This window comes from Canis lupus, chromosome 21 (assembly GCF_003254725.2).
Source record: "Canis lupus dingo isolate Sandy chromosome 21, ASM325472v2, whole genome shotgun sequence".
NCBI lineage: Eukaryota > Metazoa > Chordata > Mammalia > Carnivora > Canidae > Canis > Canis lupus.
In genome coordinates this window covers 47,084,739-47,156,827 of record NC_064263.1, presented here as the reverse complement: position 1 = coordinate 47,156,827, position 72,089 = coordinate 47,084,739, and the positions used below count along the sequence as shown (strand labels likewise).

The 72,089-nt window shown below is 36.5% G+C and overlaps 1 protein-coding gene and 1 long non-coding RNA gene across 2 annotated transcripts; both read right to left on the bottom strand.

The window, feature by feature from the left end:
* Positions 1-29,312: 29,312 nt before the first annotated feature.
* On the bottom strand, positions 29,313-30,444 carry LOC112667976 (28S ribosomal protein S33, mitochondrial-like). Its single transcript, XM_035704175.2, has one exon. The coding sequence runs from the start codon at positions 30,427-30,429 to the stop codon at positions 30,109-30,111; it is 321 nt and encodes a 106-aa protein (XP_035560068.2). The 5' UTR covers positions 30,430-30,444; the 3' UTR covers positions 29,313-30,108.
* A 16,729-nt stretch (positions 30,445-47,173) lies between these two features.
* LOC112667975 (uncharacterized) lies at positions 47,174-68,308 on the bottom strand. Its single transcript, XR_003141360.3, has 4 exons — positions 68,123-68,308; positions 65,153-65,295; positions 56,038-56,136; positions 47,174-47,517 (listed from the first exon to the last, which is right to left on the bottom strand). It is a non-coding gene; the product is annotated as an uncharacterized LOC112667975 (long non-coding RNA).
* Between the last annotated feature and the right edge of the window lie 3,781 nt (positions 68,309-72,089).

The following is a 72,089-nucleotide window of genomic DNA, read 5'->3' as shown; positions in this document are numbered from 1 at the left end:
AGTGGCCTGTGTTGGTGGATGGAATTGAAGTTAGTGGAGGAGGGTCTAGCAAGTGGGGCTGGAGTGCTCCACCCCTCCACGCTGAGAAGATCGGCATTTCCTTCTCTGAAGAGTAGTCTCCCACATAAGATTTCCTAGGAAGAAAGAAAACAAAAAAACATATTTTAAACTCCTGAGATATCACCTGTCCTTTTATGGAAGAAAAAAATAAAAATCAGAAAGATTTAGAATTCATTTAAAGCCCACAACTTAGTAGGACTCAGAGCCGATTCTCAATTCACATATTTTCACATTTTCTCTCCCTCTTTCCCTCGGTGTTATTTCTTGTTATGGAAATAAAGCTGAAGAAAACAATTAGAAAAGAATGGAGCACTGAGTGTTATACTATATACAAATCGAACTCCAAGAAAAAAAAAAAAACATACAAAAATAAAATAAAATAAAATAAAATAAAATAAAAAAGTAAAATAAAATAAAATAAAAGTAAAATAAAATAAAGTAAATAAATAAAATAAAATAAAATAAAATAAAATAAAATAAAATAAAATGCTGTGTATTACAAGAAATAAAAAGAAAGAAAAAGATTGTGGAGCATGTATCCTTATCAGAGGCCATCGCTGAATGTCATCCAAAACTCAGATGGTTTCATCCAAAGCTCAGATAGTCTCATCCAGTGTGTTGTCTGAGAGTTCTAATGGTTTGCAGGGATTCTTGGTTTTGAAGTATTTTCAGGCTATGTCTGAAATGATGAAGATAAATTAGCAGTGCCTGCCATTGTCTTAAGAAGGAGAGCACGCAGCCCCTGGATCCCTGACCAGGGTGGAGACCAAGCATCAGAAATGTTATGGCTTAAAACAACACCCATGTGTTTCCTGGCACTTCTGTAGGGCAGGGGTCCGGGTGCAGTGTGGCGCAGCGAAGGTCCTTGTTGTAAGAGGGTCTCGCAAGGAGTAATCAAGGCATCAGCAGGCCCGCGTTCCTTTGAGGTCGTTGGTAGGACTCAGGTCCATGCAGAGGCCCCTGCCTGCTTTCGGGCTGTCCTCTCAGACACTCACTGGGCTCCTTGGCCACCTGCACCCCTTATCAAGCCGCCACCTCATTTTCAAGACAGCAAAGGTGCACTGGGTCCTCTGCATACATTCAATCTCTGCTCATTCTTCCTCCTTTCTTCCACCTCCAGCATGAGAAAAATCTCTGTTCTGAAGGACCTATGGAGATTATATTGGAACCATCCTGATAATCCAGAATAATCTCTTTTTAAGATCAGTAATCTCAATTACATGTTCAAAGTCCCCTTTGCCACGCAAGGAATGCCTACTTTCAGCTTCCAGGGATTAGGTCAGAGGCAACTTCACCACACCGGCTCCTTTATTAAAAGCAGGTGGTTGTTTGGACAGCAGAGCACCTATTTTCCAATCATGTTTATTTACTAGAAGTTTCTATATATCAGCCAGCAGGAAACATACATTTTTAACCCATAAATCCCCAAAGGAGAGTATTTCAAATCATACATTTTAAGAGTTGTTACATAGGATAATATATCGAAATCTATCTTAGGCACGAGGGATGATGCCCTGATGCATCATCCTCAAAAAACATTAGCCTGGAAGCAAAAGTATATTTATAACATCCAAAGATCCTTATGTACATCATACCGATGGAATCAGTTCCTGTACTGAGTCTAATAATTTGAAGAAATGAAGGTGATAAATACAGTTAACAGTAGTTGTTTCAGGTATCAGTTTCTGAACGTCCGGATTCTTCTATATCCCACGTTTAGGTGCAACAATTTGTTGTCCAGTGTCTTGCAAAGGGCGTTCTTCCAAGGTCTGGGGATCCAAGCAAATGGCCAGATGTCCCCTGTTGGAGGATGGAGCTGGTGTTAACGGAGGGCAGTGCAAAGCATAAAGAATCCATTTGACATGCGTAGTAGAGAGAGAGAGAGAGAGAGAGAGCTCTTTTGTTAAGTAGAAAGTAACGAGGATTCTAGATATCTGAACTGCAGTAGGAATCCCTGCCCTTCCTCCCTCTCTCAATGGGACAAGGCAGTTGTTAGGCTGTAGTAATCGTGATAGAGTATGCACAGTGCAGAGATAATCCTCCCCAATTCGGCACTGACCAGACTACACTGAGAATATTGGGTTCAGTTCTAGAAATCACACGCTGATGGCAATAACTATGGTGGGTTTTAGCGGAGAGCATCATGTTAAGAGAGTTTAAATATGACATTTGAGGAATGATTAAAGTAGCTGGAGAGGGCCAAGGAGGAGACAAAGTTTTGTTCGCCATTCTCTAAAACACTTCCCTGAAAGAAGAAGAGGGACTGAGCGTTTTGAGTCACTTTAAAGGAAGATTTCTGACTAATTAGGTAGAAGTAATAGAGAAACAGATCTTTGCTGTAATTCATGTAAAAAATACTTTTACTACCTTGGAAACCGTTCAACACCGTACAAGCTACCCCGGGGAGTGACTTCCTAGGAACTGGAGATGTTCCAGTAGGTCTGGATAATCTTTGGAGGTCACATTATGGAGCAGCAGTGCTTCTCCAACTTGAATGCACATGATTCTGCACTTCTAAGCACCTAATCTTGATTCAGGTGGCTGCGGATCCTCACACCCCACTTAGAGTAGCAGCGCCATGGAAGGGACACATGCACAGCATCGCAGAATGAACTGGGTCTCACGTTCTTTTCATCCCTGATACTTTATTAAATCCTGTTGGCATATGAGGAATACCATTGTTTTGTTGGTTAGGGAACTTCTACCCTCTTTTTCATTTGTGAAAAAAAAAAAAAAAAACAAAACAGGTAAACAAGGGAGCATCCATCAGAGAGGGTGAGATTACTTTGCCTAACGAGGAAGATATTTGGGACTTAAAACACATTTCTCCACATTCTCCACATTATTTATATCTCTTATGTTGAAGTTTTTGACAGCAAACATTGATCAGAAACAATCTTGTTTCCTTTAGTGTTGTCATTTCATTTTGTGTAACTGCTTCCTGGCCTTGTGGAGTATATGTGAAGTCAAACTCTGTTGGGGTGTTTATATTTGGATCATGCTTATGCCACCTGAAGACCAAATGAATATTGGCAAATTATATGTGGCAGGCACGAAACAGAAATATTATTCAACTTTCCAAGCCTTTTGTTGTTATGTTATTCCTTCTGTGGTCTACTTGTGAAGAGTGGGCCATTAAATCCACAATCATTGGCTATAAAGCAGAAGCACGGGGACTAAAAGATATAAATCTTCTGGACAGAAATGTCTAAGCACTCTATCTTTGCTAACACATGGATTATAAATCATATATAATCTGACCATAATTAAATCTTGTCTCTAAGATGCAATGCAGTTTCTACATTATGAAAGTTCCCTTCAAAAAAGGTAGTGATGGTTTTACCACTGTATGATTGATTCCAGTCACTTCTTTTGGTGTTTTGTGGGAAATATCAAAGGAGGATAAAGGTAGGACTTTCATATAATTTTTAAAACCTGTCACAAAACAGAAAAAATAGCTACTTACTTTTTTATGCTCTAATTTTGAAATCTTCTAGCTTCAAATTAAAGTAAAAAATTTTATCATTAGTATAGCTCAATTTTCATCTCCTACTGCCAATATCCAGGCTAACATCCACTCAAATTCAAAGAAAGAATTGGCACTCATTGGTTCAAAAAAGCAGAAAGGAAAACATTAAGCATACTAAGAAATATTCTAATTGTTGGCCTTTGTTTCCAAAATCGAAAGGAGGACATAATTTAATGGGTTTGTTCCAGATTATATAGAAAACCATGATAAATTGGTGTAGGGAGGTAGGCTTCAAGCTTTGTGCTCTGATTAATGAAACCCATTCTCTTATTTTAGGATGATGAAAGGGACAGTGAGTTGAGGGAAATTTAGGTTGACAGATGTGACTTACCATATTGGGAGAAAATGAAACCATATTTCCTTTGCATTTAGATGTCAATCATTTAAAAATCAATCCCTATAAATAGTTTCTTGTTATCCCATCTATCTTCATGTCTGCTTTAAGAGAAAACTGTCACAAAACCAATTTAGAAGAATAATCTTGGTATAGGTCTATGTCTCGGAAGCCCAAAATGGACTATCAAGAATGAATTTTGTAGCTGAAGGAATTTAAGTTTTGAACAGTTGGGAAAATAAAATCCCCAACTTGGTTTCAAGATGGATGGGGAGATCTAATTGATTTGGGATCATTAAGACATACATAAAACTATCTTACCACTACATATATATGTGTATATATAAGTAAATATATATATATTTTTATATCATATATATATATATATATATTAGGTTGTCTTTACTATGCAATGCTTATGTGATGGCATTGTGTTTGGGGATGGAGTGTGAAAGTAAGGGAAAGTTATTTAGGAAGATGAATTCCAGGAGAATATGGGAACAGCCTATAGAGATGGGAGGAAGCTAGAACCAGATATTCATAGTGAAGTGCATGAAAGAAAGAAAGAAAAGAAGAAAGAAAAAAGATATGAAATTAGGACTTTTCTATAGAAATTGTTCATGGTTAACAGGACCTGCATTTTGATCCATTTGTCATATCTTTTGAAATAAAAAGCATATTTATTCATCAGTTTTGTTTTAAAGGGGGTTCTATATCCTTTTAAAAATGTTATATCAAAGACAGAAAAATATTCACCATTAACATGTAATAAGTTTGTTTTGCCCAGAATAGCATCATTATACCTCTGCTGTCTCCTACTGTTATATATACATGTAACATGGATGTATATGAACACACACATATTTGTGTTTCTGTATTTTATTTCATTTTTATGTTTTTCTGTTGCTATATTAATATTTCAATATTTTAATTACTTTAAGTTTATTAAAATAGCATTTAGCTTAAGATCATATCTATCAATCTATCAGGTCTATCCATCCGTCATCTATCTACACACACTGTAAATTTTGTGGTTATTTCTGAAATACAGATGTGGACTGTTCTTTAATACTTTAAGATCTTTAATACTTTGAGATTTTTAACAGCAGTCTTTAAAACTAATGGCCATTCACAAAGTAAGATTAAAGCCACTAACTTTGTTAATTAGAATACATATGTAAAAGCTGAAGTGTAGCATTCAGTAAATAGCAATCACCTTTCTTCAAAGTCCTTTTCATTAAAATACCTGTATAAATGGAACTTACAGTAAGGAGTCTCAGCATGAACTCATACAGAAATCTTGACATGAACTCATATTTTTATTACATTCAAAGAAGTACTTTGTGTTTCTTATTTGAATGTCTTGTTCAATAGAATTCCCATTGCTAGGATGTCCATCTTATTATAAAACAAGTGTCAAAATATATATCCCCACTTATTAGCATATTCAACTTGCATAAAAGACACTTCTCTGTGTAGATTTCTTAACTCCAATCCCTGGATAGCCCCCTACAGCTACTATTAGTATAAAGCCTAAATTATAATAGATAAAAGAAACTCTCAATGAAAAGTATTACATGTACAATGAAATACCATTTTGCAAAATGAATTTTTAAGAGGGAATTGAATTAACTCCTGATAATCATTTTATTGTCATTTAATTGTTGTATTAAATGACTCCTCAGTTTGAAGAAAATTATGATGAACTATAGCCATTAGTTAAACAATTAGAATCAAAATTAAAGTATCACAAAATAAACAGTGAACTAATTTGTTCACAGATGGACTCCACTGTATAATGTGTATGTCTCTGTGTGTGATATAAAGATGTCCATTTATCAAGAAAGTATAATCCATGTGTGTATTACATTGGGGAAGAAGACCTTCTGCTCTAAGTCCTTCTAGCTAGACTTAGAATCAAATTGACAGGAGAAAATCAAATTTAATAGGTACACAAATGGGGGATCCACACAGAAACTGAGATGCCAAAGACAATGAAGCCACTTGAAGTTTACAGGAGCTAAGGAGGGGAGAGGGGCCTGGGGACACAAAAGGGAGAAAGCTCATTAGCAAGAAGATGAAAGGAGATGTTTGGAAAATAAGGTACCTCTATTACTCAGATGTTTCTTAGGTAAAGGGGAGTCTCTGTTAATAACTCTCTTCCTGGGACTGGCTTTCTTTTTCAAAGTAAATTTAGACAGTTATGAGCTTTCCCTGCATCTGTCGAGTTTTTAATACTTGAAATAACTTGAAATAACTTTCTGCCAAAGTGGCACAATTAGGGATGTCTCATCCTGCACCCCTTCAATTACATACACAATTAATTACTCACATATGTAGAAAAACACCAGTTTCCCAACTACGTCTGTCATCTAAAATATAAATTACATCCAGAAAGTAGTAAAATTGTCTTCTTGATAAAATCAGGACAGATGTTAGAGTTCAAAGACAATGGCCAAGAAAGAATTCTTGAGATTTCTTTGGTGCAAAAGGTGATTTTATTAAAGCACGGGGAGATAAAGAAAATTCCCAAAGAAATTTTTGTACATTAATGTAGACTTACAGGATCCTGGGGGTTGGGCCTTTTGCACTTAGCCAACTATTAACATGGAGGCAGCTGAGTCCCTAGAGGAAGTTCACTCTGCCTATTTCATGGAGTTGTCAGTGGGTTGTAGGGAGTAAGGAAATTTAATATTTTTTCTTCAGCCTTTGTTTCCCACATCATTCTGACCAATCAATAGATGTCATGAAAGCCATGCACTAAAAATCATGCCCTTGGAACAATTGAAGAATCCCCCTAACCTGTTACTGAAAACCCATTTACTCCATTTTAGGAATAATTTTAACTCTTACAGCTATTTAGTTTTTCAGCCTACAGGAGATTTGAGTAGACATGATTATATTTTTTCACAGGATGAAATAAAAACTGACTGAGAGATGAGACAGAAAAATTCCTAGAGAGAGAGAGAGAGAGAGAGAGAGAGAGAGAATCAAAAGAAGGGAAAAAGAGAAAGAAATGAAACAGAGTGATATATACAACACAAAACATTTCATGGCTGTTTAGGCCAGTTGTCAAAGGTGGGGGTTTGTTTGTCTTTTTGTTTTTTTTTTTTGTTTTTTTTTTTTTTTTTGTAATTAAGTGTTCCCACCTGTCCAATAAGATCCTCCTACAAGTGACCTGTCAAACCTAAAACCTTCTTATCCATTCTAGTAGTGAAATGGAAGCTGAAGTCAGATAAATTTGCCTCTTTGTTTTGAGCTGTTTATCCCAGGCTTTGCCACTTGTTAAAAGCCAGAAGGATCTTTGAGAACAAGCAGATGTTCAATTCTTCTACCAAAAATTAATTGCACTTGTGTAAATTTATCCAGCTCTCCCTTTTGCCCCTCAGGTAAATGATGACCTGAAAGATTTTATAAACCCACAGATCCTACCACTATATATATGTTACAGCACAGACAAATGCAAAAAAGACAGTTCTGTGGTTAAGATGAACAGAATGTTAACAGGAGTATTCGGAGTATACGTACTCGTTTTATCTGAAAAATTCATCTCCAAGAAATGTGAAATATATGTGTTTGTTCTGCATTTGTTCAAAGCTTATGTCTTATCCTCTGCCTCTAAAGTAGACATTCACCCATAATCTCTATACACATTTTGAATTGCATTCATAGAGGAAAATATTTCAACTCTTGCCTTTATTCAGGGACTGTGTCTGTGTTTGTTTTAAGCCAGGTGCTATTCTCAAAAGATGACCCAATTTATTCTTTCTCATATAAAAGGAAACTGTTGCCAAAGAATTTATATCAAAAAAGAGATTAGGAAGGAAAAATTGAAGGTTAATTGTATTTCTGAGTCAAGGACAATATGGCAGCCCTTTGTGATTCTTCTCTCACCAGAAATCCTCCCTTACTAAGAACTGCTTAGATGTTATGTTATCCATGTGGGATATAGCAAAGAACAGGAATGAGAAAATGTGATTTCATAGGGCTGTCAGGTGAGGTGAAGGGAAGTAGAGAAATTAAATGGATCCTCACATAAGCGATCAGCTAGTTCATTATAAATATGGGAATGCTCTACAGAAATACAGGGTAGCCTTGAGATAATGGAGATGACTAATCTGTCTGGGGTCGGGGAATCTTTTCAAGCAAGCAAAATTTAAGACAAGATAAGAGATCAGGCTAGCTGGAGAAGAGTGTCCTAGGAAGAGTAAATAGATTACATTAAAGTCCTGAAATAGGACAGTTGAGAAAGTTATCAACATCTACGTAGAGATTCCGTCTTTGCCTGAGTGACAGCAGTGAAAAGGGTAAGATATGGACAGAGTCCAACATATTGAACTTCATAGCCGTGAAAATAGGATTTTCTCTTTGCTGTTCTCTGCTATTTCCCCAAGCAAAACATAGGCGCTAGCTATGCTCAGTTGCAGGTTAGGAAAATTCTACACGTGGCTGCCATCGGTAGCTCTACAGTCTGTTCCTATAAAAATATAGTAATGTTATAAATGTTGTAACATTTATACATATAGATGTTAGTGTTTGTTAGGTAATACTATAATTTATAATTGTCTTATTTCCTATGTATTTATATGTTTGAAATTTTCAGGAGGCATATGGCACGACACTATAATTGCCTATCTTCTTGTCTGTATCTCCCACTAGCCAGGGTGACCACAAAATATTATCCAACATGCAGTCCTCTGACCTACCACAGATTCTGCTTTCCCATTTCAAGATAGTAGCCAGGGATGGTTTTCTCTTTACTTTCCTTGGAGGAATAAAGATGGATCCTTTGTGGGTCCTGAGGGTTAAATAGATCACTCATGTTTGTCTTCTTGGAAAGAGATTTACCATTACTGATAAGTCAATATTATTAATCATTTCTATTAAAAGTCACATTTGCCAATTTATTGCCAATATAACATGCATATATATATTTATATATATTTTTTTTCTTGAAAGCATTGTATATAAGGATGGATAAGGTCATTGGCTAATGCAGTATTTAATAAGATTAAACTTACCGTTTAAGATAAGGAAGGTAAATTCTTATTTAGGATGAATTACTTGGCTTCCAATGTGTGCACTTAGACTTAAAAAAAAGTGATACATATTAATGCAGAAATATCAAATTAGAAAATTACTTCTGGTCTAATGGAGACCTGGACATACATTTTATGAGCAAAAAGTCTTATGGTAAGCATCAGAAATAAAATCCTGACTATATATGTATGTATATCTAGATGACACACACACAAATGAGTGACAAGGGCAAGCTACTAGCCACTAGTGATATATTTATGTTCTCTTAATAATTAAGTCTCAGAGTTACAGGGGTTCTATATAACATCTTTTCTGTTAGGCGAGGAATCCAAGGCCCAGAAGAATTAGGTGATTTTGTCAGGCAGCCATCAGCAACATTGAACCTAACTATCACAAAAAATAAAACACCCCTAGTTAATAGAAGTGCTTTTCTGCCATTTTCAATGTGCTTTGTACCATATAGATATCTTAGTCACTTACTTTTTTAAGGCAAATTGGAAAGATTTTAAGACTTTTATCTTTCTATAAGAGTAAAGACTTAGGGCTTCTGGGTGGCTCAGTCAGTTAAGCGTTTGCCTTCAGCCCAAGTCATGATCCAGGGTCCTGGGACAGAGTCCTGCATTGGGCACCCTGCTCAGCGGGGGATGCAGAGGGTTGTCTGCTTCTCCCTCTGCCCCTCTGTCCCTCTCCCCTACTCATGCATGTGCTCTCTCTTTCTTCTCTCTTTCTCTCTCTCTCTTTTTCTCAAATAAATGAATAAATCTTTCTAAAAAGTTGCAGTTAAATTGTCAGCTCTCATCTTTTTCATAGAACTCAGGAAACGATTTTTGAGAATTACTTTGATCCATTAAGAAAGATGAATTAAGAAAGTTCCAGGTCTGCTTTCTTACCCAAATGCATCAAATTTTGTATTAACTTATGAAACAATGATACACTTTGTTTATTTAGTTTTGAAAAATTTTTTGTATAAGACAGTAATTTATTTTTTGTATAAGACAATGTACCAATTTATGGGTTATAATAGTATTCAATTGAGACAGGATCCTTTCTTGGACATACAGGCAAGGAGTTGATCAAAGAAAGGCACAAGGATATTGCCCAAATTTCTGCTCCACAAGATCCTGAGGTGGAATATATATATTTTTTAAAATTTGGATATAGTGGTCGCACAATGTTGTATTACTTTCATATGTACAAGTTAGTGATTTGACAAGTTTATACACTACGATACGTTCCACACAAGCATAGCTACCATTTGTCTCATTACATTGCTATTACATTATCACTGACTGTGTTCCTTATGCTGTGTCTTTTATTCTTGTGAGTCATTCATTACATAACTGGAAGCCTGGATAACCCACTCCCTTCTATATTGCCCATCCTCCCTACTCCCCTCTCGCAACCACCAGTTTGTTCTCTGTATTTATATGTCTGTTTCTGTTATTTATTTATTTATTTATTTATTTATTTATTTATTTTAGATTCTACTTAATGGAATTATGGTATTTGTCTTTTTTAGTCTTATTTCAGTTAACATAATACTTTCTAGGTCCCTCCATGTTGTCTCAAATGATGCAATCTTATCCTTTTTTATGGCTGGTAATACTCTGTTGTGTCTGTCCATCTGTCTGCTTACTGATAGATGATAGATAGATAGATAGATAAATAGATAGATGATAGATAGATAGATAGATAGATAGATAGATAGATAGATAGATCACATTTTCCTTATCCACTCATCAACACCCAGGTTGCTTCCATATATTGGCTATTGTAAGTAATGCTGCAATAAACATAGCAGTCCATATATCTGGACATTTTGTTACTCAAAGATATATGATGCAGTGGAAGAGAGAGGAGATTGAGTGAATATCTCTGAGTGATATTTACAGAACAGTAATTGGATCTCTTATACAGTCTGAAGAGACCATGTTGGATGCATCACTCAGGTGTACAAGAAGGCATATTCTGAGGAATATGGTTGATTGACAACCTTTACTTTTGACACCTACCCTCAGGATACTGCCAGCCAAATATTGAGTGTGGTGGAGATACAAGATCCAGGCCACTTCTACCAAAATAAGATTCTATAAAGAGCCAATTTTTGTTCAGGGACTTCCACAGATCTTGCCAAAACTTTCTCAGAGTCGTCTCACAGTATGATGCTCTTCCCATTCTCTTCTTCCATCCTTCTCTTCTTTCAATAATGCCTGCTCACATTGTGTTTTGAAGATATCCCTTGCCTTCATCTGATTCTTGAACAGACATCCCTAGCTATACTGTATAAGAAGAGCTCATTAAAAACTTTTCACTTACTGAAACCCATGTGAATGTGATATTAGAAAAAAAAATCTTGAATTTTAAGCATTGAGGAGTAAATTTTGGAGGAGCACTGGGATATTATTCTTGCATTGCTAATGATGACTGAAGTCTGTTCAAAATTACTGATTGTGAAAAAAATCAGGAGGGGAAACATTCAATGCATAAGGAAGTCAATGGATTCCATGAGATTTCCTAGTCTATTGGATATGGACTTAGGGGAAAAGTCAGAGATGGTTTCTGGATTGAGAATCATAGCTTCCATCTGATAATATATGGGATTTGAAAAGGAAAAAAGGGAAACCATATATGTATCTCTGTGTGTGTATTGTGTATGCATTTTAACTAACATTGATTTCACTCGTTATTAGAGGCCCTTTAAGTGCATGAATTGACATAGTTTGTATGTGCAGCACTAGTCCCCAAATGAAATTAAGTCTATTGTTAAAAGTAAAGCACTAAGGTGGAGAAGGTCAAAACAACAAAACAGCTTGGGGATAATGGAAACAGATGAAAGTATTTATAAGCCGACTTCTTCACCATAAATTAATCTAGATAGTCATAAAGGGCAATTATCTGTCATAAAAAAGGAATTGGAAATTAGCACCGAGGACACTGTAAACGTCTACACTTATTTTACAAACTCAAAAGAAATTTCATATTTAGAAATTGCATCAATTGCAGCAACTTATTCTATAAATTGAAAAAAAAAAACAAAAAGACCCCACACACTACTGATGTAGATCTCATTTCCTGCCATGAAATGAACTGTTTTACATGTCAGTCATACTTTGGAAAAATTAAATTTATTTCAATTTTACTGAACTGCTTAGACTCTGGTATTATCCCTGCAACTATTCATTCTTAAAATAGCCTATGAAGAGCTCTCTGGAGGGCAATTAGAGAAGAGTAAGATAGACACACATTCTGGGAAAATTAATTCATGTAATTAGCTTCCAGACAGAATAATATAGGCATGTTTCTGTCCTGACAGCCTTTGCTCATACACATGTACAATGAACATAGCTTTAAACAAAATATATACATAATTTATTTTCATGTTTCAGTTTTATATTACAAATTTCATTTTAAAATTTAATGAATTCATATCATTTCACCTGGCTTCTGTATCATAACCTATTTGCTGTTACAATTATCCCTCAGCAGTTATCCCTGCTGTTACAATTATCCACCTATGTTATCTCCCCTTCTTCTGTCTAAATATGCACTGAGCCCTATTGCTTCCTTTTTATTCATGGACTCTTTCCCAACAACTATCCTCTTCTTTTCATGAACCAGTAATTTCTTTTTTTTTCCCCCTTAAAAGTCATTTTCTGTGTCATTTGGGTCACCAGAATGTAGGCATTGAGACAAAGTTAGGACTGTAAAAGGGATTTGGTGAGCGATTCCCATGAAGGATAGAAGTCCGAGAAAGTCAGATTGAACAAAACAAGTCTTTGGGGGATTGGCGATCTGTGAAAGGACAGGGAAGAGGGATCAGAAATGGGCAGGGGCGAGCCCTCATCATGATGTCCATCTGACAATGTCTTAGTCACTTCAACGTGGAGCCGTTCAACAGAGCAAAGATTGTCAGAAAAATCGTGCATAGGACAGAATTCAGTCAGATTCAGGGCTGCCTGGCGTGACCCTGGCACTGGCTGGAACACGGAGGTGAAGTCTTAGTGCATTTCCAGCTGGAGACAGCCAACCAATATACTCTTGTGACAGCACAGATTTTTTTTTTTTTTTTCTTGAAAGGCTATAAAAATAGTAGATGACCTTGAATATCATAGAACACCCTTTGTGCCACATGAATCAACTTGTTTATAAACATTCAGGGATCCTCTCCTACAAACTTGTTTGCGTCTTTTTTCCTGAAGAGATACTTAGAAATTAGTGGGCTGAATTACAGCCCCCTCATTGCAGGTGATTTCTGGAACACAATTCATACTCATTATTCTCATTGTTTTCCTCTGCTGTTCTCAATGGATTGCCTGATATTGTGACCCAAATCTTTCTAGAAGGGTCTGAGACCCTGTTAACCGTAGTTTACACAGGCCACGTTGTTATACCTCCCACTCATAGTCCCATTTGGATAAGGGATTACTAAGAGGTCCCCAAGTGAATGACCTGTGTTCTACATACAATCTTCTCTGACCCAGTAACGTGATAGCAGCCTAACTGTTCTTGCTCATCCGGGTCAATTACCTAGGCAAAGTAGGCGGCTCCTCTTTTTTTCATGCTGGTTCAGTGATCAAAGGAATCTAAATTGCTCAGGCAGTAACTGTAGATTTCTAGTTTAAGGAATCTTTGCTGTGTTTCCTGACAAAAGTATCTTCCCTTTGGGATCAGAACTTCTAATCCTGGCCACAGAGTTGTAGGGACAAAAGTACTTCATTCAGTGACTCATTGGAGGTCATGGTAAATGGAGCTACTCTTGTATCCCTTTCTGGGGGATACAAGACTCTTGTGTTCTTCCTATTATGGACATAGTGCCGTAGAGAGATTTCATATTCAGTGTGTATATCACATCCTGTTGTAAGTTTTGTAGTATTTTATATCTGGAAAGAAATGAACCTGCTGTATATTAATATCAACACTTGTCATTTTAAATGAAAAAAAATCCTCGTTCTCAATCTCTTATTTAATAAATGAATTATCTTTTTTTATTATTTTTTGGTTCATTCATTTTGATTCATGAAATAACTATCAACTGAGCTATGTTCTAGGTGTCTGTATGGAGCAAAAGGTATGGTCCTTATCTCCATGGAGTTTACTATAGATGTAAGCCCTTACTTTCTCTGAGATTTATAAATGTTTACATTCAAATCAAATAAAGATTGCTTCAATCTTTTCAGTAACTGGTTCATCTCCTAGTCTAATGTGTCTCAAATGTTGTTTCACTAGAAACTTGTGGCAAAATAAGATACATTAAATATTACAGGAAAGTGTACCCTAAACAAGTATGTTAAACAAAATCAGATATGTTTATTTTAATTTGTATTTTCCAGTTCTTTAATATGTTACCATGTATTAGAAATCTCTTAGAATTATAGTAGTGTTTCCAAAACATTTCTCTATGGAGGGTTTATTTTTTAAAGCAATAATTAGCAGTGGTATTCAATAACATTCCAATTTTTAAAGTTCTTTTCTAGAGTCTCTACCTTTTATTTTTTATCTTTTATTTTTCTGTTATTTTTTAAGATTTTATTTATTTATTCATGAGAGACAGAGAGAGAGAGAGAGAGAGAGAGAGGCAGAGACAGAGGCAGAGGGAGAAGCAGGCTCCATGAGGGGAGCTGACATGGGACTCGATCCCGGGACTCCAGGATCATGCCCTGGACCAAAGGTGGTGCTAAACCGCTGAGCCATCCAGGCTGCCCTATATATCATCTTCCTGTCTATAATCTATCCATGTAGAATCTAGCATCTATTTATTTATTTATTATTTATCTTTATATATTTATTTTCTAATCTACCTAAATCTTCCTTTCACCTATAACATGGTTCTAAAATGACTTTCCTCAATTCATCCAGTTATACCAATATATTCATCAAATATCTTTATTTCTATTTATTAATTTTACATATAAATTTGCATACTGTGTATATTTCTATTCTGATCCATATACTTTTCTCTTTGGGTACTTTTCTCTTTTTGTACCATTTGCAAATACTTTTGTTGTTTCTCCTTTATATTTAACTGAAAATTATACTGTGGCTAGTCTTCCATTGTAAACCGTTTTATTTTTGCATGTTTTCATAACTGACTTCTTGTCACTATAGTTCCTATTTGATGTTATAATTTTTTAAAAATTTTATTTATTTTGAGAGAGAGAGAGAGAGCAAGAGAGCACACACATTAGCAGGGGGAGGAGCAGAGGCAGAGTGAGAAAGAGAATCTCAAGCAGACTCCATGCTAAGTGTGGAGCCCAAGGTGGGACTCACTCCCCCAACCATGAGATCATGACCTGAGCCAAGATCAAGAGTCAGATGCTCAACTGACTGAGCCACCTAGGTGCCCCTTGATGTTGTAATTTTTTTGTTAGTCAATTTAAAATATCTTATTAAGGAGACACCTGGGTGGCACAGTTAAGCATGGGGCTCTTGGTTTCAGCTCAGGTGGTGACCTAAGGGTTGTGTGATGGAGCCCACTGTCAGGCTCCAAGCTCAGCAGGGAGGGAGTCTGTTTGAAGGTCTCTCTCTTCCTTCTGCCCCTCATGCTGTGCTCTCTCCCTTTCTCTCTAAAATAGTAAAGAAATATTTTTTAAAAAATCTTGGTTTGATTATATTTATATTGGTTGAAATTTATTAAGAAACCTGAAGAAATTTATAAACATGAGTAATTAGCCATCTCCTCCAGAAACATAAATGTTTTTCCCTTCTTTAAACCCTTAAAATACTTGTATTTTAATTTATGTTACCAGTGACCAATGTACTATTTGATAACGTTTATTTGAGATTTCTCTATAAATATACATAGGGGAGATGATTTTACAAGTTTTAAAAAGTTATCTTTATTAGATTTGGGGACAGTCTTTTTTATGATGTATTTATTTATTTTAGAGAGAGAGAGAGCATGAGCAGGAGTGGCAGAGGGAGTGGGAGAGAAAAATCTCAAGAGGATTCCATGCTGAGTATGGTCCTCAACTCAGGGCTTAATCCCATGACCCTGAGCTCATGACCTGGGCTAAACCAAGTCATAGCCTTAACCGACCACACCACCCAGGTGCCCCAGATTTGGGGACCACCTTAATCATTTCAGTTTAAAGTGTCTCTTTATAAAAAAGAAATTATTTTCATTTTAACTCAATAACATTGACATATTTTATGTTAGATGACAAAATTGCATATGTATGTAAGAGATAAAGGTTATTTGGCAACAAGATTATGTTTAAGATTGATGGGTACATGGGCAGCCGTGGTGACTAGTGGTTTAGTGTCGCCTTCAGCCCAGGGCGTGATCCTGGAAACCCGGGACTGAGTCCCACGTCGGGTTCCTGCATGGAGCCTGCTTCTCCCTCTGCCTGTCTCTGCCTCTCTCTCTGTGTGTGTCTCATGAATGAATAAATAAATAAAATCCTAAAAAAAAAAAGATTGATGGATACAAATACAAAATATTTATGTATTTGACTTAAATATACCAAAAATGATGTACATACTTTTTATCTAGCCAATATTTTTGAAATGTCTTTCAGACATTTTAAAGATATAAAAAATATTTTTTATTAAATTAAAGGAACTCTTTTTCTCCATTATGTTATGTATTATTTAGATTAAGCATAAGCCAAATTTTTTTTGAGGGGAAGGGAGGGCTTTAGGTGAATTTTAAGTACTATATAAACACATTTCCAAGCAAAGAATGAATGATTTTTTTTTTTATATATATTAGGTGTTTAAAAATCTGTACCACAGACAACTTAGGATAATGAAAAGATAAATGCCTTGGATGTTAATGATGTTAATGTTAATGTCCAGGTTTTGTTAGTAGAACCACTTTGTGATTTGACACCAATTATTTAATCTTCCTATATATAAAACTAAAGCTTCTATGATTCACATCAATTACTGGATATTCTTCATTATTTGGGAAATTTACTCCATTTTCAGTTAATTTGGCTCTGAGGAGATAAGAGCTCAACTTTTTGATGGTGGAGATAATCCAGATCTAGCCAATAGGAATTATATCTCCATTGCCACAGTAATTCATTCACTAGTTAATGTGATCCAAACTAGGCCAAACCAGATCGATTCTGGAGATTTTGCTAGAATTATTGAGTGAGAAATATACTTTTACTGAGGTTACAAAGTTAAAGGGAAGTAAGCTTCAACACTAGCGCACATCTTTGTTGCAACTCTGGGCCACTATGTCTGAGAATCAAGTCAATAAAGGAAAGCCTTGCAGAGAAAAATGAATTAAAAAATGAAAACAAAAATAATCTTTTGACACCTTTGGGACTTAAAACTGAGCAGTGCCTGCAGGTGATTATCTCCTTGGAACTCTTTATGACATACACCGATACCTTTTCCCATTCTGCATAAGCTCATTTGTGAGAAGCATTTGCTATATGTACCAGCAAGGCAGCGTTCTAATGTATAAAATATAATCTTGGATTAGATAAAATTTATAATTTAGTATTCTAATGATGGTTCTAGATTCTGAAGCCATTAACAGAGGAAAAAAAGATTTAAAATTTTTATAAGGAATGACACTCTAGCTACAAATTTTACCTTTCTTTGAAAGTTAGTACTTTAAACAAAAAAAAAAAAAAAGATTTTATTTATTTATTCATGAGAGACACACAAAGAGAGAAGCAGAGACACAGGCAGAGGGAGAAGCAGGCTCCATGCAGGGAGCCCAATGTGGGACTCGATCACGGACCCTGGGTCAAAGGCAGACGCTCAACCAGTGAGCCACCCAGGCGTCCTGAAAGTTAGTACCTCTTTAGACAATTAAGTTTTGAATGTTTGCTTAATAGAATAATTGTTCTTATTCGATGATTACATCTCAAGTCTTGATTCAGAGTTGTCCTAGTAACAAATTACTGCTGTAACAAATTACCTACACTAAGTGGCTTAACAATCTTTTTCACAGTTCTGGAGGCTGGGAAGTCCAGGTTCAAAGGACTATCAGAGCCAGTGTTTGTTGACAGCTGCTTCCTGACTTGTAAATTGCTGCTTTCTCCCTGTTTTCTTACCTGAGAGAGAGAAAGAGAGAAAGAGAGAGCAAGCATACTCTCCTTTGTCTTCTTATAAGGCACTAATCCTTCATTGAGGGCTCCACCCTCGTGGCCTAGTTACTTCCCAATGGCTCCACCTCCTAATACCAGTACAGTGGTGGTTAGGATTTCAACATAGGAATTTGGAAGAGCCCTGAGTATTGAGTTGATAACAAGAATACAAGATAAATATTATTTAACTAAAAAGAAAAAAAAATACTTTTTATGGATCTCATTGCTGACATAGTCCAATTATCTATCATATCTTACCCAGATTATTGTTATAGTCTCCTGTTTTTATTTTTCAACTTCTATGTTCCCAGATAGTTTTTTTCTCAACACAGTATATGAATTTAGCTGCTTTAGAATATAAATCTTGTCACTCCACTCAAAAAACAAAATTTAAAAGCCCTAGTATGTCTTCTATAGCTCTCTACAATCTCATCCTCCCAGATTGTGGTTTAATATACTACCATTGTCCCTCTACCCACCCTGCCACCATGGACTCCTTGCTCTTCCTCAAATATACTACATATACTCCTCTCCTAGGTGCCTGTGCCATTCTTCCTGGGAATATACCCATGGCTTCCTTACCATCTCTTTTAATGTACCGCACAAATGTCACTTTCTCAGTGAGGATTTCTCTGACTACTGGATTTAAAATTGCAAAATCCCCTAGAATTCCTATCCTATATCTCTGCTTCATTTTTTCCTATATCATTTAGCTCCAATTAATATTTATTATTTATTTTTTATTTATTTATTTAATTTTACTAGTTGCTTCATCTCCAACCCCTGTCAGAATGCCAACTCTTTGTGGCCATGGTGGCTAGATTTGTAAACTATCAATTTTGTTCATAAATAATCACTCAGTACTCATAACACTGACTTACAAATAGAGTTGGGTTAATGAATATATTGGTTAATCAATGACATTAAATTTCACAAAGTTGGTAAATAAATATTTGTTGGTCGATACATAAATGAATAAATGGATGAATAAATATAAAATGATTATATTGATCAGAATTCTCCAGAAAAGTGGAATCAGTAAGTTATATGGAAATATATAAAAAGAGATTGGTTATAAGGGATTGCTTCATGTGATTATGGAGGAAGAGAAGTCTCCTGGTTTGCCATCTGCAAGCTGGTGTGCAGTTCCAGTCCAAATCTGTCAGCCTAAGAAGGGGCGGGAGGGCAATGAGGTAAGTCCTGCTCTGAATCCAAAGGCCAGAGAAGAAGGAGTACCGATGTTCAAAGACAGGAAAAGATGAATGTCTCAGCACAAGCAAAGATTAAATCCACTCTTCTTCCTCTTTTTTTTTTTTTTTTTTTTTTTTTGTAATTCCTATTAAGATCCTGGGTAGATTGGAGGATGCCTACCCACATTGGTGAGGACAATCTTCTTTGCTCTCAGTCTACCTATCTAAATGCTAATCCTCTACAGAAACGCCCTCAGAGACCTACCCAGAAATAACATTTTCACAGATATACGGACATCTCAATCAGTTTGACACATAAAAATAACCATCACATGGATAAATGAATTTCTGGATACTCTGGCCATATTAAGCAGAGAGCAGTGTATTATACTCATAGAATTTGCAATTTAATGGCAAATTGACAATGCCATCTTATATCTCTTCTCACATTTTTTTCCAAAACATCTATCTTTCATTCATAAAACACCCTTATGAGATGATCTTCCAGTTATCAATTTATTCTTCAATTTAAATTTAATCTCCTTTGCCCTGCTTTAGGATACCACAGCTAGAACCTATAAACCTTTCTCGTTTGCCAGGTGGCACAGTATTATACTTTTTTGTTAGAGGGTACGGGATGACCACTGAAGGAGCAAAGTGTTTTTAACTGGTCCAGGTGTGCTCCTCTTCTGGCTTCTGCGTGATGCAGCAGCCACCGGTGTGGAACATCTAGGGTGGCCCCTTCCCATGGCTTTCCATGACAACGGCCACTTCTTAGTGAGTTCATCTGGCATCACAACGAGTGTTTTCCCATTTGCCAGCCCCCTCCTGTGCCAGATTCATAAACTTCACTGTTTAGTGGGCATAGCCTATCCGACAAAATCTTAAAATGGTGTGCTGAGGATGATCATCTATTAGGTGTGTCTCTTTCTTGGACACTGTGCCTCAGCCATTGAGATAGTGACTGTTCCCACAGTCTTTGCAGGTTTTTTTTTTTTTTTTAATCTCTTAAGAATTAATGACCTGTTTCTACTTAGTACTTTATGATATTATTTTTTCCATTAAAATCATAGGATAGTTTTGTGCCCTGACTCTAATCTGACTGACAAAAAAATCAGCATCACATGTCCTGTTTTAGCAGTGAGGAGCAGCTTAACTTTATGTGAGCCTTAGGTATCTGCACAATAAAATGGAATTACTTGTTTCTCCTCTGTCAACTTCACTTTGGACATTAAATTATGTTACATATGTGATAAGGTTCTACATACGCAGGGATACACCTTTCAATGTACCATCACTAAAATTATGGCCATATTTCAAATCACTAATAATGGCTTATTCTTGAAGAAATCACAGAATCCCAAAGCCCATTTTCTGAATGTTCTCTGGATAATAAATGTGCCATATTTTAAAACCACCAGTCCAAAGAGAAAAATCCTTGCAAGAAAGGCCCTTTCCCCTACCAGAGAGGACACTTGCATTTAGGCTACCCTTCATTTCACTTTCTCTACAACTGCCATTTAGTCATCTTTCCTTCACTGAAATAGAATATAGACCCCCCATTCTCCCATGGTTTGCAGGAAGCATCTCAGCCTTTTTATATTTTAGTCTACTCTATAATCTATAGCTTTCATCATCAGTAATACATAGCTAACGCTTAAAATTCACATTAGAGTATTGCTCAATATAATACGTACACTAACTAAAGCTAATTAACTGAAATATATAGACTAAAATAATTTCTAAAAATGTTCTACAATTAATAATTAAAGCATGTGATGTGTTCTAATTATAATAAAAATCCATTCACAGCCCTTGATTCTAGAGAATCTCTCTGTACAGCTTACTGGTCACTCAATATCTAAATATTAAGAGGACTTCCCTCCAAACCTGAGTTATCTCAAGAGATAAAATACTCTTTGAAAAAGTGAACTAGTTGTTTATAGGGATGCAGAGTCCTCTTGGACACATTTCAGATCACTGATTAAAATGGTCTCAAGTGGGCAATTACAATTCTATGCTAGGACAAATATATTCTTTAAGACAGTTTCTTCTACTTTAAAATGAGTAGCTGCGGGGAACAAATGAGATAATCTGGGCAAAATTTTAAAAAGAAATATATAATATAACACTATATAAATACATATAGTAAATTAATTATATTATATATTATTTATATGTTATAAATACATATATTTAAACTATTTTACATATTTAAAATAATTTATTAAAATATAATATCTATAAGCATATTTGTATAAAATAAAATATTTCTATATAATATACAATTATAAATACAATTGCATTTGAAGGAGGAGGCTCTTTGGGTACACAGAAAACCTTAGGAAGTCATTTAGCCTCTCTAATCCGCTTTTTCATTGTATATAAATAGTGACAACAAATAAGATTCTCTTAGGATTATTATAAAGGCTTAGCTGGTGAGACATGGAAAGCATTCAGTACAAATTGTCCAACATTATTATTTTTATTACAATTATACTGACAGAGTGTCCTTTTTTACTCCACAGCACCGCACATAGAAAAATCATGGAATATTCTGGGTGACCGAATACACTTCATTCTGCTGATTGTCTGGACAGAGCAGTAACTTTTCGATAAAATCAAAGATCCAGTGACAAACCAGCCAGTTGGTTGGAACATGTCTTCCAGCTGCAAGGTTCCCATCAGCCACTTAGGACAATCTTGGTCCCTGGGCACCCACCGTCCTTGGGGAAGTGAAAGTACCTCCCAAGAGTTTTCTTGCATTTATCATCTGTGACTTGGTAATTTATCCACATTTCCTCCCAGGGTGATTCCGCAGGTGAGATAATGTAAGAGCTTGAAAGAGCTTGACTGCTGAGAGCCAAGAAAATAAAAGAAGAAATACAGCTCACCTGAGTCCCTCTGCTGGAATGTGCTCTGTTCAGAGGAATAGCTTCAGACGGTTCCAGGTAGTGGGGAGGTGACTCTGACATCAGGTGACTCTTCACCCGCCTGTGGGTGCTTGCTAGCATTAGTTCATCGAGTGTGCCTTTCTCCCAGACAATATTAATCTCAACAACTTTCACTTAAAACCGAATGAAATGAGTTCACATTGATACCATTTTCTTGATTGCCATTTTCAGAATAATTGGCTGTATAAAAGTTATTCCCCCCAAAAGTAGCTTTAACTCTTAAGAAATCATTTTAAACACAGTTTTAAATCATTACCTTCCTCTTTATGGGATCATATCTGAATTGCCATTTATAGTGTTAGTATTTTTTATGGCACATTCCTCAACTATTAACTTCTCTTCTCAGGCAATTTCAGGCTTCTTTGTGTGGAATGATAGTGTTTAAAGACCCTGGGTCTGACATGATACTGAAATTCATTTGCCTTAACTTCTCTTCGAAATTTCCACTTTGAAAGTAGAATTAAGATATCTTTAAATAAAATTTCCTCTAAGTTACTAAGTCCTATTATGTGCAGAATTTGGAGGAACAACAATCAGTACTTTGGCAGATAGAAAACTTCATTCTGTACTAAAAGGAACATGAAACTTAAAATAGAATGTTCTTTTTCTTTTTAATTTTTACTTATTTATGTATGATAGTCACAGAGAGAGAGAGAGAGAGAGAGAGACAGAGAGGCAGAGACACAGGCAGAGGGAGAAGCAGGCTCCATGCATCAGGATCCCTGATGTGGGATTTGATCCCGGGTCTCCAGGATCACGCCCTGGGCCAAAGGCAGGCACTAAACCATTGTGCCACCCAGGGATCCCTAAAATAGAATGTTCTATATTCAGGTCACCATTCAGCCATTTGTGTTAAGGCCCATGAGAATTTATTTACTGTCTTGCATTTCAGTTTTATTTATAAACAAAGATATATTAGTATTATATATACTCCGCAGGAAAAATATGATTAATGCATCACAATTGTAATCAAATGATTAAAAATTGTTCCTGGCACACAAGTGTTAAATAATATACAATTTTCCTTGCAGCTTCGGGTTACAATTTATGTACATAATACCACTCAATCATCTGGCATGTATTAATGACATGTTGCTGTCTACTCTAGATTGAGCATTTTAATTTATAAAATGATGCTCAATAAATCATTAATATTATCAGCTCAGTTAATTCCTCACATACTATCAGCAGACTAAGATACAATTTCAAGTTTCAGTTGCGAATAGTTATAAAAGATGGAATTCCATTTTCTTTCATAAGAAAAGCTAGAGAGGAAATACCTAGCAGAGTATGTATAGATGTTTTACATGGAATTCCTGGGAATAATATAAAGTTAAGGCAAAGAAACCCTAAGAGTTGAATAGAATCTTCATCTAATATGAGATGGAATGGAAATCATTTTAGTCCCTTCATCTGACTGAACCAACAAACGTTGAAGGGGCTGCTGTACTGCCTGGGACAATTGATTCTGATCACCAAAGAGAAATGGGGTTGCCACTCTACAGTGGTGGCAATGACAACTATGTCTGGAATATATAGGATTCACTAGTCATGTTATAGTACATTTATTCCCAAATAATATTTGTCAGTGAGAACTGTAGAAAAAAAAATAATTTACTAATAAGGAAATACATGATTGAAATGATTCAATAAGGAAGATATTTCTGTGAGAAATAATAAAGTCAACCTGCTGAGTTGTTAGAAGAGGTAAGAATAAAATGAAATGAGTGATGGAAAAAAATCTATACTGTTGTAATTCAGCTTAATGCCTGCTAGAGAAGCAAAATCACAGCAGCAATGTTTTTGTTGTCATTTATTGTAATTCTTTTCTCTTAAATTTTATAGAGAGTATCATCCATGGTACGTCACTTTACAATTTAAATTCCTGCTGAAAATATGAATGAATTGACAACATCCTGCCATAACTGGGATAGTCCAATAAAACCATGTTTATTGGCAGTGGTGGTGATGGGGTAGGGGGGTGGAATGTGAATTTCTTCTTCAAGTAGAGGATGTGAATGGATGCTGAATGGCAGGACTGATTGGATGTTCTAACAATTCTGTTTATTTTGCATATTTATTTATCACTCTCTTTAACTTGCTCTCACACTATAACCTATGCCATTTGGGTTCTATCACCCTGTGGAGTGCAGACAGCCAATGGAAGGGACTTGTAGGATATCAGAAAATAAAGGAGGAGAAAAGTTGATTAATGATTCCCATGCCTTGTCCTTGTCATTCCTTTGTTGCTTTACTATGGATCCAATGGTGACTGTGTCCCAACAGGCCAGCTTCTGGTGAGTGGCTTACTTTCCATTATTTCTCTGCTGGCTGCAGTAGTTTTATTCATGCCTCTTTAATTTTAGGTCTAGATGTGGCAATGGTGTCTTCATGATTGCTCCTGTCCTCTTCACACTGAATATGCAAACTGTGAGTACCTAACTTTAACTTTTACCTTTGCTTATACCTCTGGAAGCAATCCTTCCATTAAACCCTCTTCAGAGGAAACCTTTGATATTCTCTGTGTGGTCTGCTGGGTACTTGACTACTACACAAATCAGTGAGGTTCTCCTCAACATATGTTGTCTCCCTACTAATATTTTCTCCTATAGCCTCTGCCTATTTCTATCTACACTTAATTTTTCTTCAAAAGGTACTTTTAGCTTGTGCTATTGGTAATATTTCCAAAAGAAACTTTATTTTTTTTATTTTTTAAAGATTTTTTATTTATGTATTCATGAGAGAGAGAGAGAGAGAGGCAGAGGCATAGGCAGAGAGAGAAGCAGGCCCTATGCAGGGAGCCCGATGTGGGACTCGACCTCAGGACTCCAGGATCATGCCCTGAGCCAAAGGCAGATGCTTAACCATTGAGCCACCCAGGTGTCCCCATAAAACAATTTGTAGTTAAATAACAAACCCAGCTAAGAAAAAATTTACTGAAAATGGTTAAATATTTACTCTCAAAAAAATGAAAATGAATCCAGAATTGATGTCACCATGAACAAAAGGGTATAGACATTAGAGTTACTTCAGCCTCATGGACCCTTTCCTTTCTCAGAAAAATTTTCCTTCTTAAATATCTTTCTTTGTACATGTTTGCTGAACATGATTATTGAGCTGCTATAATCTCCCTACCATATCAATGTAATGAAATGATGACTAAAGTTGGAAGAGATGTCAGTGATCACTTAGTCCATTTCTTTATTTGGTTGATTTAGAAACCCAGGCCAAGAGTGAAGAAAGTTGGCCAAGACCTACAGTTTCTGACCAGCCAAGCCTGGTGTGGGTCTTTGACTTCTGGTCTTGAGGGCATCCATTGGCAATAAGACATCGGTTCTCATTTATAAATTGTTCCTATAACAAATGTGCTTTGCAAATTTAAATATACAATTAGCATATAACATGTTTTGATAAGTGGCAATATTTATGGAGTGATTAATGGGAATAGAGGTAGAAATAGGGATATCTATGAAAATATAGAGCTACAGATATGAAGGCATAGAATATATTCTAGAATAAAGTGGTTTGCTAGGAAGAGAGGAAAAGGTTCATTAACGTGCAAGTGTTCTGAAAAGGATTAAGCCCTGATCATTTATGACAATATTTTCTCCTAGGGCAGAGAAACAACCAGTCGCCCTGGCTCTGACAAGTCCAATATGCTTTGTCATTCTTAAAGTGTTCCAGTTGGTTTCACTAAGAAGGCATAAAACAACTGTGAATGGCCTGAAGGGACTACAGCTCATTCATTACCTCTCTTTCCAGTGATGAATATCACACATTGAGTCTCAGAGCCCTTCCACCGATCCTGCTAGGCTATACTTGGGAAGTGTTTTTCAGAGAATAGGAGCTTTGAGCAAACTGCCCTCATAGTTTCCTTGTTAGTTGATGGGACGGTAGGCAGCCTGCGGGATGAGCTCAGAAATAAAACACAGAAAAGAAAAGCAGAGGGAAGTGACAAGGCAAGGTTTGGGATTTATTACAGATTGATTTTGATGACCAAGATGCTAAAAACACAATGTAAAATGTGAGACAACTTTATATTTAAACCTTGCCCTGAAAAAAAATAAATAAAATAAATAAAAAAATAAAAATAAAAATAAAAATAAAAATAAAAATAAAAATAAAACTTGCCCTGTTGAGGAGTAAAAAGGTAAAACCCTGGGATTTTGGCCATCAATTTAGGAACCATTAAACACAAAGAGCAAAATTAGTACTAAAAGACATGTTCCTTTGTGAACTGCATCTAACTCCTTGCTTTACAGTCAAATCTGTTAAGTTGTGTGGAGCCTAACACAGGAACAGGACACGGGGGGATTGATCAAATGTTGTGAAGGAATGATTACATAAGTGGAAGGCTGGTGTCACACATACCACTCTGTGACAACGAAAAACTACCAATCATAGAAGGATCTCTTGGCAAAGACCCAGAAGATTCTTCAGGATTTTGGAAGTGACTCAGCATCATTATTCTATAGTGCATGGTTTGGATTAAGAATCCCCACTTCCTTCTGACCTTTTCAATCATATAATAAATAGTAGCCCCGTTTTGTTCCAATTGCTTATTTTCCTGAATGAATGAAGTGGGATAACTGACATAGAAGAGGTCATTCAGAATTGTCGAAAAGTGAGATGGTTTCACTTTCTGATGTGATGCATCCTTTCCTTGCCTCTGCGGGAGGTTACCTGGGACCATTGACGGGCAAAACATTACTGAAGGCAGGCATGTAGAAATTTAAGTGTATTAAAGTTAGAGAAAACAATATTTTCAAAAATCTGTGAAGTCTAGAATCTGTTTACACTCTAGATACAGTAGGTTTACTTGTTTGTGTGTTTTGTTCAATTGCAGTCTGTTCAATTAAGGTCTTCACACCGTCTAACTCATTTGCAAACTTACCGAAGAGAGAAAGGCTCTAGGAATAACTAATCAAATAAATATGTATTTCAAAGAAAATGTGATATGACGGAAATAAGCAAATATGATATAAAGTTTAAGCTACCATTAGTTTTTTCGTAATACTACATAATAATGTATTTTCTTTCACTTTAAATGTATAGCATTTCCGATGTATCCATCAGTCTTAAGTATTACTTTACAATCACCTAACTACCCTTGAAGTATGTTGAATGGTTATACAATGGGCTTTTATTGTGCAGTAACCTTTATTAAATGTCAAGTTTTTGGTCTGATGCTTGCAAAATTGCTCCCTGCTAGAGGACCATGACTAACACTAGTAATCAATAATCCAAGAGAGAAATGCAAAACAAAACAAATGGCAAAACAAATAAAACCCACAGATAAATACAGTATAATTCAGGGTGGGAAGTAAAGTAAGCTTTAATTATACCTATATAGTATTACTACATTATTACTATATTACTAATTATTATATATGTTACTATATTACTTTTTAACTGGTGGGAAGTACAGATGTTTTGTTTTGTTTTTTAATATTTTATTTATTTATTCATGGGAGAGACAGAGAGAGAGAGAGAGAGGCAGAGACACAGGCAGAGGGAGAAGCAGGCTCCATGCAGGGAGCCCGACGTGGACTCGATCCCGGGTCTCCAGGGTCATGCCCCAGGCTGAAGGCAGCGCTAAGCCACCCAGGCTGCCCAGTACAGATGTTTTTTGATAGATCATTTAATATTTTTTCATATGCAGCATATATAAAAAATAAAAAATAGATTCAAATACATTTAGCATGGATTTATACCTATCCCTAGTGATATGACCCCAGTTTTGAGGTTCTTGAATCCCTCTTCCTCTGCCCCGACCTTGCCCGCATTCTCTATCAAGTAAATAAATAAATCTTTAAAAAGAGAGGCAGAGGAAAATAACTTCCTTAACCCAAATGAATGAATACTTGTGGTTATATTTAAATTACATAGACAGACTCACATGAGTATTAAAAGGAGTTGTTCCCCCAAGAACTCCAAGTGCAGGAAGACAATCTATTCTAGGGCACTGGTGACAATGAAGATCCAGTTAAGATATTGAGATATAAGCAGATTTTTTTTTTCACAGAGTATAAGAGCAAATCGAAAGCAGGATATATGCTATTAATAATAAGTGAATAAATTAAAACAGGAAACTATGGTAAGGGAGCTTGAGGTAGATGAATGGAACCAGAGATCTCCAAGGTAGATGTTATAACTGATTAATGATTTGGGGATGAGTAGTATTCAATGTAGGGGAAGTGACCTTGAACACAGGCACGTGAGTGTAGTAAGTTTTCTAAGGCACACGTTAGTCTTCTCAGGCAGAACCCAGACTTTCCCTATTCTTTTCCAGAATTGAATCCCAACAGCTTGAAATAAGCTAAACTTATTTAACCAACTTTTTTGACCTGCATCTACTGAACCACATCCACTGTTGGCCTTGCATCCAGTTGCTCATTATTTTTTTTTCAGTTGCTCATTATTTAATTTGCCTAATAAAGTGCCTCATATTATATGAAAGTATATGAAGGATAGAAAAAGAAAGGAAGGAAAGAGGAAAAGGAAAAAGATATATGATACAAGTAAATATAAAAGGGAGTAGAAATGAAAAAAATGCACACGACAGACATGTTCCTTGGAGTTTATCTAAATTGGTAAATTTATTCAGTGCTATTCTTCATAAAAATGACCTTATCTTGAGAATTGTGTGATTCCTATCCTTTAAGGGCATGAATTCACATTATTATACCAACCTGATTTAAATACATGATCAACTTAGAACAGTTTTATCACTGGCTTCTTTATTTTCAAAGGAGTTTTAACAACCTTTTTCACTGGCAGGGAATGTATCTCCTGAAGGCTCTCAGAGTGATTATTTTCCTTCATTCAATAATGGAGTTATATTTGAAACACTGAATGAAATATTTTCCCTATATCTAACCAGAATATTACTTGTTCAAATCAATACCCATATATCTATAAGCTCATAACAGAGGATAATTTCTTAGCAGGTACGAGGTATGTAGGGTTATATAATTGGAAAAGGTAAAAGGATAATTGAATTACACATTTTTTAAACTTTATTTTCTTTGAAATTTTCCCCTTTGTTTTCAAATTACCTTATGAGGTATGATTTATAAGTAAAAGCATTTTTATTTTTTTGTTTTTTTAGCATTTTTAAAAAATGTATATATTTATTTATTCATGAGAGACAGAGAGAGAGAGAGAGGCAGAGACACAGGCAGAGGGAGAAGAGGCTCCATGCAGGGAGCCTGATGTGGGACTTGATCCTGGGACTCCAGGATGACACCCTGGGCCGAAGGCAGGCACTAAACTGCTGAGCCACCTAGGGATCCTCTGTAGCATTTAAACAATTTTATTTATGTAATGATATTAATCTTTTACACAAGCCTGAAAGTTCCATGAGGTAGGGACTGTTTTCTCTTGCTAACCATGGTATTACTAGGGCCCCAGTACCTTATGTACAGCAAGTAGTGTACACTCAGTACTCTCTTAGCAGGTACAGCCTTTCCCCCAAATCTAGCTCAGTAGATACTACTCTCCAAGGAGACATGGACGGTTCAGAAACTGTGAGCTTGGTGGTGGAGACAGTGGTTGAAGGGCCAGAGGGATGGCAGAGGTAAGGGCTGGTGTAATGGGATCCTGGGGAGATGAAACGATGCTCATTTAACGAGTCTCCTCCCATGATCCCAACCTTCCATTCCCACCCCCAAATCAGTCTGTCTTCAACCACCTATGCATTCATTTCTCCAGAGAAAGAGGTAAACCTCACAGTATAAAACCAAAGCCAGAATAACTTTGCAGAATTAGAAAGTGTCCAAGGAACCAGTTACAACTCGACTGAATTGGACTTCAACACAGAAATGATTGTGTTCCTCCAAATACTCTTCAGTCTCGGAAGCTCACACTCCTCCAGCAAGTAGAAAGATAAATACACCTTCTTCTGTGGTCAGCTGCTGAGGAAGAACTTTTCTCTTCTGATGGACCAGCACTATTTCTTTTTTGTGGCTCTTTTCCCTTCTCCTTTCCTAGGTTTTCCTTTGCCATGAAGCTTCTTGAGACACAGCTGCTCATCCTTGAAGTCCTGATGCTCATCTCTATAGAGGCCAAGGAAACGTAGTGTCCCCGTGAGTGCAAAATAAGTGTTGTGATTTGGATACCAGTCAGAAGTCTCCTTCCTCTTGGCCAAAGGCTGCTCGCTAAACAGTTTCACTACTTTCATTGATTTGGAGTCAGTAGGCCTGGTAATTTCACCGAAGAGCCAGGCGCTCAGACCAGTCATGTGCAAGGCATATTCTGAAAGGGAAGACATTTCCTGAGCAGCAAGAGGCCCTGCAAGCCTTGCTTCCTCCTTTTCCTTTCAGCACTCCCGTTCTCAGATTCACTTCCTTCTCAACTCTTGCTCCATTGTGTGGGCAGGAGTGGGCTGGGCTGCCTCCTCCTCGTGACCTTCCTCTCCCACGCGCCCCTAAGTAAAAGCATTTTTATTGTATAGAACTCAATGAGTTTGAGCAAACTCACATAACATTGTCACCATGAAGGCCCATGACATGTATATCATCTTTCAGTTTCCTCTTTCCCCCAGGAGGTTAGTATGCATTGTAAGAACTTTATACTAAAGACCTATATAATACAGTATTATTAGATATTGACACTATGCTGTGTAGTAAATCTCTCTAGATCGTCTTTATTTTGCATAACTGAAATTTTGTACCCTTTGATCATCACCTCCTCGTTTCTTCCTCTTGCCAGGCCCTTGCAATCACCATCAATTCTCTGTATCTGTTGGTTTGATTATTTTAGAGTCCACATATAAGTGAGATCATATAGTTTTTATCTATCTGCATTTGGCTTATTTCACTCAGTATTATGTCCTCCAAGTTCATCCACATTGTCACAAATGGCAAAATTTCCTTCTTTGTAAAGGCCAAATAATACTCCATTGTATGTATATACCACATTTTAAAAATATATTCATCTACTGATTGATATTTATGTTGTTTCCATATCTTGGCTACTGTGAATAATCCTTAATGATCATGAGTGAAGGTATGTGTTTAAGATCCAGATTTCGATTGTTTTGGAAAAATATCCAGAAGTAGAATTGTTCGATCATACAGTAGTTTTATTTTTAATTTTTTAAAATATTTTATTTATTTATTCATGAGAGACACCCAAAGAGAGAGGCAGAGACACAGGTAGAGGAAGAAGCAGGCTCCATGCAGGCAGCCCAATGAGGGACTCAATCCCAGGACCCTGGGATCACTCCCCGAGTCAAAGTCAGGCCCTAAGCCACTGAGTCACCCAGGGATCCCCTATTTTTAATTTTTTGAGGAACTTTTATACTATTTTCCCTAATGGCTATACCAAATTATATTCCTACCACAGTATACCAGAGTTCCCTTTTCCCCATATTATCGCTAACACTGGTTATCTTTTAGATGTTCAATAATAGCCATTCTAGGAAGTATGAGGTGATACCTCATTGTGATTAATTTCACTGCTCTGGCTCCCTGTCTATGATGAATAGAAGTAGTCTGAGTAGGCAACCTTGTCTTATTCCTGATTTTGGATGAAAAGATTTTGTTTTCACCATTGGGTTGGATGTTAGCTATGGGTATGTCAGATATAAACTTTATTACATTGAAGTACATTCCTTCTGTATCTAACTTTTGACAGTTTCCTTTTTTAATCACAAAGAATGTTGGCTTTTTGTCAAATGCTCTTTATTCATCTATTGAGATGATCATATGATTTTTATCCTTAATTTGTTAATGTCATGTATCACATTTATTGATTCACAAATTGAACCACTCTTGCATTCAAGGGATACATTTTACTCGATCATGGTATATAATCCTTTTAATGTGTTGTTGAATGGAGTTTGCTAAAGCAGCTCCTTTATTCATTATTGATCTGCTCAGATATTCTGTTTCCTCCTGATTCAGTCAAAATAGGTTGCATGTTTCTGGGAATTTCTCCATTTTTTCTTGGCTGACTGGCATGTTGGTGTGTAGTTCTTCACAGTAGTCTCACAATTCTTTGTAGATCTGTAGTGTCCATTGTGATGTCTTCTCTTTCATTTATAATTTTATTTTTTGACTCTTTTCTTTTTTCTTAGTCTGGTTAAGACTTTGTCAATTTCTTTTTATCTTTTCAGAAAACAAAAATGAAATCACAACAAAACAAAATTTGTGCAATGCAACAAAAGTAGCCCTGAAAGGAGTTTTATTGTGATAAACACCTACAATAAGAAAGGAGGTCTCGATAAAGAACTTAACTTTTATACCTCAAGAAACTAGAAGAGGAAGAATGGACTAAGACCTAACTTATCAAAGGAAGTAATAAAGGTTAGAGGAGAAATAAATGAAATAGAGGCTAGAAAAACAATAGCAAAGATCAAGATAAAATGTGAATTATATGTTTCTAGAGTGATGTTCCCCTGTGCTTCCCCCTCCATACCAATTGAATGAATCAGTAGTGAGTCTATGTAGTTTTACACCCAAAGTCTAATGAAATCACGTTGTGTCTCTACACGCCCAGTGATTTGGAGCCTGTTGAATCATTTCCTACAAAATAAAAAATGGATTATATCACTTTTCATTCTTTGCCAGTAATGAGAAACAGTATTTTGGGGGGCCTATTTTTGGTTTTGATGGCAGTGATCTACATGAGTATGTTACTCTAAGCAATTTACCTAATTACCCTACACTTGTCAGATATGCATGGAACTTAGTACAAGAAAAGATACTTCCACAGAATTTTTTTTATCAAAATTTGGTTATACTTGGCAAATAACCACTTTCAGTGAATGGGATGTTACCAGCAAGGATTAGCTACATTATTTTCCCAGTTTAGCTCTCTTAGGCAATAGTAGCTTACGATATTATTTTTTTCATTGTCTAGTTTCTATCTCTTTTTTTTTTTGTACACAATGTAGCTTTAGTAAATTTAGCATAAGTGTCTTCCCAAAGGCTTCTACACATAAGTTTACAAGCACCTATCTTACTTAATAAATGAAGGTGTTACTCGAAAGACACATTATACTATATCATTTTAATATTTCATTTAGCCCATGTTCCTGATCCATAGTGTTCTCAAGCCATGCATCAAAATCTTGAATTGCCTAAATTTTATAGGTGAAATCAGTAACAATAATAAAATCCTATATATTCTTCTTTCCTTTCGTGCCTATTTTTTCCCTTGTTTCCCCTAGGGTTTTAACTACTTTCAAAATTAGAGATCTGCTTTTATAACAAAATCTTTTGAATATAATAGCTCAGAATAAACAGGAAAAAATACTGTAAACAATGGAGTTTGGTCACTCAAAATCACTTTTTACTTAAGAGTCAATAAATGACCCCAAGAAAGACAATAGGATAAAATTTTTATTTCATTACTTAATCTTATTTCATTCATTCGGAAAATATTTATGCAGCGCCTACTAAACATTGTTAAGGCACTGAAAAAGGCTAAATTCTTATTCATATTAAGTCTCAGGTGCCTTATCTAAAGTAGTCAAACTCTCAGAAGCAAGAAGCAGAATAGTGGTTACAGGGGTCAGGGAAGGGGGACATTGGCAGTTGTTCAAGCGCTTTAGGGATCCAGTCATACAAGATGAAAATTTCTAGAGATGTGCCTTACAACATTGTGCTTATAGTTAACAATCGTGAACTGTGTCCTTGAAAATTTGCAAAGAGGGTAGACTTCATGTAATGCACTTATTTGTTTGCCACAATAAAAAAGATAAAGAAATGTGTCTGGCGCATAGATAAACTGAATGGCAGCTACAGTTCTTGGGAATGGTCATAGCGTATTTTAAAAGTCTGTGCCCAGTGACTGAGGCTAGAGAGCCTTGGGAGCAGTGAGTGGTGGGAGGAGAGGTCAGACAAATAGCCAGAAACCAGATCCTGCAGTGCCTGATGTCAGCCTTCAGGGGAAATTTGGACAATAAGCAATTAGGAGCCTCTGGAATTATAAGAACAAAGGGCGACATGATGGAATTTTTCACTTCATTCTCTTTAGTTCTCCATCTCTTTATTAAGGGTTTAATTTGGAGATTCAACCCAGAATGGCCCATAGGTATGGCCCCTCAGAAAGTAGTTTTTGATACTGAAATAAGAATCACTGTGGAATTTGGCCTTTTTTTTTTTTTTTCTAAAGGATTTGAAACAGAACTTCTTCCCTGAATTTCATCCCAGCTGTATTTCTTTTTTTTTTTTTTTTAATTTTTTTTTTTATTTATTTATGATAGTCACACAGAGAGAGAGAGAGGCAGAGACATAGGCAGAGGGAGAAGCAGGCTCCATGCACCGGGAGCCCGACGTGGGACTCGATCCCGGATCTCCAGGATCGCGCCCTGGGCCAAAGGCAGGCGCCAAACCGCTGCGCCACCCAGGGATCCCCCAGCTGTATTTCTTAATCTCCCTTATAGACACAGAAGAGCCTGAAGCAAACTCTATATTATAGTCAAGAAATCATCTAAATCGAAGTCCTTTAATGATCTATCCAACAGCTAGCTCATTGCAAATTGCCACTGTATGAGCCCTTTTATAACCATTGATAGTGGCCTAATCATTACTTCACAATGCACTCTGAATTAGATGAAGACAAACTTATTTCTCCTGAAGCTTATTTCCTCCTGTTGGAAAAAAATTATCTGAAACTTGGAAATAAACAGATTATGAGGGCTTTTTTTTTTTTTTTTTTTTTTAGTACAATTCTGGGCTTCCAGTTTTGCTAGAATTTGTATTGACTGGGATATTATAATTATGTAAAGACAGATATTGACTTGCAGATTTTTTGTACATTGGAAGACAAATAATTTCTTTCTGGTGGAAGAGATAACCCAAGAGGCTGTGGTTCATGGTTTGCTGGACATTAATTAGGTTTCCGTATAAACCAGCACTCTTAACCTGGCATTTTTTTTGTTATTTTTTTTATATATACTTAGCTTTCCAAGTGCACTTTGAACTGTGCACAACATCTTAGTGGGTTTTTTTTTCTTAATTAATGAATTGAACAAGTCCTTTGATATGTGTACATTTTGGAATAATGATTTTTTTCCTTTTTTGAAAATTATACTTTAACATCCCTCGAATCTTCTTCTTCATGATCAAAGCTCCAGTTCCTTTTTATCTCCACCCCAATAGACATCTTCAGGTTTCAGCAATACTTAAAATACATGTCAGTATCAAAACTTATTTTCAAGAAAAATAATATCACAGTTGATTATGATTTACAAGCATATAGCCAAAAACAACGACACCAGAAGCTTCCAAAAGGGGCTGTTGCTATGGAGATCTCATCACAGGCATCCCACATGGAGGATGATTAGGTGATTATGAGAGTGATCATTATTATTTTCAGTTGTCAGTTACCACCTAAAATATTATTATACATTCAAGCAGGAAGAAGACATAAAGCCCATTAAGTTGCCAGTCCGAAGACTAAATGACAGTCTGGCATGCTGTTTGCTATGCAAGAGGTAGATGAAGAGGGAGAAAAAAAAACAAATTTGCCTCAGTACTAGCTGGAAAAACAGTCAGTACTAGGGAATAAATACCTCCTTTGTAAGGAATATGTAAGCCATTGTTTTTTTTTCTTGGAGCAAGACACATTTGGATAACAAGATAGAGCTCATATAAAGGGAAAATATCTAAAAAGAGTATTGATTACATAGGTGGTATGACATATATATGGCAGTGATTCTTAAAATTGAGTGTGTTGATTCATTGAGTACATAATAAAAAAACAGCTTCCTTAGCATCTAGCTCGAGAGATTTTCTCGAGCAGTAAATCTAGGGTATGATTCAGAAATCCATACTTGTAATACTAACTTCTGATTATTCAAATGCAGGTGTCTTATCTAACATTTCATTGCCAAGATAGTTGAGGCAACAATGGTTTCCTCACTTTAATCTCAGCTCTACTTTCATAAGAGCTTGAGTAAGTCAACATATATTCTTTGTGTGGATAACATAAATAATATAGTCAATCTGAAACATATGTATACTACATTATACTACATTTATATGTATAAATCATTCTGTCATTTATCTTCTATTATCTATCTATCATCTATCAATCTATCTATCTATCTATCTATCTATCTATCTATCTATCATCATCTATCGGCCTATCCCTATTGTAAGTCCTTGCATCATTCTGATTTCTGATTAGGATAATTTATGCCTCTCTTTTCTTTGATTTTCCATGAAAACAGATTCTTTAATCTTGTCTAATTTCTTTAATACTCTCTCTGAGGAAGTCTGGTAAATTGGAAAGGAAGAATAAAGTAAGAACACCATTATATCCATTAAATTTTAAATGTGTAATCTCAAACACCCACCTTCTTTTCTGAATACTTCCTCATCACTCAGCTTAACCCTGTATTGCCATTGACAGTAACCTTGAGTTCTTTAAATGTGTCAGTTCATTATTCTAGTGGGTCTATGTACCCGTTATTTAATTAATCTGAAGAGGTGTTGATACACACACACACACACACACACTAAAAATCTTGTAGGAATACCAAACATTAAATTAAACAAATGATTACACAGAAAAAAAAATGTATTATCAATTGTACCTAGAAAATTGATGTAAAAAGCTGCAATCCTAAGAAGATTGTTCAGTGCACCATTCCACGTATTTCTCTTAATAAGATATTAAATTATAGAACCAGGCCAGTTTATATACAAACCATAGCTGTACTTGGTATGCCTCGGTTGCCTTTTTACATTTGATCATTTTAGAACTGTACTTGGAAGTTTATAAGGCATTTTCACCTTCTGCTTTCTCATTTGGTCCTGCTAGCAATCTTGTGAGGTGAGGAAGGCAGGTGTGGATCTTATTAGTTTATAGGAAAGGGTGATTAACGTTAGGGAGGATGAATGACTTGCCTCGGTTCACAAGGCTAATTACCCTGCAAGGATAGAACCAGATTTAGACTGAAAATATATTAAACTAATTTCAGAGTGATTATCATGATAGTACTATGAAAAGGAAGCAATGGGACTTATTCCCACATTATTTATTGAGCCATTACTTTGTGCCAAACCCTACAAATATAGCCATAGACAGATAAAATTCCCACTCGCAGGTAGATTATATTTTTGGCAGCCAAAAAATCAACAAATCAATAGATACTGTAAGGTCTCATCATACATATTTTGAAGATATGGAACTATACAGGCATCGATAAAGAAAGGCATGGAGATAACAAGTGACAGAAGTAGGGTGATAGAGATACTATTTTAGATAGAATAATCATTGCACACATTTCTGATAAGGTGATATTTGGATGAAGCCTAAAATGAGTGAGACATTTGATATTGGAAGAAGAGCAGTTATGGAAAAGGAAAACAGTGCAAAGACTCTGAGATGGGATATTTGGGAGCTCCAGGCACATCAAGGAGGTGGCTGGAACCAAGTGACTGGAACCAAGTGAGTCATAGATAATAGGTAGTAGATGAGGACTAGAAAGGCACAGTCAGGTCTAATACACCATGATGAGGATATTTTATTGATTAAATGAGAAACCATTTTTTTTGGGGGGGTGCCATGATTTAATTTATGTTTTTAAAGAGTTATGTCATTTTGTGCTTTGTAGACAGGAGGAGAGGTGAATAGGATGACAATTTAAGGGGTTAGTGCAGCCATTCAAGAAGTTTAAAAAGGTTTAATTAAAGATTTTGATGGATTTTGTAAGATCCAACCTTTCGTGAGCTGTTCAGTTCTACAGAAATCCTGTCCCATTTATTTCCTTCAAATAAAATTTATTGTGTATCAGGGAGGGTTCTATTCATAAGCAATTATTTTTAAAATGATGGTGGACAGAGAAGAATTAAAGCCTGCTTATTATTACTAAAGCTATGAACTTTGGATAAAGGAAAATTGAAAAGGAAAGTAAATGCTCAATTTTTCCAAATGAAAATAAAAATCTCATTTGAGGGCACCTGGATGCCTCAGTTAAGCATCCCACTTTTAATTTTGGCTCAGGTCATTGTCTCAGAGTTATGATATCAAGCTCATCAGGCTCCAAGCTGACTATGGAGCCTGCTTAAGAGAGAATCTTAAGAGAATCTTCTCTCTCTCTCTCTCTCTCTCTCTCTTCTATTCCCTTCCCCTCCCACCCCTACATACTCCCTTTCACTCTCTTTCTCTCTCTCTCTCTCTAAAAAAAAAAAAAAAAAAAATCTCATTTGAGAAAAGATTTGGAATCTAGTAGAATCATTTCTACCATAAAATTTGAAATATGGTTCTTTTTATTGTTTCATCAGTGTTTTAAAGGCCTCTCAGAGTGCTTGGGTGGTGCAGTTGGTTAGGCCTCTGACTTGATTTTGACTCAGATCATGATCTAAGGGTTTTGAGATGGAGGGCTCCTGCTCAGGTAGAGTCTGCTTGAGATTCTCTCTCCCTCTCCCTCTTCTTCTCGTGCTCATGCTCGGTCTCTCAAAATAAATAAATCAATCTTAAAAAAATTAAAAAATGAAGGTGTCTTTTTTTCCCAATAAAATGTCAAATAAAACTTGTTAAAAGTTTACTCTTAGGTCTAATTAATTAGAAATATTTCTCTTTGTCATTGGAATTATATCTTAATGAATACAGAGTATATTTTAAAAGAATAATATTTTAATTGCTGACTTTGAAATTTCACATTAAAACAATAAGCGTGAGCAGCCCAGGTGGCTCAGCAGTTAAGTGCTGCCCTCAGCCCAGGGCCTGATCCTGAAGACCTGGGATCAAGTCCCACGTCGGGCTCCCTGCATGGAGCCTGCTTCTCCCTCTGCTTGTGTCTCTGCCCTCTCTCTCTCTCTCTGTGTGTGTGTATGTGTGTATGTGTGTGTGTGTTTGTCATGAATAAATAAATAAAATCTTTAAAAATTAAAACAATAAGTGTACATGATACTGCTATCTTTCTACAAAAATTTCAAGCATGAAAAGAAGTGACTTTAACTCACAAAATAGGGAGAAAATGAGTTTCACAGAAAATCATTTTACTATGTTTCTTATTTTTCTACATCATTTTTTTTCTAATTTAGGGAGTGTGAAAATTTTACAAATAATACTAATATATGGATCAATGTTTGGAAAACCTGGATTTAACCTTTCTTCCTCATTTATAAGTTAGCACTTATTCTCAAAATTGATATCACAGTGAAATGAGATAATGTCTGCAACTCAACTCAAGAAGTACATGTTGAAATTGCTCAACACAATGAATTAATTCCTGATCCCTTCAGACGGATAACACATTATAATGAAAGCATCTATGATAAGCTATCTCAGGTTAGAATTTCTTGAAACTTAGTTGTATGAACTTGGGGAAGTTACATCATCCCATTGAGGTTCTGATTTTTCAACTTTACAACAAGCAAAATAATCTTTTTTTAAAAAATAATAATCTTTTAAAAGGATTGTTAGAAGGTTAGGTTAAACTAGATGGATAGATAGATGATAGATTCCTTATATAAAAAATTTTTGCACACAAAAGACCGAGCACAATCAAACTCAGTTGAGCTCAATTCAGCTTAGTTTCTTTCCTCCTACCCCTTCCCCAGTCTTCTATTCAAATATGTTCTATAATAATAAATGTATGAGTAGAAATCATTTTACCTTTTATAATCCCTGATGTCAGTACACTAACTACTTGTCTTGAGATTGTCAAAGGATTTGTTATTATTTTTCCTCCAAGCATGTGTTTGTTTGTTTTTGCTTCTCATTCCTTTTCTTTTCATGATTCAATAGGGCAAGGAAAATTTTCTTCAGTCAAACATCTTGCCTTCTTGAGAAACATTCCTTCAGTAGATTTTTGTTTCTTCCCACTTTCCTCCATTTTTTGGAAGAGCTTGTGCCAAAGAATCCTTATTTTTTTTCATTTGTTTGTATTTCATTTATTTTTCCCATCTCAAAAATAAGGGCTGATAGCCAAGTACAGTGGATTATCAAGTTTTCATCATCAACTCTTATTTCAATTAAATTCTATACTCTCTGCCTGTTGCTCTAGTCCTGTTTTTCTTTTTTTTTTAATAAATATTTTTAAAGGTTTTATTTATTTATTTGAGAGAGAAAGAGCATGAATAGGAGGGGCAGAGGGTAAGGAAGAAGCAGACTCCCTGCAGAGCAGGGAGCCCAGTGCAGGGCTCTAACCCCAAACCCCAAGATCATCATCTGAGCTGAGGGCAGACACTTAACCCACTGAGCCCCTCTGCACCTAACACAGGGCTTGAGCTCATGATTCCAAGATCAAGGATCACATGCTGTGCCAACTAAGCCAGCCAGGCACCCCTGGAATTTTTTTCCCAAGTGTTTATTTCAATTCCAGTTAGTTAATTAATGCACAGTGTAGTATTAATTTCAAGTATAGAAATGAGTATAGATTCATCACTTACATACAACAGCCAGTGCTCACCACAAGTGCCCTCCTTGATACCCATCACCAATTTAACACATGCCCCTGTCCACCTCCCCTTTGGTACCATCCATTTGTTCTCCATAGTTAAGAGTCTGTTTCTTGGTTTACCTCTTTTTCCCCATGTTCATTTATTTTGTTCCTTAAATTCCACATATGTGTGAAGTCAGATGGTATTTGTCTTTCTCTGACTGACTTATTTCACTTTGCTTTATAGTCCCTAGCTCCATGCAAGTTGTTGAAAATACAAGGTTTCATTCCTTTTTTATGGCTGAGTAATATTCCATTCTGTCTATACACCACTTCTTTATCCATTCACTAGTCGGTGGGCATTTGGGTTCTTTTCATAATTTATCTATTGTTGATATTGTTATAAACGTCAGAGTGCAGGTATCCCTCAAATTAGTATTTTTGTATCCATTGGGTAAATGCCTACGACGCAGTTGCTGGATCATAGGGTAGTTCTATTTTTAACTTTCCGAGGAGCCTCCATACTGTTTTCCAGAGTGGCTGCACCAGTTTGCATTCCCACCAACAGTGCATGCAGGTTCCCTTTTCTCTGCATCCTCGCCAACATCTGTTATTTCCTGTTTTGTTGATTTCAGCCATTCTGACAGGTGTGAGGTGATATCTCCTTGTGGTTTTCATTTGTATTTCATTTGTATTTCCCTGATGATGAGCGACGTTGAGCATTTTTTCATGCGTCTGTTGGCCATCTGTAGGTATTCTTCAGAAAAATGTCTATTCATGTCTTCTGCTTATTTTTAAACTGGATTATTTGTTTTTTGGGTATTGGGTTTTGCAAGTTCTTTATATATTTTGGCTACTAACCTTTTATCAGATCTGTCATTTGCAAATCCTTTTCCCATGATTTTTTTTTTTTAACCAAAAATCTGCCAAGAGCATATTTGAGCCTAAAAATGTCACACAATAAATATGGCATAGTAGCCAACAAGGATTTTGCAAATCTCTTCCAAAATTCAGTTTTAACTTGAAAATCTGGCACATGTTTCTCTTCTCTGCTCTAGGACTTATTGCTTTCTACAGATTTTCTCCTCTTGTCCCTAGACAATACCATGCCGTTGAACCAGGGATGGGCAAGCAAGTGTAACAACAGGAAAACAGAGCAGGGCTCCCAGTGCTAAGCAAAAGCTATTGTTGCTTTTCATTTCCTCAGTGCATTAAGAAAAATTAAATGTTTTTTACCTCTAGGATTTGGAAACATTACAAGACCCATTTAAATTGAACATTAAGTCTTAATCCCTAAGTTAAAGTAAAATGCACAATTTGTTTAATTGTAGATATGCTATTCAACAATATGGGGCACATTTATGAGCTGGAGGAAATGGGGTAGGGGACGGTGTATTCTTTTCTCCTTCATTTGACTTCAATGTTATCATTTAAGCAAAACTGCTGAGAATAACAAGTCATTTTAAAGTAATTTAAATACACCTCAAACTGAAAATTTCATATTTCCCTAAGCTCTTAATGATCCATTTCAAATTTTCTAACTCTGTTAAGTCTATTAAAGAGAATCAAAGGGCCAAGCCTAATTCTTTGAAGAGGGTATAGGCAGCATATGGAAACTGGAAAAGTATGAGAATGAGAGTGATCCCTGACACCAACCTAGGAAACCTGTTCATGGTTCACAAAATTTTAATACTAAAATTGCAAAACATGATTTTTGCGAGAAAGAACTAATAGTAACTGTGGAGAACTATCAGAATAATAGAACTGTGGATATACATATATATATATATATATATATATATATCCATTATATATTGGATATACATATCTACAGTTCTATTATTCTGATTTATATATATATATAAATATATAATATATATAAAATATAAAATATATTATATATATATATAAAATCTCCATAATAAACTTGAAAGGCATCAATGTCAATGTTCCCTAAAGCATGAACATGAAGTATTTAAACATTTATGAAAGAATACTTTAAGTCTGTTACTTAAAATGGTTTTAGTTCCTGGGCCCTACCCCCCCGACCTACTCATCTTTATGGGAAAGAATGGAACCTGTGTAAGGCTGTTTTAAAACATGTTTGTTGGGATTTTTAAGTACCATAAAGTTTGAGACCTATGGTTTTACACTTTCTAAATGAGGAGAAATTCAGAATATTGAAGCTACTTGCCCGAAATAACCCTATTGGGAGTGAGCAAAAATGGGATTGCAATGTCGTGTCCTCTTAAGTAGAAGCCCAAAGCGTTCCCCACATATGGTTCAGCCTCAGGTGTAACCAGCATTGGCCAGCTCTGCTCTTCATTCATGGAGAACGCAGGTAGGCTCCTCTTCCAGGAGGAAGGGCCCAGTAGAATCACCAGCCCATGCATAGTTCTCACGGTCATTTTGTTTAGCATCGGTTTTCTTCATCAAACGTATTTCTTTCATATTGAGCCTCAGTAAATGCATGTGTTTCTTTACTTGTTTGTTTTCCCAAATGAGAGTGAACCGGATAGCTGAGTGATCTTAAGGGAACACAATCATGATCATGTTCATCTGAAACAGGGACCAGATGGTCCTTTCCGTTCAGAAGCAGAAACAAGTATTTTTCCCTGAGACATCGGATGTGCTCCTCTCAGCTTTCACTGAGGTCTCTGATGGCCAGAGAATCTTACAGTTGAAAATCTTGTTAACATTGACCTCCTTCTTCCCTCCTTCAGTGCTTCAGTGTCTGAAAACATCCCTTAGTGCTGTATTTTCTTTTTGTCATTCGCTAGTGCATTCTCTTATTACGGCCTCTCCATGTACCCTCCAAAGAGTACCACAGAAAATGAAAAAATAAAAATAGATAAAAATATTAGCTGACACACCTAACTCAAAACAACCATTTAAAATCGTATTATGACACTGATCAAAAAATAACGTAAAAAAAAAAAAAAAAAAAAACCTAACATTTATCAAGTGCCTACCCTGTGACAGGAGCTGGGCATGTGCATCTCATGTAAGCCCCCCACTCCCCTATGGCCTACTGGAAGCATCCCCCACAACCTTAAAAGATAGGGGCACCCGGGTGGCTCAGTCAGTTGAGTGTCTGCCTCCCACTGGGGTCATGATCCCGGGGTCCTGGGATGGAGCCCAGTGCCTGGCTCCCTGCTCAGTGGGGAGTCTGCTTCTCCCTCCTCCTGTGCTCTCTCGCTCTCTCTCCAATAAATACAGATTTTTAAAAATCTTAAAAAAAAAAAAAAAAAAGATAATGAAACTAGGTTTGGTTACACCGCAAAAAAAAAAAAAAAAAAAAAAAAAAAGTCGCATTTGAACCAAATGCTTTCTGCTTTCTAAATCCTTATTCTTTCACTATATGTATACCGCTGAGTTGTTTTTTGTTTTTGTTTTAACTTAACTAGTAGGAGTTAACACAGAGCAAATAGAATTATAAGCAAAGGGCTTTTATTCGCATACTGAGTCTCCCTGCCTGGATTCTCTTTGATCCCTGTGTCTTTGTCAGGAACAGACTTGCGCATCCCTGGAGTCCTTGGGAGATGCGAGCCTGTGTCTCGTGATCATCACAGGGAGGAGGTAAAAAGACTCCAGAGATGGACTCCCTGTGTTCAACTCCCAGCACTGGCCTTGGGAATATGAGGCTTTAGGCACATTTCCTCATCTCTCTAAGCATCTCTTTTCACACGCTGTAGCCCTGGGGTTGCTGTGAGGCACAGAGGAGACAGTCTGTGTAAATTAAATTGCTGAATACAGTAAAGCCTCAGCGTGCGGCAGTTACAGTGTCACGAGTGCAGCTGGCATCAGGGATGTGACCTTGGGTAAACTGCTTAACCTCTCTGAGCTGGAGCCGCATCTTAGAAAAATTAAATGACATATCGGTCACGGCTGTGTGATGATAAAAGGGAATTAAATCGGACAACTTATAGAAGTTTTCTAGCAAAATGCTTGGGAAAGAGCGGACACCTAAGAAATGCTACCTCTTACCTCTGTGTTGCAGGTGTCCCGGGGCTCCTCTTCCTTCTCTTCCTTCCTCTATCATGTTTTTTTAGGGACAGAAGAGCTGACCTGAGTCTGCCGCTCTATCATGCTCAATACAAAGCAAGTAGGCCAGCTACCATCCTACTCGGGAGGAACTACCCTCCCTATAAACTGGGTTTGGGTTCCGCCAGCATTAGTTAAGTGGTAAAAAGCAATCCTCCCCAGTCTCCCAGGAGGACCTAACACACCTGTAGTTATGCAACAAACCAAGTGTCTGGAGTCCGTCCCACTTAGCTGCTATTAAAGTTCAGTGGTCTAGAAACTACAGTCGTCATCTCCACCAATGAACCCCCACCCTAGGAAGCTCATTGGAGCTTTGACCTCTTTAAAATATAAAATGTGTCAGGGCAGGGGAAGGTGGAGCATCTGTTACTGAATACTGTGCCAGGAGAGGTGTGTTTGCCAAAACTGACAAAACTAAATCGGCTGTTTTCACTTTCATTTAATTATTGATACATGAACATCCTACCTATAAGCTCTACTGGGGAGAGGAAGTGGTCCTGTGGGTTGTCTTGTCTTCCCCGTTTGTTTCTGTATCCTCCTCTTCAGCTTCAGTGATTGGCTACTACAGAGTAGAATGAATGAGTAGGAAAGGCGACAGGTAGGATTGCCTGGTTGTGCAGGGGTCTGAAGACAGTTACTTTCTCTCTTGTGCCCCACGAACATATTCTAGTTTAAATGCAAAGTGTGGCCCCTCGGGGCTGCCCGTACCCCCTTCTGAGCGGCCACCCAGACACAACATGCTTATCTCATGCTAGCTTTCATACTGGCTGAGCTGCCGGGAGGCCTGGGTCAATCAATAGGTCAATCGGAGTTTTGCATTCATGGGGCTTCACAAGGGATGGTAAGCAGGGTGCATATTGCAAATATGTTTTCTCTCCACCACATATGTTCCATTGTCTCTCTCTTTTTTAAAAGATTTTATTTATTTATTCATGAGAGACACAGACTAGAGAGAGAGAGAGAGAGGCAGAGAGACAGGCAGAGGGAGAAGCAGGCTCCCTGCAGGGAGCCCGACGTGGGACTCGATCCCAGGACCCCGGGGTCACACCCTGGGCCGAAGGCAGATGCTCAACCGCTGAGCCACCTAGGAGTCCTCATATGTTCCATTATCTCATTAAATTTCTCCTACAAAACAAAGATAAAATGACTACGGTTTTTGAGATAGTGACTGCAGAAGCTCTGAGTTAGAGCCCTGTGCAGAGGTGCAGGTGGCTTGCACACGAACTGTCCTTATTCCTAAACTCGGTGTTGTGGCCGGTCCACCTGGGTGTTCTGAGATCGAGCCTCCAGGTGGGCTCCCTGGTCAGCATGCATCTGCTTGTCCCTTTCCCTCTCCTCTTTTCTCCCTCCCACTGCCTTGCATTCTCTCTCTCTCTCTCTCTCTCTCTCTCTAATACATAAAAAAAATCTTTAAGAAAAAAGAAAATCAATGTTCTGGCCATGTCCGCTCAGTCACACACAAGGTTTGACAAACCTCTGTGGTCTCCCTAATTAGTCCTTCTCCCTTAGCCCATGTCCCAAGGTCCTTCACTAGTCAGATTCTCTTTTTCCTGGGCTTTCTCACCGTCCCCCCTCGTGCACTGCGGGTTCTAGCCGTGCTGAGCGTAACCCTAAAATTCCCTGCCTCCGCACATTTGCTCACTCTGTCAAGACATGCCCACCTTTCGAAGTACAGCACCGGTGCCCCCCTCTTATTTGAAGCCCTGTGTCTTCCCCTTCCCTTTGCACCCTAAAATTGCACTTCCTTTAAACAGCAGAGTATTTCATATCTCCTTCTTGTTAACCCTGTAGTGCTGTTCCCTGAATCACTGGGGCACCTCTGTAACTCTGCGATATGATAGTGAGATCCTGGATCCATTCATGTTTTTGAAATCTCCCTTGGCAGCCAGCTCGAGACCAAGAGACCGAACGGTTAATTTACTTTGGTTCTCCGCTTCATTTCTTTAGACATGTAACCCGATTTCTCTTCAAGCATCAACAGTTTCAGCAGACTAGTTCGAATTTGTGAACTCTCCTGAAGCTCTCGTTCTGAATCCATTCAGTGCCATCATTATTCCTTCTTCCTCAAGTTCACGCAGGGTAGCACTATAACCTCGAATCGCCGAAAGTCCTAGGATTAAAATGATCACATTTCCTTTGTGCAATAAAATAAAATTAAAATAAAATAAAATAAAATAAAAAAAAATAAAATATAAAAAAATAAAATAAAATAATAAAATAGGGTTCTGCTTCACATTTAAAAAAATTCTATCATTGTTAAGTAAAAAAAATCTTTTAGTATGAAATAATATGATATCTCTATAATATAGGTCATATTTACTTTCTAGGAAAAATACTACAGAATCACATCCTGCTTTCCTTATATTTCAACAGCTTCCTTGCAGTGGGTGTAGGGATGAGCAGGCTGCTGAGCCTGTTGTCACCCATTCCTGTGTCTTGCGGCTCACATTCACAAAGCCCTAAAAGGCTGGCTGCTGCTTCCAGAGAAGTGCTTGGGTACTGCACATCCAAAACACATTTGCCTTCCTATGTGTTTAGGTAGTTTATATTTTGTATGAACAGAACGTTTCAGGGTGGCACCCATTAGCATTGTGCGGATGTGTATGCCACAGTTTCACATTTAGTGCCATTAGGCCCTATTTTTTATTTTTTAATTTTTTTTAAATTTTTATTTATTTATGATAGTCACAGAGAGAGAGAGAGAGAGGCAGAGACACAGGCAGAGGGAGAAGCAGGCTCCATGCACCGGGAGCCCGATGTGGGATTCGATCCCGGGTCTCCAGGATCGCGTCCCTGGGCCAAAGGCAGGCGCCAAACCGCTGCGCCACCCAGGGATCCCCATTAGGCCCTATTGAAACCTAATATTACATCTTTAGAGTCAAACATGGTAGTAGGTGTGTGGTTTTCTTCCCGTGCTGGATTCAACCTGAAAGGTCTCATTGTCTCCCATTGTGATCACACTATAAAGACCTGAGAAAAGAAAATTGGAAAAATGATGAATGAAAAATAGAATTAGTTTCAACAACTAGATATAAATATGGGTGATTTAAAATATAATATAGTTGCAGCATTGAGAATGAAGACCAAACCAAAGTATGTATTTTATATATCAGACACATTTAATGGAGTGCATTATAAAATTCATTTTGGGTGGCTCAGTGGTTTGGCGCCTGCCCTCGGCCCAGGGCATGATCCTGGAGTTCCAGGATCGAGTACCGTTTCAGGTTTACTGCATAAAGCCTGCTTCTCCTCTATCTGTGTCTCTGCCTCTCTCTCTCTCTTTCTATCTGTGTCTCTCATGAATAAATAAATAAAATCTTAAAAAAAATAAAAATAAAATAAAAATAAAATTATTTCTTTTGGTGTGCATTATAAAATCCTTAACTTTGAAATTAAATCACATGATATCTATTCAAATTTGAAGCACTGGTGTTCAATGAAATAATGTACCAAATAACATTTTTTGAATTATTTGCATAAATTAATTTTATCCCAAAATCACCTGTCCCGAGTAATCCCCAATTATTTCATATTAATATTATTTTATGGAAACATACATAAGGGATTACGGTCATGCTTACGCTTCACTAACAGACCAATCTATGACACAAACACAATCCCTTTAATGAATCTTAAAGAAATAAAATGGCAGCATTTTTCAGCTTTTCTAATTGAAACTATGTTATGACCAGTGAGTAGAAGCATCCCTATTGTCTTGGCAAGTCTAGTCCTGCAGTAAAAATATCTGTTTCAGACTTATGCAGACTGACACAATACACTGAGATTTCCCAAATTTGCTAGTTCTCATCCCGTGCATAAAAAATATAAGTATTTTTATAGTAATAAAATTAATTCAAAAGGACTGCAATTGCTATGTGCAGTATTTTGGTTCACACAGTTATATTGCCAAGAATAAATTAATAGCTTGTTTTTTTTCCTTAAATAACTATTCTATTGTCTAAACACTTTAATTTTAAGAAAGGAGTGGACCGTATCTCGAGCAAATCCATGTGTGCACAAATTGCACTACAATGGGAAACTCATGGTCCCCCAGAAGATTATTTGCCCCATTCCCACCAAGGAAATGTGATGAAGTCTTACTGCTAGGATGTTGGCAAAATCAAATATATGGATCGCTCCTTCTAAGAGTTGTGAAACAAGAGATATTTCTGATCATTAATGTAAATGACTTTGAGATAAATAGATCTACTCCAAACACCATCATAATTCTCTCCCTATGGAACATTCTTTCATTTAATAAAAGGAGCACTGCAAATTTCCTTAGACCCTTTTATCTGCAATTAATCCCAACCTTTAGGTCTTTATTTATTTTTTTTTTTAAATTTATTTTTGTTTATTTATGATAGTCATACAGAGAGAGAGAGAGGCAGAGACACAGGCAGAGGGAGAAGCAGGCTCCATGCACCGGGAGCCCGACGTGGGATTCGATCCCGGGTCTCCAGGATCGCGCCCTGGGCCAAAGGCAGACGCCAAACCGCTGCGCCACCCAGGGATCCCCCTTTAGGTCTTTAAATTGAAAGGTATGGCATAGGAATCATAATAGGTGTTATTTTACAAGTTTCTAGTCCTGGGTCTTCATCTTTTTTCTGAAGGTAGGAGAAAAAAAATATTGACTTGACCACTACGATTTATTTTCCACTCAAGCCTTGACTCATCAGAACAGTTACAACATCCAGGAGTGGCACTGGTATTGCAGTGACAGATTTTTTTTTTTTTCCATCACAAAGTTCTTTTTTTTTTTTTTTTTTCTTGTCTCAACCAGTGGCAGGATTGGAAGAGTCAGTTCAGAGTGGGGTATAGGTGTGCTTTCAAATATTTAGCCTAATAGAGAGGCTTTCCCACAAAGCTTAATCTTGGAACACCTATTTACTTAAATGTTTCGAAAAACTTCTCTTCCAGGGGCTCTTGCCAAGGGCTACTCTTCAGGAGCAGCTGTTAGCTCTGTGTCCTGCAGGCAATGGTCTGGGCCTCAGAACTCCTGGAAGTATTATTCCCTCAGCCAGACAGTCATTAACTGTGCTCTCAGGCAAGTTGCTTTCTCCCTTACTTCACTTATAAAATAAACTGTTTGGACTAAATGAAGTCCAACATGGACTTGAGCATTCGCTAGGCTGCATTGGGCCTCTCTCCTGTCTTCTCTTGATCAGAATGCCCCAGACTGTGTAATGAATAGATGTGGACTGTGTCTGTGGTATCCCCCTCTTCACACACACTGAAACATCTCAGTGGCAGCAGGAATGACAACACGGGGCTCAGAGCCACGTGTCGCCACCAGGCACACGTTATTTTGCAATTTAGCTAGGGCCAATGAGGAACTGGATTTTAAACTGTGTTTAATTTTCCTGAATTTAAGTTATAAAACTGTTGGACACACGTAAGCATCTTTGCAGCAACTTGGAGATCTGAATTGCCTTTTTCAACTTTAATGAAATTTAAATGCCGATCAAGTAGATAGAAATTTAGCATTCAAATTGAAATGTCCCGTTAGTCTAATAGGACATACCAGCTTTAATGACTCAGAAAATTGCATTCATAATTCTTGTTTGTTTATATATTTTTAAGTAATCTTTACACCCAGTGTGGGACTTGAACTCATGACCCAGAGATCAAGAGTCAGATGCTCCACTGACTGAGCTAACCAGCTGCTCCTCATTAATATTTACATTGACTACACGTTGAAATGACAATATTTTGGATATTGGGTTAAATAAAGTGTAGTGTTAGGTTAATTTCAGCTATTTAGTGTTTTTAGACCCGTGGCTACTAATAAATTGGAAGCTACAGTTGTGGCCGTCATTCTGTTTCTTTCGGATAATGTTCTTCTAAGGAAAGGCAGAGGTAAAGGATCCTTGCATACCTGCTTCTGAGGGTGTTTGGATTTGATGACTAACCTTGAAGGTTTGTTTGTGCTTAGGTTTTCTCTTTTCCTTAAGTATCTCCTATGGCAGGGGCTTGCAGTGGTGTGAAGGATGAAGGTTGACATCAACACAGAACTGGGGTTCCACAGTTAGAATACTAATTATTACTATTCATAAAGCCTAGGAATACTTTGCTTTGGACGGTCTAATCCTAACCTTAGTAGAGCCCAGTGGAAAGAAAGTCTCACTTTACCTTTGTGTAGATGAGAAGAATGAGTCCCAGAAATGTTCACGATACACTCCGGGACAGAGAGCAGTTAAGTGATGTCATAGCATTGATTGGGACTCTCAGTTATCCCTCATGTTTTGATTATTGAGGTGACCTCGCACCTCCCCAATCCCACCCTTCTTATTCTGAGTGCCCCAAAACCCTTAGGGATAACAGACGTCAAATAAAACTGATGGCTAAGTGTTTTATTGGCTTTGTTGTAGGCTGCTGGGGTTGGAATCTGACTTATTAGATTCTTCACTTTAGGCAAATATCCATATTTCAACCTCTCCCTGAGCTGATTTGTTTTTATTTTTTTTAATTGTGATTAAAAAAACACATCATTATGAAAACTGCTCGCTCTCCTAATAAATTTGTAAGTGTTGAATACAGTATTGTTAACTATACGCACGTGGTTGCCCAGCAGATCTCTAGGCTGTTTCATCTTGCATGACTGAACCTCTATAATCAGTGACGGCAACTCCCCATTCCTCCTGCCTGCAGCTCCTGGCACCCACCATGCTAATTCTGCTTCTAAGAGCTCCACTATTTTAGATACCTCATTTAAGGGGCATCATGAAATACTTGGGCATCTGTGACTAACTCGTGCCACTTGGCACCAAATCTTCAAGTTTTACTCGTGTTGTAACATATGAAAAGATTCCTTTCAAAGGTTGGGATAATAGTAGCATGCACATTCTGGATTTATTGCAAACACCAAAGGAAAGACTCTGCAATATATTAAGGGGTCATTTTATCTTAGCTTTGAATACTTTTATTTATTTATTTTTAACTTTGAATACTTTTAATAATTAATTCTGGGTCCTGTGGAAAATAGCGTGTGGCAAAAAGAAGGCATATTCCCAGCATCAGAGGGTGTGTCCTCCGCCTTCGATAGAAGAGCAGTAACGTCTCCCATCGCTTAAATAAACTTTAGCTAGGCTTCCTTCTGATTCTAGGCCCCTGACTTCCTTTTTCTTCAAGCACGTACTATAGAAAACTTAATGATTGTAAATTGTTTCCCTGCCCCTTTGAGACATATGCCAAACTTTCTTAAAAGACTCTTGCCAGTTTTAAGACTCAGGGATGTCTTTGTTAATCCAGGACCTGAGAGTCATCCCTCTGAAATAATAATCCTCAAGCAAGATATCATCACCCTATCTCAGAGGCCCTGTGGGATAATAGAAACCTAACTTTGATAGACAGCAGTTAGCAAACACATGGCTTAATCACAGCAAAACATTTGTGAATTTAGGAATAACTCAATATGCTCCACACCTTCCACTGGCAGACGTTTCCCAAAGTTCTCCAGTACTTTTCTACTAGCTCAGCCTCTTGATTTCAGCTGAGTGAAATTCAGACTTTAGTTCTGGCCTGTGTCTCCTATTGTAATAGCCTTGAATAAAGTATCCCTTGCCTGTTTTACATTTATTGTTTTAATAAATAAAATGTGTTAGTATATAAGCATTCTTAGAAAAATAATAACTGATTAAATTTAAAATCAAGGGTCATTGTTAAGAAAAAAAAAAAAAAAAGACTAATACAAATAATTCCAAACCAAACCTCAAGGAAACTAGAGAAACTAAAGTACATTAGTTCACTAACATATTATAATTTAGTTATCACAAACTTCTTGGCTTGGGGTTAAAAAATAAATTAAAGCTATTCTATGAGCCTTCTTCTAAGTTAACTTAATCATAGACTCTAAAAAGGTCGTAGGTCTTCCCCCCCATTCTATTTTTGAGACTTTCCTTCCTTCTATCAGAATCTCTGCTTTTTATCTCACATTACATCCATCCCCTGAATTCAGAGGACATTAAATTGGAAATAAAAGTTTCTTCTGTCCACTCATTTTTAAATTTTCAACATTTCTGGAGTTGGCCTTTAATTTAAAACAGCAAACAAGGGCAGCCTGGGTGGCTCAGCGGTTTAGTGCCTCCTTCAGTCCAGGGTGTGATCCTTGGGTCCTGGGATGGAGTCCCATGTCAGGCTCCTCTGCCTGTGTCTTTGCCTCTGTCTCTCTGCGTCTCTCATGAATAAATAAAATCTTAAAAAAAAAAAAAAAAAAAAAAAACAGCAAGCAAAAGAAGGCACTGAAATAGTGTTGTTGGGGATATAAAAATGAGCAAGAGTTGCCTTTGTGTTCAGTGTGTGCACTCTAATTTTTTACAGAAATTACTACAAAGAAGCTTCAGATTGTAAAAGGAGATATAAGTATATTGGTATTTTGAGTGAAATCATAGTTATCAAACCTATTCGTGATAAACAAAAGAAATGTGTATCTTGATTATTTAAGGAGAGATGGAATTTGGAAGGATTACATAAAGAGTGAAAAAGGACAATCCAGTAAAGGGACTAAGATAAGCAAAGACATCCCACTTTTGTCAAAGGGTTTCAAGAATAAGAATTCAGCTAGTTTGGTTGGTACCATAGGGTAGTAGAGTAGTCATGGAAAATATGCTACAAGGGTAAGCGGGGAGTTCAAAAACTGAACTACACAATGTGACTTAGTTGAAAAATCCATGGGAGCCCTTGCAGATTTTTAAAGCAAGATATGATGTGGCAACCTTGTGAGGGCAGAATTGGGATAAAACCAATTAAAAATGGGAACAATGATAAAGAGTATTAAAAAAAAAGTCTTGGCACTACCCAACTTCATGCTTAATAAAAACTTATGTAATCAAAACATGGTGATATTACTTAAAGAATAGACCAATGGGACAAAATAGCCCCGAAACAGACTCATTTAAATATGCTCAACTGATCTTTGACAAAGAAGGAAAGGCAATACAATGGAAAACAGATAGTCTTTTAAATAAATGGTTCTCAAACAACTGAATTTTCAATGCAATAAATAAACAAACAAACAATCTAGGCAGTGACCCTCTAACCTTTAAAAAAAACTAAATCAAAGTCAATTCTAGACCTAACTATAAAATTTAAAACTATAAAAACTCCTAGAGTATAGGACACAAGAAGATCGAGATGACCTTGCCTATAGTGATGACTTTTTAGATGCAATATCAAAGTTGCAATGCATGAAATAAATAATTGATGAGCTGGAATTCATTAAAATTAAAATCTTCTACTCTGCAAAAGGCATTTTCAAGAGAATGTGGAGATAAGCTACAGACTGAGAGTAAATATTTGCAAACGACACATCTGATAAAGGACTATCATCCAAAATACAGAGTGAACTTTTAAAACTCAATAGTAAGAGAATAAAGAACTAGATTTTTTTTAAATGAGCTAAAGGCTTCCACCAACACCTTATTAAAGAAGATCTACAGATGGCAGAAAGCAAGCATGTGAAAAGATGTTTAACATTATATATCACTATGGAATTGCAAATTAAAACAACAATGAGGTATCACTACATATCTCTTAGATTGGCCCCAAATCCAAAGCACTGACAATACCAAATGCTAACAAGGATGTGGAGCAACAGGAATTCCGATTCATTGCTGGTGAGAATGCAAAATGGTGCAGCCGCTTAGGAGGACAGTCGGGCAGTTTCTTCCGTGTCTAAACATATTCTTCCTATATGATTTCACAACAATCATGCTGGTTGGCATTTACTCAAAAGTAACTGCTACTCAAGAGAGATAAGACTTATGTGCCCACAAAATACTGCTCCTTGGTGTTTGGTAATTGCCCAAACTTGGAAGCAACGAAGTTGCCCTTCAGTAGGGAAATGGATAAATAAATTGGGATAGGTCCAGAGGATAAAATATCATCTAGTACTAAAATGAAATGAGCCATCAAGCCATGAAAAGACATGGAGGAAATGTAAATACATATAACTAGGTGAAAGAAACCAATCTGAAAAATATGCATATTGAATGATTCTAAGTGTTTGACCTTCTGGAAAAGGCAAAACTATGGAGACAGTAAAACAATCAGTGGTTGCCAATGGTTAAGGGGGAGGGGAGGATGAATAGGCAAAGAACAGAAAGATAGCGTGGCACTGTCTTTATAATTCCGTATGTATAATACTAGAGTGGCAGATACGTGTAATGTCCACACACATTTGTCAAAACCCTTAGAATGCACAACACCAAAAATGAACCCCAATGAAAACCATGGATTTGGGGTAATAATGACATGTAAGTTAGGTTCATTGATTGTTATGAATATATCCCTTTACGTAAACCTAAACTGCTCTATTAAAAACAAGCAAATGGCCAAAAATCAGATGGGGTAACAAAGGGATAAACTAAAGTGGTGATAGCAATGAGCAAAAGTTTTCAGAAAGTGAGAACCAAGTGGGAGAACAAAAGAGTTAGAGACTCTATAATTTAGAGAATTCAACGGAAATGAGAGAAGACAGTGGAAAAAGAGGACTTAAAAAAAAAGATTTCAGTTTGGATAAAACAGTTTAAAACTTTGGGATGCCTACAAAGAGATAAACTATGGAAGACAGGTAGAAAACAAAATGTTAACAAGAGTCAAAAAACCCCATCGACTTTAACTAAAATTTAATGAGTGCCCCAAACCCTCCCCCACCATAGTCCCGATCTACAGGTGATCTCAGAGAACAAAGAATTCAGGAGGATTAAATACACACTCACCCTCTCCAGTCTCCCTAGACCTTCCACCCAAAAACCAACACTACCCAAGGGGCATATTAAAAAAATGGAATCAAATCACAGTAACAGCAAAGGGACAGTTTTATTCTACTTTGTTTCTTTCACATAGGAAGCTTGAGAAAACAATCCCAATTCTTCTCTTTAAATTTTATTTATCCTCTAATAATATTATAATAGCAGTAATGTAAATTGCAAATTAAATTCATCTAATAGTATGGCAATAGCTGTTTTTAGTGATGCCTCCCAGTCTTTGGCCACATTCACATGCATCCAAGTTAATCACTTTCTGTATACACTGGTTGTAAGTATTTTTCTTTTTCTCCTTTTTTTTTTTAAGGACTTTATTTATTTGTGAAAAAGAGAGCATGTGTGCGTGCATCATCAGAGAGGGACCGAGGGAGAGGCAGATTCCCTGCGGTGCAAGAAGGTCCCAGTCACAGGCCTCCTTCCCAGGACTCCAGGATCATCCCCTGAGCCAAAGGCAGAGGCCTAACCGACTGAGCCACCCGGGTGCCCCAGGTTGTAAGTGTTTTTCACGTCAAGCCATCCTCAGTGGATGGCTGATACCCCAAAGAGTACCAAACTAGGGTACTATACATACATACCTGTGATGAAGTTTACTTTAAAAATTAGGCATCATAAGAGAGAAGCAACAACCATATCAGAATCGAACAATTATAACAATAAACTGTGATAAAAGCTATGTGAGTAGGATCTCTTTCTCCCTCAAAGTATCTTACTGTATGGTACTCACCCTTCTTGTGGTGATGGGAGATGATAAAATGCCTTCATGGTGAAATGAAGTGGAGTTAATGACCTAGACATTGCACCATAGCATTTGGCTACTTTTGACCTGGGTAGAGAAGGATCCTGTGCGTTAGTGTCCACACAGCATCGATATATTCTCAATCTTTGCTGAATGTCCCTTTTTCCTTATCCAGGATACTACATTACTCTTATGTCATGTCTCCTTAGACTTCTTACAGGCTTACATATTTTTGATCACCTTGATAATTTCGAGATATATTGGTCAAGGATTTTGTAGAATGCTGCTCAAGTGGAGAATGATTCATTTTTTTTTTTCCCCATGATAAGACTGAAGTTATAGGTTTGGGGGAGGAAGAACAGAGAAGGGCCGTTGTCATCATATCAGATCAACAGGGGCAAGTACTATCTACATGACGTCACTGTTCATTTTGATCACCTGGTGAAATGGGTGTTTGTCAAGTTTCTCCACACTAAAGTCCTTTTACCCCTTCTCATACTTTTCTCTTTCGAAGGAAGTCACTCTGTGCATCCTACATATAAAGAGTGAGGGATTTTGCTCTAGGTGTTGAGTACCTGCATAAATTACTTGGAGTTTGCAAGGAAGATTTGTCTCTTCTCCACCACTTTTGTGTTCATTCAGTTATTTCTTTACATTAGTTTTGACTCATGGAAATGTATTTTATACATTGGGTTATAGTCCAATGAATAAAATAGTATTGACACTTAATTCCTTTTTACCATTAAAATGAAATGGAGAAATGCACTTCTAGTAATTTTTATATATACACAAAGATGGACAAACACTAAATGGACACATTCTTTACTCCATCACTTCTCACTATATACGTAAACACTTTACTGCTGTTTCCTGGGACGTCTGGGTGGCGCAGCAGTTGAGCATCTGCCTTTGGCCCAGGGCGTAATCGTGGAGACCCAGGACCAAGTCCCACATCGGGCTCCCTGCATGGAGCTTGCTTCTCCCTCTGCCTATGTCTCTGCCTTTCTCTCTCTGTTTCTCGAATGAATGAATGAATGAATGAATGAATAAATAAATAAATAATTAATAGTCTTCAAACAAATTAAATAAACTGTTGTTTCCAAGTTTGCTTTAGCTTCTCTACTAGAAAGCAAGAGCCTTGATGGTGAATTTATCTAACCAGGTCCTGTGGTCAACACATATTCATATCCAATATGTTTATGATAATAGTTTTGGATCTTTCATTGGATTTCTTATTCTTCATTCAGGAATTTGCCCTGCTTCTTAGTTCTGATTCTATCTTGCTTCTCTTCATAAAAGTATCCATATTGATCTTTTTTTGTCGTCTCCCTAATGATTTCTTCCAACTCCTAGATCTGTAATTTTCTTCCTTTTGTACTTATTCCTACTTATTTGGATAACCAGTGGTTGTTGATGATGATTCTTCAGTCAGACAAATAGATTCAAATCTTGTTTCCACCATTTACCAGGTATGTACTCGCAAATTACATAATCTCTCTAACCCCCCTGGGGGGTGTTTTGTATGTTGTTTTTTAACCTGTTAAATAATTTAACCTGTTAATAGTATTCCTAAAAATGCTGTGAGGATTAACAATCACAATTTGCACTTTTAATACAGTTACTATCAAATGTTAAGATGTTAATTATTACTGTTACTGTTTTTCATGACATTCTCCTGTTTTATTGACATTCTTTTTTATTAAGATTTTATTTATTTATTCATGAGAGACACAGAGAGAGAGAGAGAGAGGCAGAGACACAGGCAGAGGGAGAAGCAGGACCCATGCAGGGAGCCCGACGTGGGACTGGATCCCGGGTCTCCAGGATCAGGCCCTGGGCTGAAGGCGGCGCTAACTGCTGAGCCACCCTGGCTGCCCTGGTGTTGACATTCTTATTATTAATTAGACTTTAAGATTCCACTTTATTCTTAGTTGATCAGCGCCATTCTCTTCAGTAGACCTGACCTTGTTAACAGTGAAGCAGAATGAGAGAATGCCTTAACCATCCCAGGCTCCTAACATCCTTGCATATGGCCTTTCTTCATTAAAAATATAATAATGAAGGAAATACAGTGTAACCTACCATGTTATCTGCTATCTGCACAGGCAACAATGAATTATAAGTTGAGGAAATTACGTGGAATGATGTGGGAATTAAGGAATTATGTGATGACATAAACTAGTGGTGCAGTTAATATTCCGTGGAACGTTTCTTCTTGCTCTGAATTATTTTTGGCACGTTGTTTCCCTCTTCACTTCATAAGAATATATATAAGATTTTACCAAGAACTGAATAGAATTACACCTCAGATAAACATTATTTTATGGCCAGAGGCTTATTTAACAAAGTTATACATGAGAATATAAAACTAATTTCAAAACCGACAAATAGTGTTATACAAAAGGACAGAAGACAGAGGCTTGACTTTGAGTTAACAGGGAGTTAGAAGTTTTCTTGTTATCATCATGGCAGTAAGAACATATTTTATGTGAACATGTCGTGCCATTTATTTTTTAGGTTTTGAAATTTCAGATTGTATCTAGCAAAAATTAAAATGAAGCTCCTAAAACCATTTTCTCATAAGAAATTTAAGAGAAATTATCAACCTTTTGTGAAACCACCTTTGGCTTTCAAATCAATGACAACAGTTTTTAAATCTTTCTACTGTATAATGAGAACATGTCAATCTACTAGTATTAGAAAAGGAAGTGGACTGAAATTGTTTGCTCCAAAAGGTATTTTTCACAATGCAAGTTTCCACAATATCTGAATAGGGTGTCACGAAAAACAAATTCTCATAGAACAACAGGGCTATTTGTTGAGTGATGCTATGCATTCTATGTTGACATGTGCTTGTGACAAAATTTGGAGGGAGGACTGAGTTGTTTTTAGTACCAAGGAGAGAGAAAGTACAAATACATCATATAACACTATTTCTTAATTTTCTACAAAATCTAAAAGGATTCCATACAGACTCATCTCTTGAAAGGCTCTTTCATTTAATTATGAATAGTTTGTTGTTAAATAATACGCTTCCAGTAACACAATTTGAAAAAAAATTGTTAAAAATTAAAATTGTATATAAAACTTAAAAAAAAATTGTATATAAAACTTCAATCCAGATATAAGAAAAAATCACTGTTTCTTTCTTCCCATTTTTTTTTGTATATATGTTTTACCACCATTTATACACTGTTTAGAAAGAATCAAATTTACTTTGAGAAATTAATGTTGGAACATTTCCCAAGCTTCCCAACATTTTATTTTCAATACTTCATTTAACGACTGCTTAATATAATGCATTGTGTGAATATACGTTTTAATTTAATCTGCCTTCTTTTAAATAAATATTTAATGTCCTTTCGATACTATAACATAATGCTAATATAAATAATTTTTCAAACAAATCTTTGTGCACCTTACTTATCCCAGTACGCTAGTATCTACTAAACTTGAGAAGTTAGTAACTGAATATTCTGAGACTACACAAGACACCTAAGTTTTCCAGAGTTCTTAATTCTTAATACTTCCTACTTTTTCCTCAGTATATACTATACTTTTCTCATCAACAAGAAACTTTCAAGACAATGATTTATAGAAAGGTTCGGGATCCCTGGGTGGCGCAGCGGTTTGGCACCTGCCTTTGGCCCAGGGTGCGATCCTGGAGACCTGGGATCGAATCCCACATCGGGCTCCCGGTGCATGGAGCCTGCTTCTCCCTCTGCCTGTCTCTCTTTCTCTCCCTCTCTCTGTGACTATCATAAATAAATAAAAAAAATTAAAAAAAAAAAAGAAAGGTTCCCTGTAGCAAAAGAAGAAAGTTACAAGAGATGAAAAGCGATGGGAAAATTAGAGAAAAGCAGTGGAAAGAATTCTATGTAGCCATTAAAGGAATGATGGAAGTTAAGACTAATGATATGGAAATATATTTTAGTATACTTTTATAGATTAAATATTGTATTCTTTTTAGTTCAAATATTTGCATTTGATAAAAATTATTTGTGCTGTGCATATTTAAAGTTATTTCTCTCTCTCTAAATACTGCTATTATGAATACTTGTATGTGTAAGAGTCGTTCTCTCAGGTTACCAATAGTTTCCAAATATTCAAAAATGAAAGTTTAGTTTCTATATGTTTAAGAAGTATATAAGTCATTTATGGAAAAGCAAAAATAAAAAATAATTCAAGATCCAGTGGATTTAAAGAATTACCTCATGTCAAAAATGGCTACTTGGGTCAATTTAAGAAGCTATGGTCAATGTTTTTACTCAGATTACCAAATATCAAGAAGAGGAAGAAAAGTAAACAATAATGTCAAAACCTGTGGATATTATATAATTTCATTTTATTAAGCCATTTGGAAAAGGCTACAAATAATAAAAGTTGAAACATTAGTGACAGCACCATCCATATTATATAAGAAGAGGCACATTTTTCCAAGTATTAAAAGAATTTTCTCTGGAAAAATATGGCTCTAAAATACTTTTTGCAAATCATATATCTGATGAGAGGTTAATACCCAAAATATATTAAAAAAAAAACTCACGCAACTCAATAGCAAAAATCAAAACAGAACAATCTAATTTAAAAATAGGCAGAGGATCTGAGTAGATGTATTTTCAGAGAAGACATACAGATGCCCAATATACTCATGAAAATGTGCTCAGCATTACGAATCATCAGGGAAATACAAATCAAAACCACAATAAGATGTTACCCTATATGTGTTAGAATGGCTATTATCAAAAGGACAGGAAATAGTAAGTGTTGTTGAAAATGTGGAGAAAAGAGGACACTTGTGCATTGTTGGTGGGAATGTAAATGGATTACGGCCATTTAAATATGAATATTTTTTAGCCATAAAAAAAGAAATATTGCCATTAGCAACAATATGGATGGATCATGAGGGCATTTTGCCAAGTGAAGTAAGTCAGACATAAAAGGACAAATGGTCTCACTTATAGGTGTAATCCATAAAATAAATAAATAAGAATTCATAGATGCAGAGAAAAAAATGGCAGTTACCACAAGTAGGAGGAATGGAGAGTGAGAGAAATGGGTGTGGGGAAGAAGAAGTACAAATTTCCAGTTATGAAACAAGTAAGTTATGGAAATGTAACAGACAGCTTGATAGCTAGTTTAATAACAGTATCCTGCATATTTGAACGTTACTAAGAGAGTAGATGTTAAGGTTCTCAGGACAAGAAAATAAAATTTTATAATGGTGAAGTATATTAACTAGATTTATTGTGATCATTTTGTAATATATACAAATACCGAATCATATTATTGTACATCTGAAACTAATAAAATGTTATGCCCATTATATCTTAATTTAAAATTTGAGGATAAATTATAAACAGAAAAAAATAGATGCTGTTTTTTGAATATCATACTTATTATATATGTAAATATAGTTTTTTTTTCAAGATGTATTGATTTGAGAGAGAGAGAGAGAAAAAAAAAAAAAACACGTGAGAGTGTGGGGAGGGGCAGAGGGAGAGGGAGGGAGAGAATCCTAAGCAGACCCCCTCCCTGAGCACAGAGCCTGACCTGGGGCTCGATCCCATGACCAGTGAAATCATGACCGGAGCTGAAATCACAAATCGGATGCTTAACTGATTGAGCCACTGAGGCACCCCTGATCAACCAATTTTTATTCCTACTTATACTGAGTAGGTGACCCATTTTTACAGTGGAGTTTAAAAATATTTCTTCTGATGAAATTGCCTCCTGTTTAAAAACTGTCAATAGTTTCCTATGGGTTCAGTTGTCTCCCCGCTTCCCTTTACCCATAGGGGTCTCCTTTCATTTCTTAGAACACAACGTGCTCTTTACAGATGCAAGGATTTCATAGGTATTGTCCTCCCTACCTTTCTCTTCTTTTTACCTAATATATTTGTTGTCATACTTCAAGCTAAGCTGGCCTTTGACTTCAGAGTAGGATTTCCTGGCCATAACTGTTACACATATTTAGGCAAGTCTCCAACTTTGTCTTTTTGTTTCACAACGTATTTTTCATTTGCAACATTTTTCACGATTGAAATTAAAAAAAAAAAAAAAACATGGCTTTTAGTTCATGAAATCCATGCAATTTGAACAGTGTATACCAAACTCACAGCTCTAGCATCACCATCTGAGACATTGAATTCCCCAGAGTAAATTATAATAAATATTTATTGAGAGAAGTTTGGAAGGGAAGTGGAAGAAGGGAAGAGAAAGTTTTAGAACCCAGAAATCCATTCTTATTTTTAAATCATAAAAACTGAAGAACTTTGCATGTCCTGGAAGGGAAAAATCTTTACATTTTTGAACTAATGAATACCTAGTTTAAGTATTAACAGAAATCTATAATTTATATCCCCTCTGTTCGGCAACATGGAAAAGTGCAAAGATTGATGGCTTCAGGGCTGTCAGACCTTGGTTTACATCTAAACTACTAGTTAGTTGTGTGGCTTCAGGTGGATTTAACCTACTAGTGTTGACCTAAGCAAGTTGAACAAGTGCACTGACCCATTCCTTTGAGTAGAATCCTAAAGGTCAAAGTCTAGAAACCCGAGGTGCTCGGTCTCACACAACCCTAGAGAGAAACGTTACGATGTGAAATATATTCGTGATAACTTGACTGGAAAAAAAATGGCCCACCAGGCCTGCCTTCAGATGGCAGACAAGTGATATGGAACCTGGTTAACGCCACTTTGAACCAACCGTAAAGGGCCTCAGAGTTAATTTCCACTAATCCCCCATTCTATTCCAGCAGCAACTTTTGAACCAAATAGATACTGGAGTTTAACCAAACTAAAGAGACATGGAGGAGGATTTCTCTGTAATTTTTGAAGTTATATTCTGACCAGTGTCTCAGAACTTTCAGGAACTGGGGAGGGGGGATCTCTAGAAATGACAGCAAAAATATAATCCGACAGTTTAGAGGAAACTTTCTAAAACAATAAACCTGCCCCCCCCCCAGGTGGCTCAGTGGCTCAGGGGGTGATCCCAAGGTCCCTGGGAGTCCCCCATTGGGCTCCCTGCAAGGAACCTGTTTCTCCCTCTGCCTGTGTCTCTGCCTCTCTGTGTGTCTCTCATGAATAAGTAAATAAAATCTTTTTAAAAAATAAACTATTTTCTCAAGTGTAGAAATATAAAACAATATCTTCATTGCATTGCAGAGTGGCCGCAGTGAGAGAAGACAGTATATAATAAAATCCAAGCCTGAGTTGAGCACGCTGATAGAGCTTCATAAATGTTTATAAGCCCATGACTCAGAGAATTCTTATTCAAGTCTATTAGGCTGAATTGTGCTGACTGGGGCAGCTAAGGGGGCAACGTGAGAATTAAGCTCATAATCTTTGCCTACTTAGTCCTAGGATAGAAACCACTACATTTCAGTCATACTCTGCTTTACTAAAGTCTTTTGTGTGAGGGTTCGAGGCATTTTGCATTCTATACATTGAGCTATCTTTCAATAATGGACAGTATATAGCTCAGGGGAAAATGGACCATGAAAACTTCCCTAATGTCATGTCTTAAGACTTAAAATGAAATTTATTCCGACATCTTATTTTATACCACCTGGTTTCTAATCATGAGGAAGTATCAGATGAACACAAATTGATGGACATTCTACAAAATGACTGCCTCATACCTTCAAAAATGTCAATGTCAGGATGCCTAGGTTGCTCACTGGTTGAGCATCTGCCTTTGGCTCAGGGTGTGACCCCCAGTCTGGGGATCCAGCCCCACATCAGGCTCCCTGCATGGAGCCTGCTTCTCCCTCTGCCTGTGTCTCTGCTTCTCTCTGTGTGTCTCATGAATAAATAAATAAAATCTTTAAAAAAATAAAAAAAATTCAGTGTCAAGAAAGTCAAGGAGAGAGCGAGGAAGTATTCCAGGTGGAAGGATACCAGAGAAGCATGGTACTGGGGGCAGTGCCCATGATGCTGGATTGGATAACATCACTGGGGCAAATGCCAAAGCTTGAATGGAAACTCAGGATGAAAGATATATGTGTGTTCTTTGTACTGGTATTACAACTTTATTGTAAGTTTGAAATTGGTTCAATGAAATTTTAATAATTATTAAATCATTACCTATTATAATACTTTTAATAATTATAATTATTTATAACAGCTATTTATTATAATTATCATAAATTAGTTATAATAATTCTCCTTTTCCTCCTTCATCTCTCTCTCCTCCTCTTCATCCTTCTCCTCTCCTTCTATTTCTCTCCCTCCAAATTCTCCTTCTTTGTTTAGAAAAAGGGTATAACAGTGGCCCTCTTTTTTTGTGTGATAATCTTAAAAATATATGCTATAAAATATTTTAACCACAGAAACTATATATAAATTAAATAATTATTCCTGTTGTTATTGTCTCTGTTATTGTGGGTGATGTAATTGTCGTCACTATTATAATTATTATCATTGTTATTATTATTATTATTAGTAGTAGTATTACTATAGCTTTTTGGTTGGCCAAGGAATTAAAAATAATAATAATAATAATAATAATAATAATAATAATAATATTAGAACACTTACAAAGCAAAGTGTATCAGTAAAATTTCTAGGACTTCATATCAATTAATTTAAAAATGACAATTATGCATTTGGGCTCTGGTTGGTGATCTCTTCAAATACTATAAGATACATTTTATATTCTGGAATTAAGTTTACAGGTAAACTGAAATATATAATTCCAAGGCATGATTAATTTGTAATTTTGGAAATGTGTCTGTCATTAATTTTCCTTTTCATTTCCTTCTCTTTGGTCTACTACATTACAAACTACTTCAGGCACAACATATCCAATATCCACTACATTTCAGGTCCTAGATATATCAAGAAAAAAAGGAACTCAGTTTTCTACTTAAGTTCAAGCAGTTAGACTACGTAAAAATTTTCATCTGCGGAATATTATTGTAGATAAAGGAAAATACTTAAAGATCAACTATGTCCCAATGTGAACTAAAAAAAAAAAAATTCCTGTTCATATGTATGAAAAATTACAAATACATCACAAATGTCTAATCTGTTAAATGTACTATATTATATAAGAATATGCTGTAATATTGATCACACTAAAAAATAAATTTGTGGGGCACCTGGGTCAGTTTCACATCTGACTCTTGATTTCAGCTCTGGTCATCATCTCAGGCAGGATCTTGAGATGAGCCTTGCATAAGACTCTGCACTCGGCAGGGAGCATGCTTGAGATTCTCTCTCTCTCTCTGTCTCTTCCTGCTCCCTAAAATAAGTAAATAAATCTTTAAAAAATTTTAAGATAAATTTGTTACTATCTTGTAATGACTGGAGTATCTTAAAGAAAAGCATAAGTACACACACACACACACACACACACACACACGGGTTCTCCTCTCATAATCTGCAAAGGGCAAAGAAAAAAAACCAAAGTTATAACTGTATGCATATTGCTTCTTCATGAAGGAGTGTAGCAAATACCTGCACAGGGTCAGAGTTGCTGATAAGATTGTAACTGATGGAAATAACCTTCCAGCTTAGGGAACACATAACAATTGATTTTAGAACACATACAATTTTTCAAGATCCACAAAGTATCTTTGCTCTTATAAATCCAAAATCAAAGATGGGTTAGATATGTAATATACACTAAGGCTAACACCATGAAAGAGCCCACCAAACTTGGCCACAATATCATGAAATACTGAATAATTCAACCACTTTTGTACAGTGATGAAAAAGAAGGTTCTAATTATCTTTGAAATGATTCTGACTGTTACTACTTTTAGTATTGATCCACAATGCAAATTCCCTGGAATTTTATCGGCATGACCAAAAAACTAATTAGTTTTAAAACATACAAACATCTTTTGCTTCATATGATTTGAGGAAGTTCTTTTGATTAAAGTTGGAATTATTTTGATTTGTTCTGTTTTGTTTTAATTTTAATTGTTCAAACTCCGTTTAGACTTCTACATTGGATACCTTCTCGAAGATGATTATGCAACATTCTATTCACAAATGTAGATGTGAAAATGAGAATATTGATCTATAAGGAATTTCTTCTTCTTCTTCTTCTTCTTCTTCTTCTTCTTCTTCTTCTTCTTCTTCTTCTTCTTCTTCTTCAGAAAGAGAGTACATATGTATGAGAGAAGGTGGAAGGACAAAAAGAGAGGGAGAGAACTTAAGCAGGCTCTACTCCCAGCATGGAGCCATATTTCATGACCTGAGCCAGAATCAAGAGCTGGACCAGTAACTGACTAAGCCTCCCAGACACCCTTTGCTATAAGAATGTTTTTAAACTTAATTCTTTGAATTTCTGATTGTATGCAAGGTTGTTAGAGGTCCCTTAAGAGGGTAGAGGAGGTTGAGTAGGAGGGAAGATACAGATGCTTATCACCTGAGATGAAAAGAAAATGTTCTATTTTTTTTACATGTATTCAAATATTGGACTTCTTGCATGAAATGTATTTGAAAATATTAAAATTAAACACAAAACTTGCCCTGCTCGAAGAATAACATCAACCTTTTAATTTTGATTTTTAGAGACAACAATAAGGTTAATTTCAATTTGACATGGATGAATATGATTCTCTGATGAAAACCTAGAGATACACATTAAAAATGAATGCCTGAATAAATATTAGCTATTTATCTTTAAGACTTGATTTTCCCTTTGTCGTTCTAATTTTAAAAGGTTATTGAGCATTACTGAGAGAGAGAGAGAGAGAGAGAGAGACTTCATACCACAATTTTATTGCATAAAAATGTTAAGGATGTATAAGATAAAACGGTCCTGGTAGCCCAGTTGAATGTGGTTAAAAAAATAAAAGTAAATTCAAGGCCTACATTGCTAGTTCTAGAAGACATCTGAAAAATATTTGCAGGACGCCTGGGTGGCTCAGTGGTTGAGCATCTCCCTTTGGCTCAGGTCATGATCCCAGGTTCCTGGGATCGAGTCCTGCATTGGGTTCCCTGCAGGGAGCCTGCTTCTCCCTCTTCCTGTGTCTGTGTGTCTCCATCTGTCTCTCATGAATAAACAAATAAAGTCTTTTAAAAAAGAAAAAAAAGATTTGCATGATGACTATGATTGGGCATGTTCTCTTCTTTTTCTAGCCTTTGCTTCTACAAACACACACACACACACACACACAAGAGATATATGCACAGAACACACACAAATTCTTACATGCTCATTGACATCTCAGTAAGAGGCTATGTATATACTCAGTTCAGTAATTTCTTAGTAAATTCTGAGCCTGAGATAGTGATAAGCTTAGTCATTGTGGAACATTTATGGAAGGATTTTTTTTGGAAGGATTTATAAGACTTGTTATCTCTATTCATATAGAAATAAGAGCAACATTTATTAAGTTGAATAGTCAGTCTGAAAGCCATCAGTCAGTTCTCTACTACACACACACATGCACACACACACACACACACACACATCTCATAGAAATCACAGTCAAAACTAGACTTTTCTTCTCTATTGTTCTAAGTATTTATTTAACATGCATTTATTCATCCAATATTCATAACAACCATAACAAGAAAATACTATTAACATTTTCAGTTTTCAAGTGAAGAATCTAAGGAAGAGGTTGATTTAGTTGTTTTTTTTCTTTACATGCAGCCAGTAAGCAGCAGAATTGAGATTCAAACCATGTTGAATAGCTTTAGAGTCTACTTTTAACAGCTCTTAATAAGTGGGCATACTACCTGCTAGAGGCATCATGATTCCAACTTCAAGCTATATCATGATGTTATAATTATCAAATCAGTGTGGTCCTGGCACAAAAACAGACACCTAAAAAAACAAAAACAAAAACAAAACAAAACAAAACAAAACAAACAAACAAACAAACAAAAACAGACACCTAGATCAATGGGGCAGAAAAGAGAACCCAGAAACAGACCCACAGCTATATGGTCAACCAATTTTTGACAAAGCAGGAAAGAATATCCAAGAGAAAAAAGACAGTCTTTTCAGCAAATGGTGCTGGAAAAACTGGACAGCAGCACACAGAAGAATGAAACTGGATCACTTTCTTACACCACACACAAATGTAAATTCAAAATGGATAAAAGACCTGAATGTGAGATAGAAAACCATCAAAATCCTAGAAGAGAACACAGACAATCACTTCTTTGGCCATGGCTGTAGCATTACTAGACATATTGCCAGAAGCAAGGGAAACAAAGCAAAATGAACTATTGTGACATCATCAAGATAAGCTTCTGCACAGTGAAGGAAATAATCAACAAAATTAAAAGGTAGCTACAGAATGGGAGAGGATATTTGTAAATGACATATCTGATAAAGGGTTAATATCCAAAATATATAAGGAACTTATCAAACTCAACACCCAAAAAACAAATAATCCAGCTAAGAAATGGGCAGAAGAAAAAAAAATAAAAATACATAAAAATAAAAAAATAATAAAAATTTAAAAATCAAAATTAAAATAAAAAAAAAAGAAATGGGCAGAAGGCATGAATAGACAGTTTTCCAAAGAAGATTTCCTATGGCTCACAGATGCATGAAAAGATGCACAATATCACTCCTCATCAGGGAAATTACAAATCAAACCACACTGAGATACTAGCTGATACCTGTCAGAATAGATAAAATGAACAATACAAGAAATAACAGGTGTTGTAGAGGATGTGGGGGGAAGGGGAACCCTTTTGCACTGTTGGTGGGAATGTGAACTGGGAACCACTGTGGAAAACTGTGTGGAGGTTCCTCAAAAAGTTAAAAGTAGAATTACCCTATAATCTAACAATTGCACTATTGGGTATTTACCAAAGGATAGAGAAATACAGATTTGAAGGGGTACATGGGCCCTGATGTTTGTAGCAGCTTTATGAACAATGACCAAACTATGGAAAGAGCCCAAATATCCATTGACTGATGGATGGATAAAGAAGAAGTGGTATATATACACAACGGGATATTCCCCAGTCATCAAAAAGAAAGAAATCTTGCCACTTATAATGACATGGATGGAGTTAGAGTGTATGATGCTAAGCAAAATAAGTCAGAGAAAGACAAATACCATATGATTTCACTCATTTGTGTAATTTAAGAAACACAACAGATGAACATATGGGAGAGGGGATAAAAGAGAGTGAGAGAAACAAACCATGAGAAACACTTAGTGATAGAGAACAAACTGAGAGGTGATGAAGGATGATGGGTGGGGGATGGACTAGATGGAAGATGGGGGTTAGAGAGGGCACTTGTTATGATTGATGATCCTGGGGTGTTGTGTGTAAGGGATGAACCACTGAATTCTACTGCTGAAACTAATATTGAAGTGTGTGTTAACTAACTGGAGTTTAAATAAAAATTTAGGAAAAAAAAAGTTTATAACTTATCATTACATTACATTCAGTGATTTTGTATTGTCACTTCTGTTTCATGGATGATGAGTCAAAACTTGGAGTAAATTTGCAGAGTATCACATACCCAGGGATGAGGCAGGAGAAAACAGGATGTGAATACAACCTGTCAGACTCCAAGGTCTCTACTCTTACACATGTTGCTTGGCACTAGGTTCGTTATACTAATGTTCATAGCAGAAAAGTCATTTGAAAACAGATAACAGAGCAGCCTGGGTGCCTCAGTGGTTTAGCGCCACCGTTGGCCCAGGGTGTGATCCTGGAGACCCAGGATTGAGTCCCACTTTGGACTCACTGCGTGGAGCCTGCTTCTCCCTCTGCCTGTGTTTCTGCCCTCTCTCTCTCTCTCTCTCTCTCTCTCTCATGAATAAATAAGTAAAATCTTTAAAAAATAAAAAAAAAGGAAAAGAGATAACAGGCTCCAACATCATTTGTAAGGGCTTAATGTGTGACAGGGTCTACAGCAGTGAGGGGACCTCATTAAAGTAGCTTGCAAATGCCTTACAGCAGAGCAGAAAGTCAGGATCAGCCAAAGCTCAGAGAACACTCTTAGCTTCTCTCTACTGCATACAATATTATTTGTGTAGGTCAGAATAGAAACCACCCCCTGCCTTTAAGAGAAGGTGCTTGAGGACTCAAGGACGTGGTGAATTACAGGTACATTTAGTCTTACAATGCATTCTGCTCAGAATTTTGAGGTGTTTATATTTTAACTTACTAAGCTTATGTCGAATCAATCTTAAAAATTAATGGGTATCGTTTTTTGACATTATGATTATGATTCTTTGATACCTCTCATTGGAAGACACACTTCGTTGCATCCCTTCTGCTTATCTATCCTAATGCTCAGTCTCTTGTGAACAAGTGTGCTTCCTCGTGCATTGTATTCTTCAGGATTTGCAAGCAAAGTAAGAAGCTGGACAAGTACTCAGCAGATGTGAGAAATGCTGAGGGGAAGATTTGAATTTTGAAGTGAGCGTGTGTGGTCACATGGAGATGTTCAGTGTTTTGTCTTCAAGGTCAAAAGCCTTCTCCCCTAAATACATCTTTCACTGAGAAAATAGAGGCCAGTGGCATCTCCGTTTCTTATTTGATCTTTATATAAAAAGTTATAGCATCTTCCTGGTCAGCTTGTCTCTCTTCTCAAAGGCTGATGGGTCTTTTCTTTGATTGTCTAGCTGCTCTACTTGGGTTCAAGGCCACATTCCTTGTTGCCTCCTATGGGAATTTGCACTAATTATTACCTCTCACATAGGATTCAATGTCTCCTTCTTCTGTTTCCTTTCTCTGTAATTAAAAATCTGTTCAACCTTTGGCAAAAAAAAAAAAAAAATGAAGCCTCCCAAGATCTGTCTCCCTTTGTCTTCACTACCAAATTTTTAGAAGGATTTTCTTAAATTTACTCCACATCTTCACAAATTCCTGCTCATATTATCATGTGTTTCTCAAATCCTTCTCCTTTGTCCTTTTTAGCTACCACTGTCCCCTTCTTGTTCCCCCAGAATATGGCAGTCGTCCCCACCACCAGCTTCTTGCTCTCTGATCCTTTCTTCTGTGTGACTATGTGACTATTTTTCTAAAACTTTAATCTCGTCAGTGTTTCCCTTGCTTAAGTTCATTTATTGACTTTCTAGTGGCTTCCTGGTATGGCCTAAATAATAGGTTGATAAATTATCCCTGGAGAGGAAAAAAATAAATCACATCGAATATTCTTCCCACATGCCATAAAGAAAATTTTATAGTTGGCATTTTACGCTTAGTGATTGTTATGGGATAAAAAGAAACAGAAGGAAAGTGGCTCAGTAATTTCCATCTCCAAAGCAAAACGTGCCCTAAGGCTTGATAAGACTAGGTTTGGTTCATTATCAGGAGACCATATGGGTGGTCTTTCTAACTTATGCCTAGGTAATTGATAAACAAAAATTTATTTTTATGGTTGCTTGGTACCAGCTACTTTAGGACCATCCAGGAAGCTATTACGACTGAGAGGGGTACCCTAACAATTATAATGCCAATATATTAAAAGGAATTGAACAATATATTAAATTAATATTGTAATTTTTATATATATATAATGATACATTCAAAGGAATTCTATGACAGTCATAGGAATTGGACAGTGAAAGTCATTCTAAATATGACTTATTGGAATTATATAGAATAAATCTCCACTAAATGGTAGACTCTAGTAGGAGAGGAATGATTAGCTAATTGCAAGCAACTGGTCAGAAAGGAAGCTATTGAAGACCGATAACCAGTATCTGGGAGAGCTGAGAAGTTATCTGATCTAGAGGCAGGAAAGTGGTAAGAATAAACAGGCTTCTTCTTAGAGTCTCCTTAATTTCCCAGGTTTCACAACCATGGCTGTAAATTAAAATACCTAGGGGCTTTTAAAATCTCATTTCCCAGAATGCACTCCAGTCCAATTAAATCAACATCTCTGGAGATGGGACTTTGGCATGAGAATATTTACAGCTCCATGATGATTAACATGCATGGCACAGGTTGAAAACCACTGATCTATTATGACTCCAGGTGTTTCTATTGAGAATTCCTGGAAAATTCTCTGCAACAGATTTTTGGCAAAGGAGAGGGAAATACAAAAACTCTTTGCTCTAATTATGCAGATGCCAAGCAAAATGTAATTTGCAT

Coding starts and splice junctions, on each gene's coding strand:
- LOC112667976 (XM_035704175.2), bottom strand. CDS start 30,429: ATGTCTTCCCTTTCAGAATATGCCTTGCACATGACTGGTCTGAGCGCC.